Raw genomic sequence first — 72089 nt, forward strand, 5'->3', positions numbered from 1 at the left:
CAACTATAAAACTAGACATCAGCTGGAGTGAAAACGAGGGTTAACATGGTGCATGATGTGTCTGAGGTGGAGCACTCAGGAAGAAAATGGAACATGCTCTAAAACTTGCTGAGGAAGCTGTGAGCATATCCTAGAGGTTGGTTTCTGTCTTAGGTGAGAAAATGGAGGTGATACATGACTATTAATAGGGGAAATCTATACTAATAAAGGGTAATATGCAAATTGGTCAGGATGCCCCCACAATAACAACTGAACAGCAGGCTGCGTGGGGCAACCAGGCCGGCAGGGGGGTTAGTGAGAGATGACCAAACAACTGAACAGCAGGCTGTGTGGTGTGACCAGGCCAACAGAGGGGATCAGTTAGGGGCGGCTAGGCTGGCAGGGGGGGCAGTTAGGAGCCAGTGGTCTTGGACTGTGAGAGGGATGTCCGACTCCCAGTTTAGGCTCGATCCGAGGGGTCCTGGATTGGAGAGGGTGCAGGCTGGGCTGAGGGGACCTCCCTCCCCATGCATGAATTTCATGCACCAGGCCTCTAGTAATGAAATAAAGACAGTAGCAGAAGGATCTCGATGTGGCTGAGTGGAGCAGGCAAAATTTATTGGAGATATGCAGTTTAAAGTGAGTTAGACAAAGTGCAGTTTTTATAGGAAAGGTTGTATGTGCTATTGTGAAAAAGAATTCATATTTAGTCTATGATTCAAGGGAAAAACCCAAGACAGAAGGAGACTTACTCATAATGGCAAATCTATTGACAGGTCTATTGTTAGATAGTGGGCTACTATCTGTTGACTCTATCACCTATTTCTTGTTTCCTATTTTTCTTTTGTACTGGTCCAGATTCTATTTAAGAAAGTAGAGAGGGCGTTCATAAGAACACCATGTGATTGCAAAGCATTGGAAAGAATGATTGAAGGGATGGAAGATAGGGGACTTCCACTGTCTATTGGCGTTAAGGTTGTGCATGGTTATAGTGATTCAGAGAGTTCAGAGCTGCTCCTGCTGCTGCCACTGCAGCCAAACTGCCTTACATCCATGCAGCAGTAGTCAGCCAAAGCAGCGAGAAAAGGGCTTCTGCCCAACTCCTGCCTACAGAATCTTACGTGGACGTGTGAATGTATCCCACCGGCTTGAATGCAGTCACATTCAGAATACTTGCTGTGTCTTGAAAATGTAATTTTTAGTTTTTCCTCTTATGACACATAAGAACTTACATAAAAATTACCAGGAATTAAAGCAATAGCAACAAAGCATATTAAATTTCTTATGTCTTGGTCTTTTTTTGTGTGTTGTCACCCAGCTGAGATTATATAGTCTACTTCTATGTTTTTCTTGTATGTTCTCATAGACCATGCCCATCCTCAGTGCTTAGAAACCTTAATTGGAGTTGGTGCCACACTAAGAAATAAAACATGGAAAATAGGACAAAAATAGGCCAAAGAACTAGCTCAGCAAGAAATTCCTTAAATGACAATACAGTGGAATTTTGGTGCTAATGCACCTCCCTCCCAGGTCAGTTGTGCATTTTGTGACCTGGTGGACTCTTTAGTCTCCATTGGCTGTTGAGATGCCCCTAATCTGGGTGTGCCTATGTGAGCACGAAGAAAAGTACCAAGAAGCCACACCACTCACTCACACCACATTTTCTTGATATCTACAAATTGCTTTTTCTGCTTGTTCACACGTTTGATAATTTTTCAAAGTCAAAGTGTAGTCAGCCAAGTCTGAGTTGCCATTAGATATGATTTGTACTCTTCCTGTAAGTGGCTTGGGGTGACCTCTGAAAATGGTTCACTATTCATTTGACCCAGAAAACTTCACAAAAGCATGCACATCAAGAAGTTCAAATCTTCCTGTTAATTTTAAGAATACCTGAGAAACTTCCCAGGCCATCAAGGTTATGCAAATCCAAAACGCCCACCAAGCATTTGATGGATGTCACTTTACAGAAGCAATGTGTGCTATTCCTGTCGTTATAATGATGGACTTGGTAGGTGTGACCAGACAATGGGGCTGGACACAGGGTCAGTGGCCCAAAAAGAGTGTTGAGTTTATGCTGCACGTGCTTAAAAATGAAGAGAGTGATGCCGAACTTAAGGATTTAGATGTAGATTCCCTTGTCATTGAGCACACCCGGATGGCCTGGATGGCTTCCATCTTCCAGTTTCTTCACTCATTCCTGAGTTTCATGTTCACTCTGATGGGTTGACTGCCAGAGGCACTCACCAGGTGAACAAAGCTAAGATGCGGTGCAGAATTTACAGAGCTCATGAGTGGATTAACTCATACACCGGCTCTCCTTGCCACATGGAGATGATCTTGACCAAAAAAGAGTAGATTGTTCCTAGATCAGGAGAGGAGGCTGCACAGAAGAAAAAGATATCCCAGAAGAAACTGAAGATACAAGAACTTATGACCCAGGAGTAAATTCTGCATAAAATAAATACTAATAAAAGTAAAAGCAGAAAAAAGAAACAATTTGTAAACTTTCACAAGCCTTTGTGGTACAGGTTAGCTCATATACAACCACAATTCCTAAAGTGGCTCCTCTTTACCATGTATTTTTCTGTTATTCTTTCCTGGTAAAATTGGGATCCTGGTTAAGCTCAGTCTTTCCATTTATTCTGCTCTTGTATACATCATGCCTGCTCAGTATCTCAACTTAAAAATGGTGTCTCTTCAAAATTTCTAAGGATGTGCCCCTCAAGAATTTCATCTAATGATTACCTAATCAAACATTAATCTAGCTATTTCTTCAAAGGGACTTCCCATATGTTACTAAATATAGATAATTAAACAGGGGGATTATCCTGGATTATTTTGGTGGGTTCAATCTTATCATCTGAGCTCTTAAAAGTAGATATATTTCTCTATCTGGAGTCAGGGGGATTATCCTGGATTATTTTGGTGGGTTCAATCTTATCATCTGAGCTCTTAAAAGTAGATATATTTCTCTATCTGGAGTTAGAGAGATGTGGTCGAAGAAGAATCGGGCAGAAGAGGAGTATAGGAGAAATGAATGAGTCTTGAAATGTTCTTCCCTAGAGCTCCAACAAAGAGTGTAGTCCTACCAATACCTTAATTTCAGCCTTGTGAGACTCGAAGAAGAGGAACTAGCTGAGCAATAATTTAGTGGGGACTTCTGGTTCATAGAACTGTGAGATAATGCATATGTGTCAAGATGCTAAATTTGTGGTGATATATCATCTATAATAATAAAAGCGTAATATGCTAATTAGACCGGACAGCTGAATGACCTTATGGATGTCATTCTGGATGTCCTTCTGGATGAAGCCGCTGCGGCAGGGGCCAAGTCAAAGGTAGTTAGGAGCGGTCAGGCAGGCAGGCAGGTGAGTGGTTAGGAGCCAGCGGTCCTGGATTGTGAGAGGGATCCTGGGCTATAAGAGGGTGCAGGGTGAGTGAGGAGTGATTAACTGGGCAACTTATATGAATATATGCATAGTCCATGGACACAGACAATAATGTGATGAAGGCCTGGGAGGGGCATGTGTGGAGTGGAGGGGATCAATGAGAAAAAAAAACAAAGGGGACATCTGTAATATTTTCAACAATAAAGATAAATTAAAAAACAAATGAAGTTAGCCGAAACCGGTTTGGCTCAATGGATAGAGCGTCGGTCTGCGGACTGAAGGGTCCCAGGTTCGATTCCGGTCAAGGGCATGTACATTGGCTGCGGGCACATCCCTGGTAGGGGGTGTGCAGGAGGCAGCTGGTCGATGAGTCTCTCTCATCGATGTTTCTAGCTCTCTATCCCTCTCCCTTCCTCTCTGTAAAAAATCAATAAAATATATTAAAAAAACAAATGAAGTTAAATAGTGATCTCAAACCTAACATATCCAATGCAGAACTTAGGATATTTTTAGTCCTTACACACTGAGTCTTCACTGGTCTTCCCTGTTTCACTAAATAACACCACTATTCACACAGTTGCTTGGGCCTCAAATAGAATTATTTCCAGATGATTTCTTTTCCTTTAACACCCAGATCTAACACTTCATCAAATACTTCTAAATATTTTTCACCTGTTTCTATAACTGACCACTTCTCCCCTTCTCCATTGATCCCACCCAGTCTAAGCCACCACCTCTCTCACAATGATTCTTGAGATAGCCTCTATTCTTGTTCTCCTAACAGTATGGTGTTCATAGACATGCCAGAGAGATGAAGTTTTGAAAATGTTAATCGGATGTTATTTTCCTACTTAAAACTCCAGTGACCTCTCCTACATTTAGAATGAAATTCAAATCCTAGGTCCTTGATGTGGTCTGTCTCTGTCTTTTTGATATTACCTTTCACTCTCCTCCTTTCTCACTAAGAGTGAGCCACATTAACATTCTTTTGGTGCTCCTGAATGCAAAATTCACTGCTGCTTCAGAGCTTTACATGCTTGAACCTTTCTACCTTGAATACTCTTTCTCTAGATCTTTGAATATTTTACTTCTTAACATTCTTCAAGTATTTGCTTAAGTATCACTTCATCAGAGGGTCTCCCTGATTATCATCTCAAAACAGCCCATCACCACCACTTTGTGTCTCCTAACCCTTTGTTATTATTTTTTAAAGCACTCTCACTTTTTAAATGACATTTATATGTGTCTTCTTATTTTGACACACTAGACCCTTGGTCAGCAAACCGTGGCTCGCGAGCCACATGCGGCTCTTTGGCCCCTTGAGTGTGGCTCTTCCACAAAATACCACAGCCTGGGCGAGTCTATTTTGAAGAAGTGGCATTAGAAGAAGTTTAAGTTTAAAAAATTTGGCTCTCAAAAGAAATTTCAATTGTTGTACTGTTGATATTTGGCTCTGTTGACTAATGAGTTTGCTGACCACTGCACTAGACTATAAGCTCAATGATGGCAGTGACTTTTATTGCCTTCATAATTGCTGATTGCTCAACTACCAGAGCAGTCTCTGCATCATGGTAGATTCTGAAGAAGTATCTATGCGATTAAAGAAAGCATCAAGCACATATAAAAAATTTAGACTTTAGGTATCATTGAATAGTTTTGATTCAAAAGTGTTTTGTGACAATATAGGCAGTTAAGTGTCCTAAAGAAAAATGTGGTACTTTACTTCAAGAGTTTAAGGTATATAAAAATATAGCTCTCAGGATAGAATGAGGATGTTTCTGAAATATTCACATTATAATACTTTTGATTAAAACATTGAGTAATAGCTGGAAGCAATGGAAACTTGGAAATCACAACCATCAGTCCGTTATTATTAATGTCTGAAGCCATTATCTATCTCTTCCTTAGCCTGGAAAATGATGTTTTCATATCAAATTCCAAGACTTGGGCTTCATAGCTCATTTAGCTATTTAGATTGGCTAGAAAGGCATTTCAGCTCTGGAGTTAAACAGATTATATGAAAGCCAATCTTATATAATAAAAGCCTAGGTGGTGTCATGTGACATTGTCACAAGATGGCTGCCACAAGATGGCCACCACAAGATGGCTGCCACAAGTTGGTCACCACAAGATGGCTGTCAGGGGAGGGAAGTTGTGGGTGATCAGGCCAGCAGGGGAAGGCAGTTGGGGGCAATGGGGACAGCAGGGGAGGGCAGCTGGGGGAAACCAGGCCTGCAGGGGAGGGCAGTTGGGGGGCACCAGGCTGGCAGAGGAGGGCAGTTGGGGGTAAGATCAGTTCTGCAGAGGAGGGCAGTTGGGGGTGACCAGGCCAGCAGGGGAGGGCAGTTGGGGGTGACCAGGCCTTCAGGGCAAGGCAGTTGGGGGAGATCAGACCAGCAGGGGAGTGCAGTTGGAGGCAATCAGGTTGGCAGGGGAGAGCAGTTGGGGGCTATCAGGCTGGTAGACCAAAGCAGTTAGGAGCAATCAGGCAGGCAGGCAGGTGAGAGGTTAGGAGCCAGCAGTCCTGGATTGTGAGAGGGATGACCATCAGTCAGACATCCCCCAAGGGGTCCCAGATTGGAGAGGGTGTAGGCCGTTCTGAGGGGCAGGCTCCCCCCTTCCCAGTGCACGATTTTCATGCACCAGACCTCTAGTTTATAAGTAATGATCATGCAGTCCTCAAGAATTTTTTAGGGAACATATTGTGAAGAGAACTTAATTTTATTATGAACTAACATGTTATTTCATGTTTCCTAATTGTATGATGGGTTGTGGTACTCAAGAGGGCATCCTGTTGCCTACTCTTTTAGCTTCATCACCTTAGAAGTTCAGGTATCTCACTTATTTTCCCTAATTACATCTTTGGTCTCATAGTACAAGGCTAGGCTTCTGGCAGCATTACTCTTCATTTAGGTGGCATACTGGGGGACAATTGGATGGCTCTCATCACAACACTGACAATTTCACATTTATTGCTCAACTCTTTATTTTCACTTTGCCTAATGTTTGTGGGGTTGTTTTGGCTTCTTTCTAAGATCATTTCTCCCCACAGCTCAGAGCTATAGGAAATCTCATCCTTATCCCCAAATGTCTGCAACTTTATCGAAAAATCCCTTGGGAGTAGTAGTAGTAGTTGCAGCTTTGGTAGTAGAAGTAGTAGTTGTAGGGCTGGTGGAGTCTCTTTTGGTGGTGGTGGGGTTTTCTTTGGTTGTAGTGGAGCTTTCTTTGGTTGTAGTGGAGCTTGTTGTAGTAGCTTGTATTAGGGATGCAGGGGTAAAGTAGGGAGGATATATTGGAGGGTACCCAGGGTTCACTACAGGTTCAGGTACATATGGATTTGGTTGGTAAGGTGGATATGGATAACGTGGGTCATAAGGTGGAGGAGGAGGAATTCTCCCTGGTCCAAAAGGGAGAGGAGGAGGAGGTGGTGGAATTCTCCCTGGGCCAAAAGGGAGAGGAGGAGGAGGTGGTGGAATTCTCCCTGGGCCAAAAGGGGGAGGAGGTGGAGGAGGTGGTGGACCAAATCTTGGGTCAAAAGGTTGTGGAGGAAAAGGAGGCGGCAACTGTGGATATGGTGGATATGGTCCTCTGGGCCCTCTTTGACTCTCACCAGGCTGTGGGGAAAAACAAACAATTTGGAATTAAATATTTTAATGTCAAGCATAAGAACTTATACTCTTTGTGGCAGAAAGCATTCTGAGATGGCTCCCAAGATTCCTGTTTCCTCCTGGCACATGCTCGTCTGACCATATCAGGCGAGCCTTTTAAAATAGGTTCTATAAGTCAGAGACAGAAATCAGTAAGATTTGTAGCTGCAGCAAATGCTCTTCTCTTGGCTTGGGAGCAAAGAGCCATGTTTGGGAAAGGACCACATGGAAGTAAATGGTCGATGGGTAGGAGGAGGTGGGGATGTCACCTGGTGACTAGCCAGCGAGAAAATAAGGACCTAAGTTCACAAAACAAGGGACCCAATTCTGCCAAAAATCATGCAAATTTGAGAGAGGATCATGGGTTCCAAAAAGGAACACGGTCCTGGAAACACTCTTTCAGCCTTGTCAGGCCCTGAGCAGAGAATTCAACCAAGCTAAGGCCAGAATTTTGATCAAAGAATCAGTGAGATAAAAAATGGATTTTTAAAGCTACTGATTTGTAGAAATTTGTTATGCAGCAAGAGAAAACTATTATATGTCTCCAAGTCACACAGTCTGAAAGTCTATATCAGAGCACAGAAAGAGTTTTTTTGTTTTTGCTTGTTTGTTTGTTTTTTCCACTGAATGCCTAGGTTCTCAATGAAAGCTGAGATAGTATTGAATGGAAAAAAAAAGATTTTGGGTGAAATTATATCCTTTTTTTATTTTTTTATTTTTTATTGGGATGGTGTTTTTATTTTATTTTTTAAAAATTTATCTTTATTTTTGAAAGTATTACAGATGCCCCCTTTTCTCCCTAGTGGCCCCCTTCTCCTGAACCTGCCTCCTCTGCCCCCAAAGCCTTCACTGCATTATTGTCTATAATGAACAAAATAACTGACAAACATGGGTTATGCATATATGCATATATGTTCTTTGGTTCATCTCTTTTCCACAGACTCTCCCGCCTTCCCTCTGAGATTCCTGTCTGTTGCATGCTTCAATGTCTCTGAATCTATTTTGTTTGTCAGTTATTTTGTTCATTAGATTTCACATATGAGTGAGATCTTTTCTCTGATTGGCTTATTTTGCTTAGCATAATACTCTCCAGGTCCTTCCATAATATGCTCAAAGGGTAAGATATCCTTCTTTTTTTATACAGATGGCCAAAAGACAGATGAAAAGGGACTCAAAGTCGCTGATCATCAGAGAAATGCAAATTAAAAGCACAATGAGATATCACCCCTTACCTGTCAGGATGGCTACCATCAATAAATCAACAAACAAGTTCTGGTGAAGACGTGGAGAAAAGGGAACTCTGGTGCACTATTGGTGGGAATGCAGACTGGTGCAGCTACAGTGGAAAACAGTATGGAGTTTCCTAAAAAAATTAAAACTGAAACTGCTGTTTAACCCAGTGATCTCTCTTCTAGGAATATATCCTAAGAATCCCAAAACACCAATCAGAAATCATAACCTTTGCTTATAGTACAGTCTGTCACTGGAATCAATTTCAAATGGGGAAAATGTCTCTTATATCTCATTAACAGTTCAGGATTGTTCAACTGCTTGAAAACTAATTAATTGTCAAGCATACTATTGAGCACCTATTTTGTGAAATATGCTGAAGTAGGAGCTATGTGAGTGCCACTTGTGGGTTTGCAGATCAAGTAGCCACAATACTAAAAGGTACAAAAATCACCCAACGGGAGGTAGAATGATAGTCTTTATAGTTTCCTGCCTCTGTTATGTAGAAGTTGTGTGAATGTGAAATCCTTTTTGAGATGCTTTCTTACCGCATCTGGAAAATGATGTTCTTAAAAGTGCCCATGTCCTAGGGTCATTGTCAGATTTGCTGTGAAACGTTACTAGTAAAGTGCTTAGGGGGGTGCTTGGCTCAGGTACACTGCTCAATAAAGGTTTTGTGATGCTATTTGTTATGTTAACATCTAGGAGAGTGGTTGCAATTTTTGGAAATAAAAATAGTGCAGGAAACAAATACATTGGAGAGTTAGAGTTATTAGTTTTGGGGAGAGGAAAGATAGTCTCACAGAGGAGGCAGCCTTTGAAGGGAGGTTTAAATATTATTAAATATTAACTGGGGAGAGGGCATGTCAAATGGAGGGGAAGTATGTAACTGCTCCAGGGTAGGAAAGCAGCTGTCCTCGTCTCCGGTGGGTTCATATGGGACCTACAACTACATTTCCTTTTGTTCTCAGGTCCTTCACCTGCTTTCTGACATTGCCACTTCCAAACTGTAGGGTCTCGCTAAATCATCCCTTTTCTTGATTCCTACTTGCAGGTCCTTAACCAGTGGTGGCAGATGTCGAAAGCCCTGACCCCTGACAAACACCTGGTCCTTCAGCACTGCCCTGCATTTCTCTCAAGTGCCTTCAAATTATGCCACCGCATGTCCCAGAAGCCTATAATTTCCTAAGTTGATGCCAATCTTATTAAAGCTCTCTACCTCTTCTTTAGGCCTCACCCACCCCATCAAGATGATTTTCCTCCTATTATTTTTCCAAAGTAATGCAGGCAATTCGAAATGAACTTTACTGATTTACTGGCCACATACGGTCAAGTCATAGCTATCTGGCTATTTTGTTTTTTCTTGCAGGTATTTTCTCAGGGCTCTGTCAGTTTTTCCTTTTTATTCCTGAACTTCAATACGTGCCTTTTAACTGGCTTGTTTTCCTCAGAATAATAGCTGTCACCTACGTTATACCTTTAAACAAGTCCGCTTTCAACCATGCATTTCCTTGTTACCACTCTCCCGTCACCTCTTTCCTTTCAGCAAAGCTCCCTGAAGGTGTATTCTCAGTTTGCTGAGATTAACCCCACTGCTCATATGCTAGTCACTAGTCACCTGGCTTCTGCTCCCAGTATGCCAGTAAAACAAAAAATGCCAAGGCACAGCTGTGGAACTAGTCCTCAAGTTAGCCCTCTCTAGCTAGTGATAGCTTATTGAATTATGGAGGGCATTTGACCCAAGGGCTGACAATCCAAAGGCTAGGCCAATGTGTTTGAAAAGTTCAGGACTTGATTTTTTCTTTTCTTTAGGACTTGATTTTTAATTGGCAAAATAAATCCATAGTGTAGGAAAATATTTCACATTTTTTTCATTGTTGAGACAATGAATTCACTAAAAGTTGTCTTGTCTCCTAAGGACAGTCTGATATTAGATCTAAAAATTATGTCTATTGAAAAAAAATCTTCATAGTAAACATTTGTTATTTTCCTAATCTCTTAACCCAACAAAAGTGATTAATTAATTTCCTTTCTGCAACTGGACAGTGGTAATCAACTTGGTAAAAATAATGAAAATACTATGTCAGAAATAAAAATTATCTTCTCAGTGGGGTATAATTGGAGCTAATCTCCTGTATCACTTGGTTTAGGAACAATCCAGCCAAGATATGGATACTTAGAATCTAAATTTATTTGTATTTAAATGGGATTAATAGTAGTTGGTTTCAGGCTTTCTTTGAGGATTAATCGTGATATTGCTGGAAAGCAGTCAGAAAATTACCCATAACAGAATAAACACTCAAAAGATGACTGGATCAATAGTACTACTTACCTGCCCATATTATTAACAATTAATCATCATGAATCTCATATAATTAAGTTAGGAAAAAGGCTTATTTCTATTTAAACTGCTTATGTTAAGCTGCTTATATTATTGGAATTCTCAAATTTATTTTGCAGAAAAAAATCATTTTCAGGTAATCAATACCTAATGTTTTAAAATAAGAAAGTGTTTTTCTCTTATAGTCTGGACATAAAAATGTTGAATATCAGCTTTAAGGTCTGATAAGTAAGATATAATCTGATCTTTGAAACATGTCAATATGTTTTATTGGTGTATCAAAAATCATGTCACATCTCTAATGCACTTAGTAATATGGCCAAGGCCTGGCTGCTTGAGAGACCTAGGGAATGGCCTCCTTTTATTCAAGTTTTAGAGAGTAGATAGAAGAAGAATGATTTTATGTTTCAGAATGATATAACTTTATGTTGCCTATTTTGTGTAAGTCCTAGTCTTTTCTGAAAAAGGTTTTTATCTTTTTCACGTGATATATTATACAGTCCTTTGGTAGAAATTACTCTGGAATTAATCTCCTTTTTCCAAAACTGGAATTAATCTATCGCTACTTTGAAATCAATTATTATTCCACTACCTAAAACACAAAAACTTGCGGCTTTTTAAAAAAATCCCTTGAAACTTTGAATAGTTAAAAGCGTCCGTGGTATTTAACCCAGACTTTTATACCCGGTAGGTGTTGATTGATAAAAATGTTTATCGTTTATCAAAAGTTGCCCAAGTCCTTGGTAAAATATTACCAGGTCCTACTCTCAAACACTCATTTGTTCTGGGATGAGGTTTGGCTTAAAAAAAAAAAAAATATATATATATATATATATATGGTTAATCCTCACTCGAGAATATTTTCATTGATTTTTAGAGAGTGGAAGTGGAAGGGAGGGGGAGAGACAGAGAGAAACATCATGTGAGAGAGACACATGGATTGGTTGCCTCCCGCATGTGCCCCGACCAGGGCTGGGCATCGAGCCTGCAACACAGATATGTGCCCATGACCGGAATTGAACCTGGGACCTTCAGTCCACGGGCCAACACTCTATCCTCTGAGCCAAATCGGCTAGAGAGGCTTACTATATTTTTAATAAGTGAATCAGGTTCTTTAGATATAGATGATCCCTGAATCCTATGTTGATAAAAAACTGTTCTATTTTAACTATCCCATATATAGATGAAGTAACAGTCTTAATAAAATTAAAGAACATGCCCTAGCTTGTTTGGCTCAGTGGATAGAGCATCAGCCTGTGGACCAAAGGGTCCCAGGTTTGATTCCGGTCAAGGGGACATGCCTGGGTTGCAGGCTCAGTCACCAGTAGGGGGTGTGCAGGAGGCAGCTGATCAATTGATCCTCTCTCATCATTGATGTTTCTTTCTCTCTCTCTCTTTCTCTCTGTCCCTTTCTCTTTGAAATAAATAAAATATTAAAAAAATTAAAGAACATGTTCAAATATATTTAAAAAGTGTCATTAAGTAAATTGGATAAAAAATTTACAATAAATTTGTTTAACCTACTTATGAAATTGCTAAAGTATGGGTACCCACATTTATACATGTTTGTATAATGCAGTCTGATATTATAGATTTTAACAGTCAAACATGGTAGCCATGAGCCGTATGTGGCAATTTAAATTAGATTTATAATTTGTTTTTAAATATATTTTTTATTTATTTCAGAGAGGAAGGAAGAGGGAGAGAGAGATAGAAACATCAATTATGAGAGAGAATCATTGATTGGTTGCCTCATGCACGCCCCCCACTGGGAATCGAGCCTGCAACCTGGGCATGTGCCCTTGACCAGAATCAAACCTAGGACTCTTCAGTCTACCGTCTGATGCTCTATCCACTGAGCCAAACTGGCTAGAGTTAGATTTATAATTTAAATTCAAATTACAGCAGTAGAACAGCATTTCATCAATGATTGATAGCTACTAATACTAATGTGAAAAATGTGACTAATCATGAGAAAAAGATGATGTGGTTAATGAGACTTACCGAGAAACAGGCTTCAAGGGCCAAAAGGCCCAAGATGAAACACAGTGGTTTCATCCTTACGGTTACTCCTGAAAATAAGCACAATGGCTGGTTAATATTCCTTTTTTTAAAAAAGTGTTCTGACCACTGGTATTAGTGCAGGAATAGTACTGTACCATTTTAAGAAACTCATCTAATTTTATTTTGGACTCAATATTACTATGGAGCAATAATGTTAGGCTTACGACATCTAACTATGATATGATGAAACTAGTTTTCACTTTTGACTTGGAAACTAACACTGGAAATAATGAATAATGGCAAAGAGTTGTTCGTAATATGTTTTATGTGATAGAAGTTTTATGAGTAGGTTTTTACTTACAGAAGTAACTACTGTATCTAGTAAGCTGATTTTTTTCCTTTTTCTTATTATTGAGATGTCCCCAAAATAAAATTTAAGACATATGCTTTAGTTATAATATTAATATATCAAAAACAAATTTGCAGAAATCTATAAATCAATGTAATCACTATTATAAAATATCAAGATGCTCAAATCCAAATGTATCCATTTCAAAGGACAGTTGACCCTTGAACAAAACAGGTTTGAATTATGTGTCCATTTCTATACCAATTTTTTTCCAGTAATTACACAGTAGGCCCTCCATAACCCCAGGTTTCGCAGAGTCAACCAACTGCAGATTTAAAAGTATTTTTGATCCTCTCCTTTGGAATCTGTGGGTGCAGTGGGCCAACTTTATGCATTGTTCTACACTATTACATATAAGGGATTTTAGCATCCACAGATTTTGGTATCCATGGGGGTCCTGAAACCAATTTCCCTTGTAGATACTGAAGGACAACTTGTGAGTCATAAGTTATACTCACAAGTTATAATTGTGGGGAGTCAGTACCCCTAACCCCTGCATTGTTGAAGGGTTAACTGTAGTTTAAAGAAAAATGGTCACATAATATATGTCCTAGTTTTAACAACATTCTACTAAGTTATTTTATTTCATGATAAGTGGTCTAAAACTATTTTAAAAATTCCATATAGTATACATCAAAGACCAGAGCAGAGAAAAGAGAGATGCTTAGGTCTTGTACTCTCAACTGGCTTTGATTTTACAGTATATTCCACCCCACCCCCAGCCCATTTTTTGGTAAACCTCATCCAAGGATATTTTTCCATTGGTTTTTAAAGAGAGTGGAAGGGCGGGGGGTGGGGGAGAGAAGGGAGAGAGAGAGAGAGAGAGAGAGAGAGAGAGAGAGAGAGAGAGAGAGAGAGAGACATTAATGTGGGAGAGATGTATCAATTGGTTGCCCCCTGCACACGCCCTGACCAGACTGGGGATTGAACCTACAACCTAGGTATGTGCCCTTGATGGGGAATTGAACCTGTGACCCTGTGATCTGCAGGCCAGTGCTCTAACCATTTAGCACACCAGTCTGGGCTACAATATATTTCAAGTACATGATGGCCCAAGTTCTGGGAAAGCAGTGCATGCACATTTGTGCTAACTAGCTTTCTAATAGTCAACTCTACCCATCAGGTATGTGTGTTGCCTGAACAACCAAGCCTTCAAAGAATCTTAGGGACAAATTTCACTGAATATTCAATTATATATGCATACTTTTTTTTAAGTATCATTTTTTCTATGTCATGTTCTTGTAAAAAGTTTTAAAAACTAAGACAAAACTAGTAATAAAAATATGCTGTAGAGTGTAGAACAATTCAACTCTCTTAGAATACATTTAATAGTGTTCTGGTCATAATGTAAATAAAAAAATGTTAAGGTCCATCGGGGAAAAATTGATTGATTGTGTAATTGGATGGATTAATTGTCCCAAGTGCCCAACATGAATACTTTTCCCTAACATATAGAATTTCACAAAACTCAATGGGTTTTATGGCCGACCATATTTCATGTAAGGCACATATTATTCTTTTAATGAAAATGAATGTTCTTTAAACCCCTATGAAAATAATATCTTAAGAAGTCTCACAACAAAGCAGCATGGTACTGGCATAAAAACATATAAATCAATGGAATAGAATAGAGAGTCCAGAAATAAACCCATGCCTTTATAGTCAATTAATATTTGACAAAGGAGGCAAGAACATACAATGAGATAAACATAGTCTATAAATTTTGTTGGAAAAATTGGACAGATATGTGCAAAAATGTATTAGACCACTTTCTTACACCATATATAAGACTAAACTAAAAATAAATTAAAGATTTAAAATAAGACTCAAAACCATAAAAACCGTAGAAGAAAATATAGGCAGTAAGATCTTTAACATTTCTCATAGCAATATTTTTCTGATGTATCTCCTCAGGAAACAAAAGAAAAAATAAGCAAATGGGACTACATCTAACAAAAAAGATTTTGCACAGCAAAGGAAACCATCAACAAAATGAAAAAACACTCCACTGAATGTGAGAACATACTCATCAATGATACATCTGATGAGTTAATAACCCAAATTTATAAAGAACCTATAGAACTCAACACCAAGAGTATAATCTAATTAAAAATGTACAGAGGCCCTTCTCCAAAGAGGACATAGAGAGGGCCAATAGACATGAAAAGGTGCTCAGTGTCATTAGTCATCAGAGAAATGCAAATTAAAATCACAGTAAGATATCTCACTTTACACCTGTCAGAATAGCTATCATCAATAAATCAACAAACGATAAGTGTTAGCCAGGATGTGGCCAGTACTGATAGTGGAAATGCAGACTGGTGCAGCCACTGTGGAAAATAGTTTTGTATTTACTCAAAAAATAAAAAATGGAACTAACTGCCAATGACCCAAAAGGTCCACTTCTGGGTCAATATCTGTAAAAACCAGCAATGAGTACCCCTATGCTCATTGCCAAGATTTGGAATGAGCCAAAGTGCCCTCAGTAGATGAATGGATCAGAAAGCTGTGGTACATTTGCACAATGGAATACTACTCATCTGTAAAAAAGAAAGGAATCTTACTTTTTGCAACAGCATGAATGGAACTAGAATATTGTGTTAAGTGAAATAAGCCAGTTAGAGAAAGACAGATACCAAATGATTTCACGTTATGTGTAATCTAATGAACAAAATAAGAAACAAAATAGGACAGGCTCATAGATACAGAGAACAGAGAACAGACTGATAGGTGTTAGAGGAGAGAGACATTGTGGGACTGGCTTAAAAAAGTGAAGGGCTAAGCAAAAATCAAAAATAACAAAAAAACAACACAACTTATAGACAGACAGCAGTATGGTGATTACCAGAGGGGAAGGGGGGTGGAACAAGGAAGAAGGTAAATGGAGGATGAATGGTGACAAAAGGAGACTTGATTTTGGGTGGTGAACATACAATACAATATACAGATGATGTGTTATAGAATTGTACACCTGAAATCTATATAATTATGTTAACCAATGTCACTCCAATAAAAATAAAAAAACGAGAGTCTCAGAGAATTAGTATTCAAAGTAAAAATTCTTCAATTTATATTTCCATGTACCTATCTTTGTGTGAAGATCCTTTTCAGGGCTGAGTAGTCTGCTGGTCAGAAGGTCTCCAGCCAGTTATCTTCCAAAGATGACAAGTGAAAGTGAGAAAGAATAAGAAATCTCAGCTCTTATATATGTGGCAGTAGATTTCTAGTGATAATAAGGAAAGGCTAGTTGGAAGATACAAACTTCTAGGTTGATGCTCTTTAAACAAAGATAGAAAAGCGTTGTTGCCAATTTGGCAATCTTTTTCTGCAGTTTTTTTTTTTTTTAATTTCATTTCTGAGGAGCTTTGACCCATTCAATATTTGGTGTTTCCTGAGAAAACATATATTATATAATAAATCATAATGTCCTTTTGTCTCAGTAAAGTAATCTGGAGCTTTATTTTAAAGAAAAAGTTCAAGATGTTTTATTTCAAGTAATTTTAATGGTCTTCTTTTATTATATGTTACTATCAACATATTTTCTATTTTATCTAAAAGTTAAATACATTATATGGAAAATTAAAATGTCAAATTATTTTTAAATTGAACTCAAACACAGTATAGAGACAATTTGTGTGGCTAAAACCTAGAATTAAAACTAGAAATCATTATTAAATCAGTGTTGTTAAACACCATGCACAGGGTACCGTGGCCAGTTATGTACAGAGTATGTCATATATATTGCTTGAGTTTTGGACTACTGTTCTATATCTTTTGGGTTTCATGTTTCTATTCTTTTTTTTTCAGTTGAAATAATGAAATTGTATATTATTTTATTCTTATGTATTTCTACATATCTGATCATTCATTATGTCTCCCATTTATATAATGTTGGCATAGTTGAGTAAATGTTTTTTGATAAAAATAAAAATGATTGCTTGGCTGGAGATTTTGACCTAAGTTTTGGAACTAGCAAGAAAGAAAAGCCTAGTGTTAGAAGAGGGAAGAGAGTCAGAAGATCCATGCAGTTTCTTAATCTTAACTATGTTTGAATTTTCTGTGTCTGTGATTGTTACAAGATATTTAGATTACTTAAGAGATACTTAAATGGACATTTTTTTAAAAGGAGATTTACTTTTGCCAATGCAGAACTAAAACAGTGGTATGAGATTATGTTTTAGAAGTCACTTGCAGATTGCCATAATTAACTTGAGAAATGTAATTAAACAAAAAAGGGATGATGTAAAGTTTTTAATTATGGGGACATTATATGAATATATTTTTACTTTGAAGTGAATATCTATGGGAAAGTCAGTTTTATATTTTTGATAAACCTGGGATTTGAGGGTTTCCCTATTCTAGATGATTGTGTAATCTCTACTTTTTACTAATTATTACATAATAATAATTGCTACTATTTAAAAAGCTTTCATATAACAAGATGAAGTGAGTTCTATTATCATCCTTGTCTTATGGAGTTTAATTATCCATCATTCATTCACTCAATGGGTATCTATTTAATGTTGAATGAATGTCAGACATAGTGCTAGTTGTCAGAGTCACAGAATATTTAAATGTTTGGTTTGTTAAATGTCTTTTGGGAGTCATAGGTGGTATAGAATAAAGAAGCCATATTTTGAGAGTTGGTCTTAATTTTAAAGTACTATACCTAATTTCATTGGCTTTGTCGAATTTTGTTGCTTTAAAAAAATTTCTGATGACATAATCAGGTGTAATAAATTGTTTGACTAGTTTGTTAACTTTAGGCCCCAATCTGATGACATAATCAGGTGTAATAAATTGTTTGACGAGTTTGTTAACCTTAGGCCCCAATTAATTACTTAACAATTACATGCCCTAACAGTGAAGGTGACTCTATTTCTAAGGTAACATGAAAAGTTCAATAAACCACTCTCTTCTTTGAGAATAATTGAGGTTGCCAAAAGGGGAGTATCTCTTCTTTCTGGGGACGCCAACATATTTTTCAGCCAAGTGTTTTAAATTCAGGTACAATCTACATTGTAATGGATCACTGACTCTGAAGGACTTGGGATGAACATTGGCAAAACTGAAAGATAATTTCTGAGTGACTTGTGACCAAAAAGGGATTTAGAGCAACATAAGCCAACGGAAGCACATGTCTGTTGGGAAACAGTCACCCAAGTTAATCTTTAATTAATTCATGGCTTTAAAAGATCCTGAATGAATACTGTCTAGTGTAGACCTAAATAAACTAATGTCTCTAGTCACAGCAAGTTCAAGGTGACAGGGGCATTACACTACTGTTAGTTCAGAGACTTATGTGATAAATGTAAAAATATTTTTATAAATAATTATATTTAACAGAATTAAACTCAGTCATGCAGCAACATATTTGCAGTCAGCTGCCCTGCTGTGCAACTTTATAACTCTGCTTCTTTGGACCTATGGAAAGCATATGAATATATTTCTTCTAGATTATGTATTTGACTCCAGCTGGTGAATGAAAATAAATATGCAATTGACTTTTAATAAGAATTTTGTTTAATAGATAACTCTAAATAGTTAACTACAGAATTTCAGTTCTCTTTCAAGATCTCTCTTGGGGAATACTGGCTTCATCTTATTATGCAAAATACACTTTTTTTGGTCACAACTTTATTTTGTATTCTAAAATATCTAGTTGTAGACAAACTTTCTCTGTCAACTAAATCCTGTACTTTAAAAATATTTAAAATGTAAACGTTAGTTAAAAAGTCATATTATATTTATTTCTTCATTTAATATGCAAAATAACTCTAAGATATAGTCAGGAAGAAATTAACATCCAATTTATTTTTATTTTTTTTATTGTTCAGATTATTACGATTGTTCCTCTTTTTTCCCCCTAGAGCTCCCCTCCACCAGGTTCCTACCCCACCCTCTGCCCTTACCCCCCACCCCCAGTGTCCTCCATAGGTGTAAGCTTTTTGTTCAGTCTCTTCCCGAACCTCCCACTCCTCTTTTCCCCTGAAAATTGTCAGTCCACTCCCTTTCTATGCCCCTGATTCTATTATATTCACCAGTTAATACTGTTCATCAGATTTTTTATTCCCTTGGTTTTTAGATTCACTTGTTGATAGTTACCTATTTGTTGTTCGTAATTTTTATCTTTATCTTCTTCTTCCTCTTCTTAAAGAATACCTTTAGCATTTCATATAATTCTGGTTTGGCGGTGATGAACTTCTTTAGCTTTTTCTTATTTGTGAAGCTCTTTATCTGGCCTTCAATTCTGAATGATAGATTTGCTGGGTAGAGTAATCTTGGTTGTAGATTCTTGCAATTCATCACTTTGAATATTTCTTGCCATTCCCATCTGGCCTGCATAGTTTCTGTTGAGAAATCAGCTGACAATTGTATGGGTGCTCCCTTATAGGTAATTAACTGTTTTTCTCTTGCTGCTTTTAAATTCTCTCTTTGTCTTTTGCTCTTGGAATTTTAATTATGATGTGTCTTGGTGTGGTCCTCTTTGGATTCCTTTTGTTTGGGGTTCTGTGTGCTTTCTGGACTTGTAAGTCTATTTCTTTCATCAGGTGGGGGAAGTTTTCTGTCACTATTTCTTCAAATAGGTTTTCAGTATCTTGCTCTCTCTCTTCTTCTGGGACCCCCATAATTCTTATGTTGGTATGCTTGAAGTTGTCCCAGAGGCTTCTTATACTATCTTCAAATTTTTGTATTCTTTTTGCTTTTCCAGAGGAGTGTTTTTTGCTTCTTGGTATTCCAAATCTTTGACTTGATTCTTGCGATCCTCTAGTCTGCTGTTAGGTCTCTGTATAATATTTTTTATTTCAGTCAGTGTATGCTTCATTTCTAGTTGATCCCTTTTCATATACTCGAGGTTCTCATTTAATTTATTGGCCTTTTCTAGGAAATTCTTGGAAAACCTTATAACCGTGGTTTTGAACTCTATATCCAGTCTTTTGCTTTCCTCCATTTCCTTCAATTGTGGCCTGCCTCTTTGTCTCCGCATTTTAGCTGCTTCCCTGAGTTGATGGAGTTGCTTTGTGTGTTAGGTGTCCTATCAGAGCCCAGTAGCTCAGCCTCCCCAGTTACCTGTGGTGGACCCTCTTGGTGCACCCCTTTGTGGGCTGTATGTGCAGTCTTGTTGTAGTTAAGTCTTGATTGTTGTTGGTATCACTGGGGGGAGTTGATCTCCAAGCCAATTGGCTGTGAGGATTAGCAGTGTCTCCACTGGGAGGGCTTCTGTGCTCAGCTTGGATGGGGCGGAGTCTCAGGTTGGCTCAGACAAGCTTTGGTCTCCCGTCAGCTCTGCCCTAAGAGGGCCTTTTTCCTCGGTCCCGCAACAATGGCTGCACCCTCTGAGAGAAGGCTGCTCTCGAGTTTTGCCTGTTGCCAGACAGGCCGGTTTCTTCCCGACCGAAGCTGGCTATCAGTACAATAGGGAGGTTTTGTTTTCCTCCCGAATGAGAAAGCTAGAAGCACATTTGGTGCCCGCCCTCTCCGCGCGCCGTGAGTAAGGCAGTCGCGTATTCTGCTGCCCGCCCTCTCCGTGCTCACGGATCTCCGCACCTCCACAGCTCCTGAAGCTTAGTGTCCTTTTCTCTTTTATTCTAGTTGTAGAACATCCATTCAGCCAGCTTTCCAGTGGTTCTGGACAATGTCTGCTCTGTTTTCCAGTTGTAGTTTTAAAATTGTTGTAGTAGGCAACAATTAGGTGTTTACCTTATGCCGCCATCTTTGTTTCTCTCCCACAGTCACTTTTCACATCCAATTTTTTTAAATGAAAAAAAAGAGAAGTCCCTGGCCAGTTGCTCAGTGGTTAGAGTGTTGGCCTTCAGACTGCAGAGTTGGAGGTTTTATTCTGATCAAGGGCATGTACCTTGGTTGTAGGCTCGATCTCAGGCCCTGGTTGGGGTGTGTGTGGGAGTCAATTATCCATGCATCTTTCTCACATCGGTGTTTCTCTCTCTCTTTCTCCCCCTTCCTTCCACTCTCTAAAAATCAATGGGAAAAAAAATATCCTCGAGTGAGGATTAACAACAATAACAAAAAGGTACAGTTAGTACTAAAGTCATATCAAGCATGTTTAATAAGGTTTACCAGTATTTCTAAAAAAATATTCATAGTTTACTGGTAAGAATTTGTTATTTAAAAAATAAAGAAGGACTGTAGAAAATAAAGTCTATTTTAAAATATTAAGGTTTTACATTTATTTCCTAAAAGCTAGTACAAATACCTTACAAAACAACTTTACATTTTGGGTGAAAATGGTATATTGTTCTCTGAAGTGGAAATGAAAAGGCCTCAGTCTCAGAATTGACCTCACCACCTATGAATAGTATGGCCTTGGAGAAATTTCATTAACCTCTCAGGGCTTTATTTCCTTCCTTTGTGAAAAGGTCAAGTTAAATTGAATAGCTCCCTTTTGTTCTCATTAGAGGCAGATCTAGGTGTGGAGGGGCCTAAAGCTTAAATAATTTTTGGAGCTGACTATAAGAATATAAAATTATAATTACCAACTACCTGCAGTATTGATTGATAGCAGCAGTAGAAGGGAAAGAGGGATGGCTAAATGTCACAGGCTTCATTGAGGTGGGAAGTGTTTTTTAGAAGAAGATTGGGAGAGTAATGGTCTCTGTGCTAATTGGCTTTATTGCAATAACATCAACAAAAATCTGTGACTAACAAAATCAAACATTTATTTCTCTCATATCATGTCTTGGCATCCAAGGGCAGCCTGTTTGTGCAGTTTTGTTGTGTGTGTTTCTCATTCCAGGATCCAGGTTGAAGAAACAGTCCCTATTTAGGTCATGCAGCTCTTGTAATGCAAAGGGAACCAGCAAGAGAGCAGGACTGATGTAATTCCTGCCTCAGAGTTGCCTATAGTGACTTCAGTTCACATTTGAATGCCAAAACAAGTCACAGTGTCACTTAAAAAAAATGTTAAAAAAAATTTTCAATTACAGTTAAAGTTCAATATAAGGTTTCAGGTATACAGCATACCAGTTAGACAATTATATAATTTACAAAGTGATCCCCCTGGGGGGCCTAGAGGATATTATGCTGAGTGAAATAAATCAGACAGAGAAAGACAAACACCGTATGATTTCACTTACTTGTGGAATCTAAAAAACAAAGAAACAAACAAAACAAACAAATCAGTAATGGACTCAAATACAGAGAACAAAAGGGTTGTTGTCAGATGGAAGGAAGATTGGGGGGAGCGGGGTAGGTGGAAAAGGTGAAGGGATTAAGAAATGCAAACTGGCAATTACAGGAATATACAAGTACAGCATAGGGAATTAGTCAATATATTGCAACAGAGCTTCACTTTGTCAAAGAGATAGTGGTATACTCTGCACAGAGGGCGGGATTCTCTGAAGCCTTATGGCAACGAGTAAAAAATCTAAAATCTTCTTTTGATAAGGGCGGTGGAAGCAAATGATTGGGAAAAGCAGCACCATCTACTACAGTTGGGAAGCAGCAGCCAAGAGGTTGACAAACGCACTTCATTTTCCTGAGATTGAAGGTTGAGGAAGAATCCATACCTTCTACTTCAGAGAATCCATTTATTTCTTGTAAAGAAGCCATCTTCTTTGAAAGTCTAATTCCCTTTGTTTTCTCTGGGATGCAGTTTTTTTTTTTTTTTATTAATTATCACCTTTTCAAAATGAAATATTCAATTCTCATTTTCAATGAATATAAATTCTATTCACTTTTCCTAAAACAAAATTATGCTCTTGATTGCATTACCTTCTCAAGCCATCAACCTGTCTTTTTTTGGTCTCATTAGTTGTAAACCTCTTTTGTTGCTATCTCACTTTTTACCCCTTAACTTTTTATAATTTGGACAATTATTGAGTTTCTTATTTTCAAACATTGTGTCATTCATGTGCTGCTATTCTTACTTTTTTCTTTTCCCTCTTTTTTAAAGTGCTTAAACATTTTTAAACCTTTTTATCTTCTTGCCTTTTTTGAAAAGTTTCTTGGTTCTCTCATCTCTGATTGTTCCTTTTCTGTTTTTTTTTTTTTTTTTTTTTGTCTTTTCTTTCTTCTGGTCCAAGAATAGTTTTCTCTCCTGATTCAAACTTTCTCACTCTTCTTTTTGATTTTCTCCCTCCAGTTCTCCTCCAAACCCCTCAATCCTCCTCTTTCCCTACTCTTTTTTCTTCCTCTTTTCTCTCTTCTATACAGCAATAAATATAAAGGAGAACTCATGTTTCAAGAAGAAATGTGCTCTAAACTGTACCTAATGATAAAGACAATATAAATTACATTAATGTGGGATATGTGCAGTCCTAGTTGAGCAAAACTTTTCTTTATAAAATTCCAGGATAAGCAGTACACAAAAATGACTGGACCATCACAATTCCTAGTTGTTGTTATTTTCTTAAAATTTATCTTTATTGTTGAAAGTATTACAGATGTGCACCCTCCCCGTTTTCCCCATTGAACCCTTCTAGTCCGCATCTGTCCTCCTCCCCAGGCCTTCACCACACTATTGTTTATATGGGTTATGTTTATATGCATATAAATTCTTTGGTTAATCTCTTCCCACCCCCCCACCCCCACCTTCCTTCTGAAATTCGACAATCTGTTCCATGCTTCCGTGTCTCTGGATCTATTTTGTTTGTTTTTACATTCTAGGTATCCTAGGCATTTCTGTTGGGAAAAGTAAATAGTATGGGCTGCACCAGCCAGGTTGAATGCCTGCTCTTCATTTACTTACTATGTGTCCTTGGGTGGTTGATTAGCCTCCATGGGCCTCAGTTTTCCAGTCTCTAGATTGTCAGTAATGATGGGAATTATAGGTTTATGGTGAGTGTTAAATAATTATATGTGAACCTCTTAGAACAGAGTTTGGCACATGTAAGAAATCAAATGTTTTTATTATTTTTAAGGTATCCTATATAATAAAGAGGTAATATGCAAATTGACCCTCATGTCCTCACATCACAAGATGGCCACCCCTATGTCATCACAAGATGGCCACCACAAGATGGCCACCCCCACATTGTCACAAGATGGCTGGTGGGGGAGGGCAGTTGGGGGTTACCAGGCCTATAGGGGAGGGCAGTTGGGGGGAACCAGGCCTTTAGGGGAGGGCAGTTGGGGGTGATCGGGCCTGCAGAGGAGCGGTTAGGTGTCAATCAAGCCAGCAGGGGAGTGGTTAGGGGCTATCAGGCTGGCAGGCAGAGTGGTTAGGGACAATCAGGCAGCCAGGCAGGTGAGTGGTTAGGAGCCAGTAGTCCTGGATTGTGAGAAGGATGTCTGACTACCAGCAGTCAGACATCCCCTGAAGGTTCCCAGATTGGAAAGAGTGCAGGCTGGGCTGAGGGACACCTCCCAGTGCACGAATTTTGTAATAATCTTTGCAGAAGTTCTGTAATAATCTTCTGTGGTAAAACCTTTATTGATTTTTCTTTTTATAGGAGTAATCCAGACTCTTAATCCTGGTCTTTGTTGATATGATTATTACCTCCTGTTCTCATACCCATTTTTCCAGGTATTTCTGATATTCATGGACAACTTATGTTTCATGGGATTAAGAGCCACTTGAAAGTGAGGCATATAGTTTATCCTATTCCCAGAATTGCAGTCCTGGCTTAGTGTTACACTTAATACATATTTGGAGGAAATGAATATGAATGCCAAATGCTCTCCTACTTCCATTCTGTATTTTTACTTAGCAATTGGGCCTTCTCTGAATTTTCTGCATGTTGAAATCACTCCTTTTTTATATCCTCTGTGAAATTTTATAGTACATACTGGAATAATTTTTTATGGCCATAGTTATGGTTATGTGCATCCTTGACCTTTAATTGTTATTTCTTCAAAATTAGGTTGTCTTTCAGCTAGTAAATTTGCTTTTAACTCTTTTGTATCATGATTTTGTGATTATCGGTGTCTTCTATAGTTTATCCATTATAGTTTTCTGTAAGTGTTTGCTCTCCCCGAAGAAGAAAATCTTTCTCTCTTGTTTGCTTATTATTGTTTGTGCCTTGCATATAATATTTACTAAAAATTCCTTAGTTATTTAGTTAATTGTCTTGTTTTTTATCTTTGCCACTTAAATATTTGAGGAATAGTGATTGAATTTTTATATTTGTATTACTCTGTTTCCTCTTTCAGATCTATGTAATTTTTTTTCTAAACCACTTGAATGATTTAATTTATCAACTAGAAATTGATGTATTTTTGGATGAAGTGATTCATGAAGATTGTACAAAATTTCAGCAGAATAATCTTTAGAGACTATATTTATTTAGATGAAAGTATAGTATTTGAAATATTCAGGAAAAGAATATCTGTAGATGGGTAGAAATTTAACTTATTTATTCTTTCTATTTTTTTTTTTAATTGTCCTTCTAGACTATGATCTCTTTGAAGGTAAGGGTGTATTGGCACCTCTTTTTTGTTACTTTTATTATGTTGGCAATTTTATATATACATATCTGAATATGTAGAATTATGCTTTATTAAAATCATATATATGTAATTATTTGATTATACTAAATTCACTTTATATTAAAACAAAGTTTATTTCTAATGTTTATAATATTGTAACATGATGTTATATGGAGTGACTTCAAACAATTTTATAATTTTTGCTTTGGAAGCATTTATATATATTTTTTTCCTGAAAAAGTACTTTGTGGGTCACAGAGTCATCTGAAAGAGTGAAGGTGCCAATAATATTGCTGTCACTCTAAAGAGAAATCAAGAAGAGACCAATATACATGTGATCAAATGCATAAACTATCTTTGAAATTCTTTTCAGTAGAGCAAAACTAAAGAAGTAACAAGAACTTTCATCCCTTTATTTTTGTGTATTTTTCTTTATTTTTGTTAAAAACTAAAATGGTGGGAGAAGATGATGACAAATACATCAATATTCAGTTTTTCATGATCTGTAAAAACAAAACAAAACACCACAAATCATTAAGAACACATAGGCTCCTCCTTCTCCAATTGTTTTAAAATAGCCAAATGCTGTGTTAGAAGCTGCGGCCTTGGAATTAATAGAGATGAGTGTGAAGACTGGTCTGCCATTTATACTTTGGGGTCTTTTGGAATGTCACATAAATTCTCACAACATCAATTTTCCCATCTTTAAAAAGGAGACAATGGTATTTGCTTTACAGGGTTGCTATGGGTATTAAATGAGATTCAGTACAAGGAGCATTTACCGCAATGACAGCATCAGAACCTTTCTAAGTGTTCCACAATAGGTGTCTATCATTGTGTTTTTTTATATTATATACTAGAGTCCTTATGAATGAAATTCATGGAAGAGTAGGCCTTCCTTCCCCTGGCTGCTGGCACTGGCTTCCCTCTGGCACCTGGGACCCAGGCTTCCCTCCGGCTGCCAGCAGGCACCCAGGATCTGGGCTTTCCTTGTAGCCCTGGGGCTTCATCCCGAAGGGAAACCCAAGCTTCCTGTTTGCTCCATGGCTACAGCCATCTTGGTTGAGTTAATTTGCATACTTGCTCCTGATTGGCTGGTGGGCGTGGCTTGTGGGTGTAGCAGAGGTATGGTCAATTTGCATATTATTCTTTTATTAGATAGGATTCTCAAGTCTCATTGTAATATTTGCTGAAATATTTTATTCTTTTCTGCCTTATTAGAGGTTACAGGTCCTGAAAGTGTGAGGGGAGTATTCCTCTGTGCTAAATGCACACTTGGTGGGATTTAATAAACTCTCAAATAAAAACTAACTTTTATTTACTGAGACCTTAATTAAGAGTGTTTATTTCAAGAAAACAAAACACATTTCAGCATTGGGAACTTAATTAAGGTCAAAATATACACATTTGTTGAACATTTAAAAAAATATGTTTTTATTGATTTCAGAGAGAGGAAGGGAAAGGGAGAGAGATAGAAACATCAATGATAAGAATCATTGATTGGCTGCTTCCTGCATGCCCCCTATTGAGGATCAAGCCTACAACCTAGGCATGTAGCCTGACCAGGAATAGAACTGTGACCTCTTGGTTTACTGGTCAACACTCAACCACTGAGCCACACTGATTGGGCTGAAATTGTTTTGTTTCTTTTTTTTTTTGTAGGAATCTGCCATCATTGGCTTTATAGGTATAAGCTATCCATTCAAGGAGACCAAATTTAGTTCTTGAAATAAAAGAGAAATAAAAGCTTCTCATTCTTTGCAACGTTAGAAACTATTTGTTTGTTTTTCTCTTTGATGGGGCAAAAAACAACAACCTGGTCTTTAGTATTTAGACACGTTTTCAAGTCACTCATTTAGTCAGAAAATATTTTGGGAAATATTGTTTATCTTGGTTTGCCTTTGTCTGAAGCTCTGTTTGCTGGTTCTCAGCAGTAGAGTTGGTTGCCTCAGCCAGGGCGATGCCTGGCACCACAGCCTTGATAGTGCCCTCCGGTTGGAGGGCGCTGGGAGCTATGGTGCTGGATGCCATGTCTGTAGTTTTGCTGGCAGGGACAGTGGAAGCGGCCTTGGTGGCAGCAGTGGTGGTAGTGGTGGGAACTACAGTTGGAGGAGCACTAGAAATGGCTCCCAGTGCTTGAGAACTGAGGGTTACAATGTTCTCATGTGAGCTGGGGTGGTGGTGGGGATGGTAGCTGTTGTGGCCTCTGTGGGATTCAGGATAATCATGGTGGCAATCAGGATTTCCAGGATATGGTCCAAATTTTCCAAAGTAGTTTCGTAATTTCTTAGAAAGTTTTTCTTTAGATAAATTAAAACGCTCTTCAGAACTTTCACTACTAGACTTGAGAGAGAGAGAGAATACAGAACACTTGTTTTCATACAAATGAGATGCATAAACTAGCCTGAAATCAGGCTTTAACAATGTATCTATATTATCACTTAAATTTTTGTAAATATTCCAACTTCATTCCATAAGTAATTTAAAGGGTGTACCCACCAAAGGGTTTTGAATTGTGACATTTAGTGAAATATGAAGTAAGCTTTTCTCTGCTGTTCTCAGAGACTAATCATTTTATTATAGATTTCCCCAAATTGTGTTCTAGAAATGCACAGTATTGAAAAAAATTAGTAGTTAAATAACTATGGAAAATATTTGGATAAAGTAAACATTTCTTTACTCCAGCACTTATTGGATGATATACAATATTTCCCAAACTTTGCCAAGGAAATGTTATTTATTTATTTATTTATTTATCTGCATTTCTTCATACAAGAGTTTCAGTGTTTCACAGAGAACTTTTTGGGATATGCTGTTCTAATTTCCATCCTGGAAAAAAGCATAGTGCATTTTACTACTCTCAATAAAGAGAATAAAAGGAGACTAGAAGTTTTGCATTGCTTTCTTTTCATATTCCCTAAATATGAGATTGACAGAGCATTCCATAAATCCATGTGGCTGACTCATTTGCACAGAATCATAGATGCTAAAAGCTAGAAGAGCCCTATATCAGTCTGCATTTTAGCAATGCCATGGACAATTTCAATTTGCTTTAGTTACTTGGACTTTTAACATGACAGTCCATTAGAATTTCCATTTAGAGCCTGGTCTTTTAATTTGTCTTCACTGGCAGAAGTTAATCCTAGGGTTTTAAATATGACATTCTTTCCCTGATTTTTCATGAAACATTATTTCTCAAATTGAGAAATTCTAGAGTTAGATACTTAACTTGAAAATGAAGCAGAAGTAAGTTGCCAAAACTGTCATAAACTTTAAGGTTGTTTGGAATTATTTTTTTTTCTAAATATCAGCACAATTTGGGTTACTACACCTAGACAATATCTATTAAAAGTAGAATAATGGTAGAGTAATACCAACAACAATAAAAAGAAGCAGGATAAAGTTTGTTCTTTGGTTTTTAAGGATTCATTTTGAGTACTTGTCTTGGATGGGAAAAAGAAAGGGCAGGGATATATAACAGGATGATATGACAAATATTTTCAGGTAACACATCCTACTCTACTTCCATTGTGACATGGAGTAAGGGTTATGACAATTAGAAATGGCAGAGAGTGGAAACAGATTTGTAATTTTGAAAAGTCCAGATGATTCTGAATTTTGAGAAAATAAACTAATTTTTACATCTTGTGGGATCATAGGAAATGTTCCCTATTAAAAAGCCATTACTATTTATAAAAAGAAAGACATTTACATTGAATAGATGTAGATAGTTTTTGATAGTGAAGGCTGGGTAAACTTTGCTTTCTATGTGCTAAACTGTCCTTATCTCATTGCAGTTCAATACATATCTAAGAGGCTAGCAATTGAAGGCAAGGCTTTGGTGCTAACAGAACTATTCCCATTGGGTGACTCAGGGTCTCTCAACATTTTCTTAGGTCAGGAATAAAAACAGGTAAAATACAGATATTGTACCTTATCAACTTTTCAGACATAAATGACTGATGATTATGAATGAAAATACAAAAAGACCATCAGAAATATAGATAAAACTTACTTCTTTGTGGAATTTTCTCTTATGTGGAACAGCTGACTAAAATGAGATGAAGAATTACATATATGTTACAAAATTAGACTCAGAGCATATATGGCATTTGAAGAATACTGATTATAAATTATTTATGAGAATAAAATGTGGTTGGGTTAGGGTGAATGGAATTGAATACAATTTTAGAATTTTGAGTGTCTTAATAAAATGGGAGTGGCCTTCTGTCAGTTTCAAGTGTACACAGCACATGGGATAAGGATGATCAGTTTTTTTTTCTGGAGATGTTTAAGCAGAAGGGTTTCTCTCCATTCTCATTCTTACAGATGTGTTGAACTAGTTTGCAGTTTCCTGGTAGTGCTAGATTTGGCTTCTTGTATCATACTAACTACTATTTATTTAGGTGTTAACCCTAGAGATTATTTGGAACCAACCTCTTTATGAATTGGTGTAAGGAAAAACCAGACTGCCTTTTGTGGGAGAGAAACATGAGTGATCCAAGGAGCTCTAGAATAGAGGTTTTCATTAGATGAAGATCCTGCTTACTACATTTTAGCATGAGATAACAGGGGAAGAGGCAGCGCTCACAGTTAGCAGAGCCCATAAGACAGGGGTCCTCAAACTACGGCCTGCGGGCCACATGCGGCCCACCGAGGACATTTATCCGGCCCGCCAGGTGTTTTTGCCACCACTGCCTGTCCTGCTTAACAGCCGACTTGTCCTGGGTCCGCAGTGCACATGTGTGGAATGTGCGCTGCACTCTCCGACTCCCCTCCTTCTCTCTGAGGGACAGTGAACTGGCCCCTGTTTAAAAAGTTTGAGGACCCCTGCATAAGATATTGCCAGTTCACCAAATAATGATGAATTATATTCACAGCAATGAGCCTTAGACAATGTAATTTATCCTTTAGACAATGTACTTTAGGTGCAGGTAGTAGGTAAACAAATCTAAAAATGTTAGAGAATACCAAACATATGCTCTTCATTGGAAATTATATATCATATATAGAATTTCTGAATTTATTTTATCTATGTTAAATCCTTTATATGGTTTCAAGTTTATTTTATAGTGTTCCTTATAATCAACTTCCTTCACAATGTCTTTCTTTTGGGGGGAAATATACAGAAATACCATAGCAGAGGTATTACTCAGAACATACAATTTAAAATTATGACATTATAATGTCCTAATTAAAAATGTTTGGAATTCTAGAAACTATAAATATGTGGAAAGAAATAAAAGAAAATTATTGATTGCATACCAAGGTCAACAAAAGATTATGAGAAAGTTAAATTTAAGTCTTTGGCAAAAATAAAATTAAAACAATGTGTGTGCAGTATAAACCTACATTAACATAAAACAATGCACTAATTTTACACTTTATGATTAAGAACTAAATAAGAAAAGCAACATATGTAGGATAGCTAATATTTACCAAGAAGCAGGTAGTGAAAGTCAAGATGATTGCAATAAAAACCAGAGCCTTCATCTTGTCTTAGGGTCTTTTAGAAGTGGGCAACAGAAGGTGCTTCACTGGTGGTGGGAAAATAAAAGAAGTATCATTTTGTATTTGATGAATTTTAACCAAAGGAGAAACATTTATAATGAAAAATATGGATACTGATAATCATGAAGACTATCATGAAATTTTTCTTTTAAAAAATTTGAAAAAAAATTTCAAATTTCAACATAGTCTTCATGTATAATAATAAGAAAGTTTAATACCACATTGTATGTCAATTATTCAAATAGATAAGAAAAGAAAGACATAAACAAAAATTAAAATGTGTGATACAATGTTTTAATTTATGTGTGGATTTTCTGTTATTAAAATCTTTATGGCTTTTCCTATGGGAGCCGCCAGGTAGAGGTGCGTGGCCTTCTTCTCCCCACACCATGGCGTGTGTTCATCCACTGACATCAGTGTGCTCTGAAAAGGGGGAATCATTTTGCCTGTTGTGTTTAAGGCTCCCATTCAACCAGATATTGTGAACTTTGTTCACGCCAACTTGTGCAAAAACAGTAGACAGCCCTATGCTGTCAGTGAATTGGCAGATTATCAAACCAGTGTTGAGTCTTGGGCTCCTGGCAGTACTGTGGCTCAAATTCTCAGAGTTCGAGGTGGTGGCACTCCTCATTCTGGCCAGGGTACATTTGGGAGTGTGTGTTGTGGGGGACACACATTTGCACCAACCAAAACCTGGTGCCATTGGCATCGTAGCGTGAACACCACACAGAAGTGACATGCCATCAGCTCTATCCTGGCTGCCTTGGCCTTCCCTGTCCTGGTCATGTCTAAAAATCAACATCCTATTGAGGAAGTTCCTGAATATCCTTTGGTGGTTGAAGCTAAAGTTGAAGGCTATAAGAAAACCAAGGATGCCGTTTTTTGTTTCTTAAGAAATTTAATGCCTGGAATGGTATCAATAAGGTCTATGCCTCTCAGAGCATGAGAATTGGCAAAGGCAAAATGATAAATTGTCATCAAATCCAGTACAAGAGCTTTTCATCACCTATAATAAGGACAATGGTATTATCAAAGCCTTCAGAACATCCCTAGAATTACTCTGCTTAATGTAAGTAGAATGAACATTTTGAAACTTGTTCCTGGTGGGTTGTGGGCTGTGTCTGAAAGTGCTTTCCGCAAGTTGGATGACTTCTATGGCACTTGGTGTAAAGCCTCCTTCAAGAGTAATACCACCTTCCGATGTACAAGGTACTCAGCACAGACCTTAGCAGAATCTTGAAAAGTCCAGAGTCCTCTGCACACCACACAAGAAGATTCTTCACAGAGTCATGAAGAAGAATCCACTGGAAAACCCAAGAATAGTGTTGAAACTAAACCCATATGCAAAGAGCATGCACTGCAACACTATTCTTCGCCAGGCCTAGAACCACAAGATCCAGGAAGATAAAGCAGCAGCAGCAGTAGAAGCCAAATCAGATGAGAAGGGGCTCCAGGTAAGAAGCCTATGGTAGTGAAGGAAGGCGAGAAGGCTGTTGGCCTTACGAAGCAGAAGCTTTTGGTGGAAAAAGGCTGTAGCTATCCAGAAACCAGCAGTTGAGAAAAAGCCTGCAGAAAAGAAATCCACTACAGAAGAAAAAAGCCTGTGGCATAAACTTAAGTTTGTTCATTCCATAAAGATCAAATCACTTTGGAGAGCTAAATTTGAATAAAAACCTAATCAAACGTAGTGAGAAACATGAATAAAAACTTTTTTGTTTAATAACTAGAGGTTGGTGCACGAAATTTGTGCATGGGGGGGTCGTCCCTCAGCCCAGCCTGCACCCTCTCCAATCTGGGACCCCTTGAGGGATGTCCGACTGCCCATTATCTCCCACCGGGATCGGGTCTAAACAGGCAGTTGGACATCCCTCTCACAATCCAGGACTGCTGGCTCCCAACTGCTCGCCTGCCTGCCTTCCTGATTGCCCCTAACCACTTCTGCCTGCCAGCCTGATCACCCCCTAACCAATCCCCTGCCAGGGTGAATGATGCCTAACTGCTCCCCTGCCAGCCTGTTTGCCCCTAACTGCCCTCCTTTGCAAGCCTGGTCACCCCTAACTGCCTTCCCCTGCAGGCCTGGTTCCTCCCAAATGCCCTCCCCTGCTGGCCATCTTGTGGTGTCCATCTTGTGTCCACATGGGGGCAGGATCTTTGACCACATGGAGGCAGCTATCTTGTGTGTTGGAGTATTGGTCAATCTTCATATTACTCTTTTATTAGATAGGATAGAGGCCTGGTGCATGGGTGGGGTCAGGCTGGTTTGCCCTGAAGGGTGTCCCAGATCAGGGTGGTGGTTCCTTTGGGGCGTGGGGCGGCCTGGGGAGGGGCCTGTGGTGGTTTGCAGGCCGGCCATACCCCCCACAACTCAAGCGGAGGCTCTGGTATCTGGGATTTTATTTATCTTCTACAATTGAAACTTTGTAGCCTGGAGTAAAGCCAAGCCTCCTGCTTGCTCCGAGACGGCAGCCATTTCTGTTGGAATTTATTTATCTTCTGTAATTGAAACTTTGTAGCCTTAAGCAGAGGCCTGGGCCTGCCAGGGTGTGTGGAAAGCTTGGCTTCCTCCATCATCAGGGAAACCTAAGCCTCCCTCCTGCTTGCTCCATGGTGGCAGCCATCTTGGTTGGGGTTAATTTACATACTCACTCCTGATTGGCTGATGGGCATGGCTGGTGGGTGTAGTGGAGTTATGGTTAATTTGTGTATTACTCTTTTATTAGATAGGATTGAAACACATAAACATTAGGCAGAAACTTTTAAACATGAAGTTACAACTTAAAATGTGTATAGTTAGAAATATGAATTATTTTGTTAATCTTGTCATCAGTGTTATTTTCATTGTTTATCAGTAACTTTTAGAAATTTAACATTTCTGCTCAACTCTTTTGATATGATCATTATTTCTGGATTCTCTTACCCAAAGGAAATGAAAGAAAGAAACAAGCAAACAAAAAACAAACCAAACCAAACCAAACCTAAAGCTCCTTAATTGCAGTTACTATACAATTATTTTTTCTTTCTTTAAAAAATATATTGATTTCAGAGAGGAAGGGAGAGGGAGAGAGGGATAGAAACTTCAATGATGAGAGAGAATCATTGATTGGCTGCCTCCTGCATAGCCCTTACTGGGGATTGATCCCACAACCTGGGCATATGCCCTTGACCAGAATCAAACCCAGGACCCTTCAGTCCATAGGCCGATGCTTTATCCACTGAGAGACACCAGCTAAGGCTAATTTTTCTTTATAATTTTGCAAGAAAAGTAGCTAAGTAATGGAATCAATAACTAATTATTTATGCTTATAAAATCTCAACTTCAATTGTGACTACTTTTCCAATCTTTAAATTACAATATTAAAAACACAATAGCCACAACATAATTGATGGAGAATTAGTATGTTTTAACAATGACTTTATTCAGTAGGATATCTTGTGATTTTAAGAGAAAAACCACTGTATCAATAGTTATAGAGTTGAACTTCATTTAGTGGTCAAACTCTGATCACATTACTTAACCTATCTGAGGCCCATTTTTCTAAATGTAACATTAAGTGATTAATTTATTTGATGAAATGATCACATCACAATACTTGAAGAATAAGAATAGAAAACCAAATTAATAAGTGTACCTCCATCATGTGAAACATTCACAACCTCAAGCAAATTATAAGACACACTCCCTTTGTAATAAAATAGACAAATTAAATGGAAACATTGATTAATTGAAAAATTAGGCCCAATGATTTCTTGTATAATTTAGTACAACAGATGTTTCTGCTACTGAAAACATTTTTATTTTTATAATTACAAAACTAAAATATTGATTTATATCTAAAAGGTTTATCTTAAAGTTATTTGGTATTCCAGAGTATAAACTATTTTTATTACTATAATTTCTAAAAGTATTAACACTTTACTAATAAAAGTGGATAAAGCTTATAGGTTGATGACTTTGTTAAAGCATTTCCATTTTTTAAAAATGTATGATATTTTCTTTCAAATACATTATCTATGAGAAGTCTGTGGAAAACAGAGTTTGAGATCTCATAATAATTATACTTATTAGAAACTGGATTTAATCAAAGGCTAAATAAAATTTAAGTCTTTGAAATTTTAAAAATGATACCGTAGTAAGGGATCCTCTCTCTGCTTGTCCAGAAGTGTCAGCCTTGCCTCAGCTTCTGAAACCTGGAAGAGTGCAGCTGATTCACGCCTTATAAAGGATTTCCCCCCACTCCTTTATCCTATTTTGTTCCTATTGTTAAGCAAAATATTATTATTATTTTAGCATTTGCTTCTGAGCTAATTCAATTATTTCCTGAAGCAAACAAGGTGTGGTATAATCTTCAAAAGGTGACATTTGTCCTTTCATTTTTCTCAGAAACATCATGGCTAATTATCTGTGCATCAGAAAAATAGAAGGCTTATTACTTAACATTTGACTCACTTGAAAATTTACTAACGAAGTGATAATTAGTGAAACTGACTACAAACTCTAGGTCTAAGGAACATTTTCAGAATTATTAACTGCTGTTGATAATATTTGTCTTGCTAATAGGTGCAGATGTTGAAGACTCTAAGCTGGCAGAGAGTATTTGAAGATGGTAGCATCTTTTGTGTTCAATTTTAGCTTTTTAAGGTAAAATACTTTATTCCTAAACATCAGATTTTAGAGATCATAAAATGAGCTCAATTTATTATTATTTTTAAAAATATATTTTATTGAATTTTTACAGAGAGGAAGGGAGAGAGATAGAGAGTTAGAAACATCGATGAGAGAGAAACATCGATCAGCTGCCTCCTGCACACTCCCTACTGGGGATGTGCCCATAACAAAGGTACATGCCCTTGACAGGAATTGAACCTGGGACCCTTCAGTCCGCAGGCTGATGCTCTATCCACTGAGCCAAACCGGTTTCAGCAAAATGAGCTCAATTTAAACATTACTAGTTGGAAGGCAGCTGCAAATGTTGCGTTCTTTCTTGAATTTTCAAAACAAAAATAAGAAAAAGATGACTAATTAGCCATTTTGACACCTCCTTAATATGTTTGTTACCACTAGACCAATAATAATTCTTTAAATAAATTGAAAAGAAAGTATGTTATGCACCACAATAATTATCTTGCTCACAAGAAATGTTCTAGTTATTGAACAATACAAAATGTGAGCATTGTAGTAGTTTGACATTTGCTTTGATGTCAGTGATACTTTTCATGAAAATGTTATCGCCAGAAAGGTTATGTATTTACACATAGTTAATTGGATTTGTGATGCTTTTCTTTCAACTTAGCTAACTCTGGTGTATCTTGGCATTGCTTTACCAGGTGATGAATTGATGATTAGATGAGGTTCCTAGATTTTTTTATTCTGAAGGTGAATTTGAGGGCACTGGACACAGTGTCTCCTTGGTTATTGTTTTTTTTCAATTTGTTCATGTATATTTTAAAACAATTTTTTTTAGGAGAACAACCTAAAATCTAGATCAAGATGCAGGCCTAGATTTGTGTGCTTTTACAGACAAAGTGATTTTGTACACGAAGAAATAGAGTTGAACAAATAATTAGCTCATAGTTTCAAGAGCCAGCATTTCAACTGAACTTTATCTTCAGTTTTTCATTTCCATTGGACCAAAATATTTTAAAGTTTGCTTAATTTATGTTAAGAGAATTTTTTATTATTATAGCGAGCAAGACAAACTCTACCTTAGGCAGTTTTGTATCCCTATCAACTAGATTTCCTGGCATAAACATAGGCAATAAATGATGCTTTTGACCAAATGAATATATATGAGCTTCCTTTCCTTTTATGACTTTGTTGTAAATTATATCTAATCCAAAATTCTATAGAATGAGAGAAAATGTGAGAATTACAACCACAAGATGCTTGCTCTCATTAAAGAGAGGCAGCCAACTTAAGTAGGAACAACTACAAATTGGGACTAATATTTGAACTTTCAAATTTTTACATAAAATTTTCATGTCAAGGAGGTTATGTAGTTGAACTTGTGCTTATCTTATTATCATTCTAGTTAATATAAATGTAATACACTAATAAGTATGGGAATATATTGATAATCATTCTTACTGGTTTCTGCTGTGGTTTCTTGTCTCTATGCCTCTTGCTTTCTCTACCTTCCCAATACAATTTTTACTTTTTCATCTAAATAATCTTTATAAACCACAATTAATATATTTACCACTTGCCTATAACTTTTGATGCTGATCATTATCTATATCAGCATTTCCCAAACCATGTTACACAGGGCATTGGTACCTAGAGTTCCGGGAGCTCCATGAACATTTCATGTACATATTCTCATTGAAATATTTCAGAAAATTTATTTCAATATTTTTATCAATGCACTTTACATTAAAACTCCTTTTGGCTCCTATAAAACAAAATAAAGCAAAGCAAAGCAAAACAAAACAAAACAAAAATGAACAATCAATCAAACAAACAAAAAACCATGTTAATTCCAGTGAAACTGGCTCAGGAAATATGAACTGTTCTGTGAAGTTTTAACCCAAATTGCTACACATGATGTGATAATTAATTTTTTCAGTTAACATGGCTAGGTTAGAGTACCTAACCGTTTGTTCAAACACTAGTTTGGATGTTGCTGTGAGGTATTTTATAGATGTGATTAACATTTACAATCAGTTGACTTTAAGTAAAGCAGATTACTTTTCATTGTGTGGATGGGATTCATCTAATCAGTTGAAGGCCTTAAGAGCAAAGACTGACATTTTCTAAAAAAGAGGATTCCTGCCTTGAGACTAAAACATAGAAACCATGTCTAAATTTCCGGTCTACTGACTTGCCCTGTGGATTTTGTACTCAAGACTATAATGTCAACTTTTATCTGAATTTACAGCCTACCAGCCAACATGGGGTATGGATTTTTAATTTGCTAGTTTCCACAAGTATATAAGCCAATTTTTGTTGTTGTTGTTAATCCTCACCTGAGGATATTTTTCCATTGATTTTTAGGAAGAGTGCAAGAAAGAGGGAAAGACATAGAGAAACATCAATGTGAGAGAAACACATCAATTGGTTGCCTCCTGCAGGAGCCTGACCAGGGCCTAGTCCAGGGAGGCGCCTGCAACCAAAATATGTGCCCTTGATAGGAATCAAACCCAGGACCCTTTGGTTCTCAGGCCAACACTCTATCCACTGAGCCAAACTGGTTAGGGCAGTGGTTGGCAAACCACGGCTCGGGAGCCACATGCGGCTCTTTGGCCCCTTGAATGTGGCTCTTCCACAAAATACCACGAGCGGGCACGCACATACAGTGAGATTGAAACTTTGTGGCCCATGCGCAGAAGTCGGTTTTTGGCCTGGGCGAGTCTATTTTGAAGAAGTGGTATTAGAACACTCAAGGGGCCAAAGAACCACATGGGGCTCGCGAGCCGCGGTTTGCCGACCACTGGGTTAGGGCTATAAGCCAATTTCTTTCTTTTTTTTTTCAGTTTTTTTTTTTTTAATTTCAAGTAAAATGATTTTAAATATGATAATGTTACATGCAATATACACCAATTATTCAAGAAAAATGATCTTACGTATAATAATATTACATGCAATAAACATTAATATTTCAAGAATAAAAGGATTTTAAGTATAATAATATTACCCAAACTGTACTAACATAGTATAATATCACAAAAGTTGTAGGAAATATTAAAAATCTGCAAATAACAGGATTACTTCTATTATATTCTCGAGTTTTTTTCCCCTTCTGGTTCTATTTTTGTTCATCAGTTTATGTTGTTCATTATATTCCACAAATGAATGAGATCCTGTGATATTTATCTTTCTCTGACTTGCTTATTTCACTTAGCATAATACTTTTGAAGTCTATTTTGTTGGATATGAGTATTGCTACTCCAGCTTATTTTTTCTTTTCCATTTGCATGGAAGTATTTTTTCCCATCCCTTCACTTTCATCCTGTGTGCCAGTTCTTAAAAGAAATCCCCCCCCCGTCTCTATATATATCATCTATCTATCTATCTCTATCTATCTATCTATCTATCTATCTATCTATCTATCTATCTATCTATCATCTATCTATCTATCTATCTATCTATCTATCTATCTATCTATCAATCATCTACCTATCTATCTATCTACCTATCTATTATCTATCTATCTATCTCTATCATCTATCTATCATCTGTCATCTATCATCATCCATCTATTAATCATCTATCTATTATCTATCTATCTATCTATCTATCATCTATCTATCTATCATCTATCTACCTATCTATCTATGGCTATCATCTATCTGTATCATTATTTTCCCCAACCCCCTCTAGAGAATTCTAATATACATGGTCTGGCCCAATTGGATTATTTTTCTTTTGTAAGGTTATAATGTCACAATTTGATATATCTGTTACTATTCTCTCTCAGATCTATTTGCTGTAACCTTATTTCAATATTATTGAGCACACCAAGTACTTTTATGTTCTGGATCTTTGCCCCTGCTCCTCCCTCTGCTTAAAACCAGTTATCCCCTTCTTGTTCTGGTAAACTCATATTCATCTCTGAATATCCATTTTATACCATCCTTCCTCAGAGAGCATTCATTGCCTAGTAAATAAATGATTATTCAGTTTTATTTATTCATACATTTAACATGTATATCAAGCATCTACTATGTTCAAAATGCTCAGGATTGAGCAGTGGACAAGAGAGTTATGATCCCTTCCAATTAGAATGGAATGATTAGCTGTGTTAGTCAGGACAGCCAATTTCATTCCTGTTGTTTTGGAGTTATTAATAGTGGCTCCTTTTAGTCTCAAAAGTGTTCTGGTTTTGATGATAAATTATGTGATCTTCTTAATTATGCAAACATAAAATATAGTAGGGAAGATAAATATTAAACAGACTAGAGGCCCGGTGCACAAAATTCATGCATGGGGGTGTGTCCCTCAGCCCAGCCTGCACCCTTTCCAATCTGGAACCCCTCAAGGGGTGTCCAACTGCCCATTTAGGCCCGATCCCATAGGATCGGGCCTAATTGGGCAGTCAGACATCCCTCTCACAATCTAGGACTGTTGGCTCCCAACTGCTCACCTGCCTGCCTTCCTGATTGCCCCTAACTATTTCTGCCTGCCAGCCTGATCGCCCCCTAACCACTCCCCTGCCAGGGTGAATGATGCCTAACTGCTCCCCAGCCAGCCTGTTTGCCCCTAACTGCCCTCCCCTGCAGCCCTGGTCACCCCTAACTCCCCTCCCCTGCAGGCTTGATTGCCCCCAACTGCCCTCCCTTGCAGGCCTGGTCCCTCCCAAATGCCCTCCCCTGCTGGTCTGATCACCCACAACTGCCCTCCCTTGCAGGCCTGGTCCCTCCCAACTGCCCTCCCCTGCTGGCCATCTTGTGGTGGCCATCTTATATCCACATGTGGGCAGCCATCTTGTGTGTTGGAGTGATGGTCAATTTACATACTACTCTTTTATTAGCTAGGATGTTATGGGTTGAATTATGTCTTTTCCCTCACCACCAAATATATCTGAATCCTAATTCCAAGAACCTGTGGATGTGACCTTATTCAAATATGGGGGTCTTTGCAGATGTACCCAAGATAAGAAGTCATACCTTATGGTGGGATAATCCAATGACTGGTGTCCTTATCAATTTGTATATAGAGACACACAAAAAGAATATCATGTGATGAGGTAGGCAGAGATTGTAGTGATGAGTCTATAAGCCAAAGAATGTCAAAGATTGCCAGCAACCACTAGAAGGTAGGAAGGAGCAAGGAAAGATCCTCTCCTCAGACTTTCAGAGATTATATGGTCCTTCTGACACCTTAATTTCAGACTTATATCCTTCCGAATTTTAAGAGAATTTATTTATATTTTTTCAGCCATCTATTTTGTAGTAATTGTTAACTCAGCTTTAGGAAATTAATACAACAGACAATTTTTTTTTAAATTATGGGTGTTATAACAAGATATTGTGTATCATTGGGGCATTGTGATGGGAGAGACAATACAGGGGACTACATGGTTGAAGGAAGTGACATTTAAGGGAATGACTCAGGGAGAGTATAGTGTGGTTTTAAATAGTACTTTATCTTGATTTTTCTGCTCAAATACTCAATTGTTAAAGCAAGATCAATTAACCACCTCATCCCATGGTTTTGAAGTTCACTTTACCATGTAACTAAATTTTTGTTAAAATGTGTTTCTATGTTTTAACATACTACCATAAGCATTCTAGTTTATAGTCTACCCAATGGTATAAATCCTTATCCTTCCCAACTACCCCCATATCCCATATGTGCATACCATTTACTATTCATCCAGTGTTTTTTCTTTTGCCTTTTTTATATGCAATAAAATTATGAGTCTCTATAGTATAATTCTATTCTTGGTGTCCTGAATTAAGTTATTCTTTCAACAAACAGTAGATTTTCATTTTACTTACATCCCTCCTAACTTGCGAATCCTGTATTAGAATATCAAACACACCTACACACAGTAAATCAGTTGCTGTCAAGATTTATTGAAGAATCAGCAAAGTGAAAACAGACTTTCAAAAGTCTGTGTCAGAAAAGGATGAAGATATATGTCCTTGAATTGCTAAACAAAGCATTAAGAAGAGTGTGATATCAGTGCTTAAGACCTGAAAAAAATTGACAAAAATTCAGAAAAGACATTTTAAAGAAAGAAAATTAAATTGATTCATATCTTTACATACAATTTTGTTCTTGACAAATGTATATATTTGTAAAATATCATTTTGCCTGACTCTATAGACCTTCAATACTTATGTTCTTACATGTGGGCACAAAACAATTACTGAAAAGCCTCAGTTCTTAGATGAATGAGGATTGCAGTTATATTTTTTAAAAGGTGAGAATAAAAATTTTTCTTTTTTACATTAGAAAGTTCTTGTTACATTTCTTTACTCTTAGAGATTATACTTTTTTTGTTGGTGATTTCATATTTTGGTCTCAAATGCTTATACAATTCCATTAATTTATAATAAAACATTTCATAGGAGTATTACATTAAAAAACTTAAAAAATAAAAATAAGGTGAGAATCATTAGTTGCATACTAATGAAAAAATATGTTTAGAATAGGCATTTTAGATCTTTTAACATTACTCTTTATATCTTTAACTCACAGTAAATTATGCAATTAAGTATTAACTAAAATGACATAAATCATTAAATGTAGCAGAAAGCGAGCTTTCTTATTGCTCTCTTAATATCTCTGATTATTGGATAACTTAACCAAACTTTGTGATATGAGGGGAACTCTTGTACTGTCAAGTTTTGTAAGTTTCCATAAACATATTTTGCTGCATTATCTCTATCCCTAAGCATCTACATTTTCTAAGTCCAATACTTGCCTTAAATGCCCACTTTCTTTTTTTATTACTTTTTTGCTTGTTGGATGCACTTCTTATATATTAAAACTGGATGTCTAGGCTATTACACAATTGGACATGGCACCTCTTTTGTTGCTTTCAAATCAGGAACTCATCTGGCTCTTCTTTCAGTAGTTTAAAGACACCCATTTCAGTTGTAAAAGTGTCTTCTTTTTGGCTTGGATTATCTAGATCAGGGGTAGTTATGGAAAATGCCTCAGTAACCTCAGTCGTCTCAGTTACAGATTCCATTCCATTATTTTCAGATAAATCTTCCTCCATTGTAGGAGATGAATCTTCCAAGAGGTTCATAGGTACTGGTTTAGGAACAATGAAGTCATATCTGGATTCAATAGCAGTAAGCAAAACAGGATGGTTGTCTACTTCACTGGCAAATTCTCTCTCCATCCAAACATCAACTCCACCTGTAGACTCTTCATCAGTTAACAGAATACCTTCTGGATTATCTTTGTCTCTTTTGTCAGCAGTAGTAAATTCAAACACAGTGATGAACTTTTCCTCATCAGAATCAGTTAGTTTAGATACAGCATTGGGGTCATCTTCTGGAAGAATTAAGTCAATTTCAGTTATTTTCTCTTCTGTAAAGGTAGTTATGTCTGGAATAGTAGTGAAGTTTTTTTCAGCAGTTGGAGCGATTTCAGTCTCAGGAATAGAAGAGTCAGTCATCTGGACAACCTCATCAGCAGTGACGTCAGATTTAACTGAGGAACTATAATTGTGGACATCAGGTTCTCCCTTAGCTGGAAGGGCAGGGATGTCAGTGACACTGGAAGTGCTTTTCTTTAGTGAGTCAGAGACTTCAGAAGATATTGAGACATCTTTATCTCCTGGATCAATGGTATCCAAGAGAATATCTTCTTTTGCCATGCTAGTAGGAAAATCTATTAAAGAAACAGAAGTGACTGGTGATGAGATATTACCAATTTTCACTGGAATGACATTTTCAGTAATAGAGTCATTAGCCATGGAGCTTGTAGTGCTGGTCAGAGTGGTAATTTCTTTCTCCAGATTGGTTGATGACTTAATATAGGACTCCATATTCTCTTCTGAATTTAGTCTTTCCTTTGGAGATGCAAGCCTATTGTTTGTAATTGTTGAAAAATCACATTCCAGTATATAACCACTTACTGAAGTAATGTGGTCTCCTTCTGAAGTAATAGTTGTTTCTGATCTAGGAATAGTGTCAGTCCCAAAGAGAATGGCTGCTTCAGTTATTGCCTTACTGCTTTCTGTTGGAGGATGTGAATAAATTTTTGGCAAATCATCTTCAGCCATGGGACAAAGTGGCACCATGCACACTCACAGGTCTTTCTCTGAGCCTAGTGGTATCCCCAGGCAGGAGAGTGGTATTCATTATAGTGACTGAAGCATTGGTCATCATGGTGATTGTTGCATCAACCACAGGGCCAGTGGCTCTGGCTTCCCTTGGAGGTTGTTTTTATGCCCTGATTGGGCACCTGGTATTGATATTATATAAAAAGACAATAGAGTCTTCCCTGATTATGGAATTCACATTCACAGTCCAATATTTCAATAGGGAGGAACTCGCAGTTTCTGTGTTAGCAGGGGTGTGCCTTCCAATACAGAGTTAGTGTCATTTGAAACAGACACAGCAAAGTCTGCCAGGTACTTTATGGGCTTAGCATCAAATGGGGAAACTCCAGGAGCCACAATATTATCAGCATGAGCTTCAAGTTGCCTTTCCTTCAAGTAAGTAATAGGGTCTTTTGAGGTAAAGCACCTTCTCTTGTGATTCATGTATTTAAATGTCTAAAAATTAATGGCGGTTTGGCAGTGAATGAAGCTGCAGAGGTAATTAGGTAGTAAGAGTTCTGTTTTCTTCTTCAGAGAAGGAATTCCCCACGTTTCCACTCGGCATAAAAAATATGTTTTTTTTCTTTGTTGTAATTATGACTTTTCCTTGAATTAACTTTAAAAACATTGAGAATGTCAGGTTTTGTAGTTTTAATTTCTTCAGGAATGTTTTCCTTTAGAAAATGTTATTTCAACCCCCAAGAGTTTTCTGGTAGGAAGTTGGAATTTTATGTCAAAAATCACCCAGAAACAGATTAGGGTATGGAATAAGTATATTGGCCTTGGGCATTGTATCTTGGATTTCAGAGGGAGGGTTTTCTCTAATGATGTTAGTTATATCAGTCATCATTTTGTTTCACTATCATCTTTAAGGTTTAGCTAATTAGATAAAAGGAGATTGTAGTCATGTTATTTTTCCTCCAGTGTCATTAGAAGAATGAATTTTCAGACTTGGACACAACTAAATCTGAAAAACAACAGTAGCAGCAGTGAGAGAAGTGGATTCCATCTCAAAGGCAAATGCTTATTCTTCGTAGACATGGACTCGGCCTCAAATGGTACAGTATCTTCCCTTAGTTATTGGTCACCTATCATGATATTACCATTCTCTGTAGTAATATTAGATAAATTTCAAGATAAGCATTTTTAATTTTAAAGATATGAGCAACTTCTCCAGAAATGTTTTTGCTTCAAGGGGCTGTCACTATTGAGGGCTCCAATGTCTTTGTTGACTCAGAGAATGAGGACAGCATCAGGGACAGGGAAAGAAGTCTCAAGTTAATGATAGGCACAGGTTCTTTATTTCTAAGTTGAAATGCTGTCAGTTCTAGTGGCAGTAAAGAAAGTTTTGGCATTATTTGGGTTGACTAACTTAATGGCAAGTTTTTTAACTTCTATTTTTTTCTCATCATCTAATGTTTGTAAATCTTAATTCAGGGTAAGCCATGATATGAAAAAGAAGACTTGGTATCCTTTAGAGGGAATATTTTTTTTATGTACAAAAGGGTGAAAAAGATAGAGGTGTTAGCTGTATAGCTCCAGGAAGTTATCTTTGAGTGCTTGGTATTTATGTTGAAGAGAATTAGGAAAGAAACAAAATATTCATCTTTTGAGCATTTAAATTCCTAGTTAGAAGTGTCAGTTGAAATGATGATATCATCTTCAAAGATACTAATTTTTCAAATAGTCTTTAATTTCAGAGATTACTTTTGTGGTCACACCAACTCTGCTTATAGTAATAGAGCCATGGGGTAGAATCACACTTATTGTAGCAAAATAAGGCATTTCTCTCTAATGGAGAATATTATTACCATTATCCATGTTTATTAAATCATTGACTTAATAAAGGACACTTTAGATTGAGAGTGTGTGTCTTCTGTCAAAAAGCAGAAGCATTTGATGAAAATCCTGATGGGATTGCTGGAATTTTAGCAATGTTCAAGATAGAATTGGAGCCATCTGCTCTAGGAAATATATTATACTCACATTTGACCAATAGAGCAATGCCATAAAAGATATCATCTGACTTAAGCACAGATGACCAGATTAATTTTGAATGAAGTGATGAGTTTTATTTTATCTGAATAGTAGTTCCTTCTATTGTTGTTATGTACAATTTTAAAAGAATCAACTAAGAGAAGTGTCTCCTATGGACACTAGAATTCTTATTTTAGGGTTTATATACTAGCTTTGGATTTTGTAATTTATTGGAGGAAACAGTTATTAACCCTCATTAAAGTGGTTATAATTATTATTGGAATGTAGTTGCTGAGGAAGTTTCAGGTTCAATATCTTCATTCACAAAAGAATTCGCACCTTCAGAAACAACAAAGGAAGTAAGAGAATCAGTTAATTAAATTTTGAGATTTGGTTCTACCAACATTTTGCCCTCTCTCCTTCAGTGATTGGAATCTTGGGTATACGAGTAAGAAAATTGTAGTGGAAGGATGTGTTGGCCTTTGGGGTCAGTACTCCTTTGTTTTCAGGGAAGATGGCATTTATAGTCTGGTCAGTCATGACCCTCATATCTGCTTTGTTGTTGGTAGGCTCCTCAGGGATATCATTTGGAATGATTGTTTCTATCTGTGACTGAGGGATACTGGCATAAAGAATGTGTTTTTCTTCAACCTTGTTAGCTTATGGTACAAAATAAACCTCTTGAAACTTAGGAAATATTTTTTCTATCTCAACAATGGATTCATGTGTAGCACCTATGCTTTCTGAAGTTTGAAATTCCTATCTGTTGCTCTGAGATTTGCTACATTAAATTCCAACCCTAAGAATTTCCTTCTAATGCAAAAATGATCTCCATGTAAGGTGAAGATTTTTTAATCATTAGGAATAATGGTAATTACTTCTTTGAGCAAGGTTGAATTTTCAGCCTTATATAAAGTGGCTGAATAGATCTATCTGGGAGGGAATCCTTGAGTATGTGAAAGGTTAAATAAGCTGTTACAAGACACTTTATAATCATTATTGATTGATTTATTATCAGCAATGACATTTCTACTTACAAGATAAGGCTTTGGGATAACATATTTTGGACAGTTTGGATAACATTTTCTATGTTTTACATTTGTAAAGCAATCCATTTCAAATTCAGTAGCTGTGGTTTTTTTCCCCTGTAGCAGCTTTGGTTGTTTTCTTTGTGTAATACAAATTTGGTTTATTCATTATAAAAAAAAGTAGAAAACGTTATGGTTCCTTTTATCTGGTTCTAAGTATTTTTTTCAGGTTCTAAATTTTGATTTCTAGAGTCATCAATATAAAAAAAATTGTTCTTGGTGACAACGGTAACAGATGTTTTACATTGGCCATATTGTCTGAAGAACCAGTGGAATCAGCTCAGAAAACGGTATATAAAGACTAAGACACAGGCTTTGGTGCTGCTAATATTAACATTGTTGGGTAATACACGATTATACCTTTTACAAGTCTGGGGCTGCAGTTTATTTACTAGGAGCATTAGAAGTTAGGATGAGAGGTTGAAGTAGTTCCAAAGATGTAAGTCTTAGAAACATGGCACTCTCTGATGATGTGAGGCAATAATGGCCAATGTTATTTTTATTCTTAGTGGAGATAGCAGGAGCATTGGGCACATTAGCAGACATCTTTTTCAATGGATAAAAGAAAGTAAGAGTTGTGTTGATTGCACTTTCTATGTTTTCATTCACAGTGGAGATGTCATCCCTGGAAAGCTGAGCTAACAAAAATTACTGCAGGTATACACGTTTCATCTTCAGTAAAATCAGATATACTAGATATGGTAGTGTCTACTCTGTTGGGTATAAATGTCTTATAAATGGTAGGAAATTTTTTTTCCTGAGGAAATATCACTGTTTATTTCAAGCCTGATTAGTATCTTGCTGTCAACTATAGATTTTGTGTCTTTAAAAAGGGAATATTCAATTATTATAGTTCCTAAGTTAAGGACTTCAGAGAGAGAATTTTGTCAACATCACCATTTATGGTACCTTTTCCCACAGATATTTTGACAGAAAAGCTAGAAGGAAAATTATTACTAGCATCAACTAGGAAGTGAGTTGTGGTCTGTGAGTTTGGGTATTGACGTTGGCGTCAAAACATTTGAGAAAAATGGCATCAGTGTCAGAATTCTTGCTTTTATGCCTAAGAATCACAGATTGGCAATTTTCTTTAGCTTTAAACTCTGGGGGGTGCTTTTTTAGATACACTGAAGCAGAAACTCTGGTATATGGTGCATGAGACACATGTCTTAGAGGGATATATGAATACACTCACTTTTAAAGGGAATTATTTGATCTGTTCTCTAATTCAAAGGCATGCTAACATGTGATCTATTCAGAACCACTCTTTTCAGACATAATAATCAGGTGGTCCACATATACTGGGGTGATTTTACCTGCAGAAAAATTGCCATCCACCCTTTCTGAAATGTCTCCTGTAACATAAATGATTTCCCATTCAGCAGCTGCCTCTTTCTCTGTTATATCTTTGTGGTCACATATATTCCCTTTAAAAGTACTTGCCATGTCTTTTTCAGAGGGAATAATAATAGGTGAAAGAATAACTTTATCAGATAGAATAATTATTTTATCAGATGGAATAATAGTGTAATCAATCATTTTTGTGGTATCTTTCCCAATAATTGTAACAGGAACAAGTTTGGAATATTTTGAAGTTCCTATGGATGTTGTGAAATCAGAAGGAGGAAATCTTAACCGCCATTGTAGACCATATAAGCCAGCTGGAATATTTGTGATGGGCCCTCCTGTATTAGTGACTTCATCATGAGAGGTAGGCCTAGTCGCTTTTGGAAGAGTTAATGTGGAATCAGCTAAAAAGATTCCTTCTAAATTGGAAGGTATTTGAGGTCTGAAGGAGGAAGTAGCATCAAATTTAACAGTGAAATAATTATTCATAATATTGTCACCCTCAGAGAGAGGATTAGACTTAGTTGCTGACAAAAAGATCTTCCTGATAGAGGGGATGAAAACTAATGTATTTGTAAAATGACTTAATTCCAGTTCAGCAGCTGGATCTTCTTGATTAAAAATATTAGCTATTTTTCTTCTCCTGTTGACATTATTTTGAGAATCTTCTCTAGGAGAAAAGGCTTTCATCATTGCTCTTAGAGATCTGGAATACATCTTGTCAGTCTTAGTCTTATGATTATCAGGAGTATCTCTCATCATAGAGAAAAATGAATCAACTTCACCATCTGTGGTACTACCTGAAAAAGTTGATCCAGTTGGAGGAACATTCCATGGATATAAATTAACGTCAGCCTGACTTATTACAATTTGTCTCTCTGGAACATCACCTCTATTAATGTCATCGGCATATTCAGTTGCCCTCTCTAACATTTCTGACCTGGTTATTAAAGATTCAGGCAAAGAGTTATCTGTCATTAGGCCAGAGGTTTCAGGATTTTCAGTTAAGAAATTAGAAATAAGCATGCCAGATGTTAATAGAGATGGGAATCTTCTAGATATAACATTATCTTCTCCAGAACCACCACCTACATAACTACCTTCAGTGGAAAGAACAATGGAATCCCTCATAGTGTTGGCTGCCTTATTCAGAGGTGAGGAAAAGATTGAAGCTATGTTGTTTTCTTCTTCACTATGTTTACTGCTAAAAGAAAGATCATCAGGAATGACACTGAACTCAGTCAAAGGAATACTTTTCTGTGAATGGGGCATATCTGCCAAGTTTTGTTTATGTTTAATTGCATCTAATATGGCTAGTGTGGTGATTTTTGCTTCATCTGGGATAGCAGAGGAGACATCTTTCCTGTTGAATCGGTCTTTAAATTCTGTAGGACTGGTGATCACAGCAGGATCAATAGGATCAGTTATGAATATCCTGCTCTTTCCCATTCTTGTTATTAATTCTGGGTCTGGAACAAATGAGTACATAATTCTTTTGCCTTTAGGGAGAATAATGACTGAGTTTAGAGAATTATTTTCCATAACTGTTTTATCTAGAAACTCAGGGGAAAAAATCCAGCTTGAATCAGTTAGAGAATAAGTCATGGATCTGGGAGCCTTAATATTAAAATTGATAGTAGAACCTTTGAAAACAGTAGCATCATTGTCAGAATTAGGATTTTCTTCTTTGGGAACTAAGCTTTGGTGTTTTTTGGTAGTTTTGATATCAATTGGCAATCCTTGCAGAAAAGATTCCAAGATTGTAGTACTGGCAAAGGGTGCATGAGACTCAAATATATTGAAGTCCTTAGCGAGAGTGATCTCTTCTATAAGGGGACCATTTTCTTCCTTCACTAATTCAAAAACATAATTATCTTCAACATATTGAAGGGCATCATCAATAGGCATAATAGTTATTATATCATCATTGTTTGGAATACTTTCACCTGCCAAAAAGGTGTTATGTGTATCTTTCGAAACATTTTCTATAAAAGAAATTTCTTCAGTGGATATATCTTTCTTTTTAAAAACCTTATCTTCAAATTTACTGTTATTAATCATATTAATAGTGTTTTTCATGTCCTTTGTTGAAATAATGACAGTAGGTAAAATAATGGCTTTTTCAGATGGAATATTTCTTTCTCCAGGTGGAACAATATTATTAATCTTTGTTGTGGTATCTTTTTCCATTTTGATAACTGGATCAAGTTCAGAAGACTCAGAAGAAAGAAGAGTTGATTTCCATGATGCTAGGTCATATGTCCCAGTGGGAGTGTTTGCAATGGTTTCTTTGGTAGTGACTTTAAGTGAAGAGCTTTTATCATTAGACCTATATGCTTCTGGAAGACTTAGTGTGGAATCAATTGAAAATATTCCTTTTAAATTGAGGGGTGCTTGAGGTTTAGTAAAAGTAGCACCAAGTTTAACAGTGAAAGAATTATCTTTCAATGAACTTGCATCTTTCGGAAAAATATTGCCTGTTTTATAAATATCAATTTCTTCCACATTGTTGTCATTCTTGGACAAAGTATTAGGTTTGGTTATTGAGGGAAAGATTTTCTGCATGGATGGACTATGAACAGTTGCATTTATAATGTGACTTAAGTCAAAGTTAGTAGCTAGATCTTGATCAGAAAAATTAGCTATTTTTCTTTCATCATAAACCCCATGTTGAGAGACTTTTGTAGGAGAAAAGGCTTTCATGATTGTTCTCTGAGGTTCAGAATATGTTTGATCTGTATCAATCTTAGAAAGATCAGTAGTTTCTCTGTTCACTAAGGACAGTGAATCAAATTCACTGCTTGTGGGATTGTCTGAAGAAGAAGTAGAACCAATGGGAAGTTTAGTTGAGGTCAAGAAATAAACCTTGAGGTCATTCTTCTTTTTAAGGGGACTATCACCATCATTAATAGAATTAGGGTGTTCAATTGTTGACTCAAACTTGTTTGACCATGCAATTGAAGGATTAGCCAAGAAGTTACTTGTCACTGGGTCAGAGATTTCAAGATTTTTAGTTAAGTCATAAGGAATGAACATGGGCTTTTCTCGGATTTGTAGAGCTAGAAATCCTCTCAATTTACTATTGTCTTCTGACAGTATAGAATCACTCCCTCCATAACTACTCTCAGTTGAGACAATCGTAACATCATCCACAGTGTCAATTCTATTCACTGGTGAAGAAGAAATTGAAGCCCTGTTGTTTAAAATTTCAGTATCTTCATTGGTAAAAGGAAATTTGCCTTCAGGAATGATTCTGAAGTCAACCAAAGGAATAATGCTGTCCCATGAGTGTTGTGTCTCTGCCATATTAGTTTTACCATTAATAGTTTTACCATTAACATGGTCCATTCTGGATGACAAGATGTTTTCTGTTTGACCTTGAGCATCAGTGTTATAAATACCAGATGAAGTGACCTTCTTGTAGAATTGATTTCTATTTTTTAATGGAGAGGTAATCACAATAGGATCAGTGGGTTCATCTGGGAACATCATTCCCTCAACCATGGTTACTATTATTTCTGAGTCTGGAACAAGGGTATATTCTGTCTTTTTGTCTTCAGGGAGAATGATGATGGTGTCATCTTCTAGAGTGTCCCTTTTCAGAGTTGTTTTACCTATGAACTTGTGAAAATTCTCACTTTCACGTGTTTCAGAGTGACTCATGGATTTGAGAGCCCTAGGATTCATATTGTCAGTAGAACTTTTGGGAACAGCAGCATCAAGATCAGAACCAATGAGTTCCTCTCTAGTTATCAAATTTTGCAATATTTCTTTAGTTTTGATCTCAGTTGGGGTACCTTGAGCTAAATATTCAGAAGCATCAGCGCTGGAGTAGAATGTATGTGACTCAACTATTTTGGGGCCATAATTGGCAGTAGTCCTCTTGACAATAGGATTGTTTTTTCCCTTCTGTGGTTCAAGGACATATTCATTTGCAGCATACTCAAGAACTCTGTCATCAAGAACAGTGCTTATTATATATTCATTATTTGGAATATTTTCACCACCTAAAGCAATATCTGAAATGTTTTCTGTAATAGAAACTACTTCATATTCAGGGATTATATCTTTCCCCACAAAATATCTGTGTGCAAATTTTTTATTAAGAATAGTGTTCCATATGTCTTTTGTTAAAGTATTGGTGTTTGGTGAAATAATGGCTTTGTGAGATGGAGTATTTCTTTCCTCAAATGGAATGTTATTATTAGTCTCTGTTGTAGTATCTTTTTTCATTTTGACAACTGGATCAAGTTCAGAATATTTAGATAAACTTACAGAATTTGTGGAATCAGGAGAAAGGGTTGATTTCCATTGTGGTTCATATGTTCCAGTGGGAGCATTGTGATCCAAACCTGCTGTGCCTATGTCTTCATCAGAAGAAACAGAGTTTTTATATTTTTGCTTTACAGTCTTTTCCAGAGTAATGGGGGGATCAGCCAGATAGAGTATTTTTAAATTGGGAGAAGCTTGAAGTTTAGCAGAAATATTAAATTTATCAATAAAAATATTATTTTTTGATGTCCTGGAATCTTCTAAAACAAAATTGCTTGCTCCAGAAACACTGAGTTTCTCCTCCTTGTTGTTATTGCTCTTGGAGGAAACACTGGGATCAGGGGTAGAGAGAAATGCTTTTTCCAAAGGTGGAATGAGTACTGTTGCATTTATAATGGGGCCTGAATTGAATTTAGTAGCTTTGTCGTCCTCAGCAGAGAGTTTAACCATTCCCCTTATTTCAGAAGGGAAAGGGCTTATTTGTCTATGTGAAAAGACTTTCATTATCATGCTCAGAGGTTGGGCATCTGTCTTAACTTTAAAATTAACAGTGTCTCTCTCCACAGTAGATTTTGAAATGGCCTCATCATCTGTGGAACTCCTGGTAAAAGTTATTGAGTCAATAGGTGAAATAATGGAATCCAAGGGGTGGGGCTGAAGGTTTCTTTGAATTTGAATATCCTCATTTTCTGAAATATCAATTCCATGAATAAGTTCAAGGTATTCAGTCACTGTCTCTAATTCTCCTGACTTTGAGGAATCAGTTAAGGAGTTATCACTTATTAGGATGGAATCCTCATTTAAGACTTTAGGCATGAGAATGACACTTTCATTTGTTAGTAAAAATGGGAATTCTCTAGACCTAGCATTATTTTCATGAGGTTGCATAGACTCACCCCCTTTATAACTGTTCTGAAGGGAAGGAGTAGGGATATCAGCCATAGTCTCAGCTGTATTCACAGATGAAGAAGAAATTGAAGGCTTGTTTTTTGTATTTTCAGAATCTTTATCAACAAAGGGAATTTCATTACCAAGGTTGACATTGAATGTAACTGAAGGAGCAGCGGCATCTTGTGAAGGGTAATTCTCTGCTTTAAAAGTTTTGTCTTGATTATATTCTGACTTGGGTGAAATAGTGGATTTCCTTTGTTCATAAAAAGCAGTATCTGGGACATATCTTCTATAGAGCTGGCCTTTCCATATTATTGGAGTTGTACTTATGGTGATATCAGAGATTTCATCTGAGAATGACCTGCTTTCTACTATAGTTTCTATTGATTCTACTTCTGGAGCATTGATTTTCTCAATCCATTTGCCTTCTGAAAAAATGGTGATGATGTCATTTTCAGGTAGGGTACTACTTTCCACGGTGAAATAATTTGGAAACTTGGAGGAAATTTTTTTATTTGCATCTGTTAAGGAGTGAGTCATGGTTCTAGTTGACTTACTTTTGAACTTGGTAGTATAATCTTTGAGAAAGCGGCTATCTTTGTCTGAATCAAGGTTTTCTTTTTTGGGGATAAGAATTTGGTATTTTTGTTTAGTTTTTAGTTCTACAGGATTTTCATTCAATAGATTCTCAGTGACATGCACAGTTGGGAAGGGAGCATGAGATTCAAATCTATGGAGTCCTTGAAAGAACGTAGGTGGTTTTGTTATGGGACTTTTTCCTTCTTCTCCAATGTTAAAGGTATTTTCCTCTGATACATATTTAATAGTACTGTCATCAAGGCCAACAGTCAATAGATTCTTATTAATTGGATTGTTTTCTCCTGCTGGAAAAACCACATCTGACTCTGCTGAAAAGTCTTCATCTTGATTTACATTGTCTTTTTCTGTAGAATCTACATATCTTTTTTCATTTATAATATTCCTTATGCCATCCATAAAGATAATGTTATCAGGTGAAAGGATTTCTTTATCAGGTAGGACAGTCATATCATTAGATACAATAGACTCATCAGTCATTTTTATGTTGCTCTCTGTCATATTGAGTGCTGGATTAAGTTCAGAATGATTGATTTTAATAAAATCAGCAATAAAATCAGTAGGAGGAAGAACTGGTTTCAAGGGTAGATGATGTAAGTTATTATAAGAGTTTGTAATATACCCCTCTAAGTTATCATTATCAAGAGAAAATGAACTCCCAGCCATGGCCTTTGTCAGCTTTGTTGTGCTCACTGTGGAATCAGGATAAAACATTTCTTTTAAAGTTCCAGGTGCTTTGTGTTCAGAAGAAGCAACATCAGGCTTAAGGGTGAAAGAATTAATGTTCAGTGAATTTATGTCTCTCAAATTCATGGGAATTCTGGTTTCAGAAATATGAGATTCATCCTCTAAAACAGCTGTATCTTTCCTGAGGAATGCATTGGCCTCAGTTTCTGAGGTAGTGGTTTCTTTTGCAGATGGATCGATAATTGTTTTTTTTACATGGTGACTTATAGCAAGGTCAGAAGTTTGATTTATCTGCCCTTTATTGTGGATTATAGGTTGAAGGGCTATATCAGGTGCAAAGGCCATAGTGTCAGTTTTATCATTAATGCTCACATTTTCAGTGGTAGCTATATCAGTGACTATATTTATAGGATTCTCTGAAAAAGTAGTAGGATCTTCCAGAGAAACAGAGGAGATCATAGAGAAGAGCTGAGGGTCACTTTGCAAACTGTTAACTTCCCTATTTTGGTCAATAATAATAGAGTCTTCACCCAATGGCTCTGATACCTGTAGTGCCACTAATTTGTCAGCTAAAGAATCATCATTTTCACTAAGAGCAATTTTAGTTCTCAGTCTATTCTGATTGGGAATGAATAAAGATTTTAATTTTATGTACAGGAAACCATCTACTGCAGATATGATTGATTCACCATTTTCATTGCTCTTCTTTGAGTCAAAGGCAGAGGCACTATGTGAAACAGTGGTGGCATTTGTTGGCATTTTGTTGGCATTATCAGGATTTAGAGAAGCTATTGAAGCTGCTTTTATTATACCCTTAGTGACTTCACCAACATAAGAGATATTCTCAACTTGGGAGGCAATGTCCTGAGCCAAGGGGTTAATGTAATTCTCTGAAGGCATTACTTCAGAGAAGTCCATTTTGTTTTCATTGGCTTTTGATTTTTCTGATGTGATGGAATCTGCCAACTCAAGGGCAGCTGTGTTATGAACATTAAATGAAATGCCTTTCCTGTAAGAATAACCTTGACTTTTTATGGGGATGGAAATCACAGCATCGTCACTGGGGACAGTGTTAAAAGTTCTGCTCTTTCCCTTGGTAATTGTTTTTCTGTATGGTGCAAAGAAATACTTCATTTTTTTATTTCCCAAATCAAAAACTTCAGGGAGAATGAGGACATCCTCTTCACTTAGCATGCCCTTTCCTGCAGATGATTTATCTTTAAACTCAGAGGAAAAAGCCTCATCTTCATCAGTTAGAGAAGGCACCATAGTTTCCAGATGCTGAGTGTTGAAGTTTTTTATGTAATCTTTGAAAGAAGTGTCAAAGATATCAGAGTCAGCATTTTCTTCTTTGAGAATAAAATTTTGGTAATTTTCTTCAGTTTTAAACTCAGGGTGAGCTATTCTATACAGAAGACTTTTTGAGGTCTTACCTTTGGAAAAGGGTATATGAGATACAAATCTATTGGGTCCATGTACAAATTGAATAGATTTTTTAATAGAATTATTTTCTTCCCTCTCTAGTTCAATGGTGTGCTTATTTGAAATATATTCAGAATCACTTTTATCAGGTTCAATGATGATTAGGTCCATAGCATCTAGATTATTTTCCTTTGCCATAGTTGTCACCGGTATATGAATAAAGGAATAATCTCTCAATGTATCTGCATATCTCAGTGATAGAGGAGTACCTATTTCAGATACTTGGTAGTAATTTTCCACATTTATGTCTTCAGAAGAGACAGGTGTGGACAAGGTCACAGGTATAATGCTTGTATGAGAATTTGTTATGCTACCTGTAGCAATTTTATCTTTCTCTGTTCCAGGATCAGTTTGGTCATCAATATAGAATGCATACTTTTTTCTGGAAGTTCCTTTACCTAATAACACAGTGTTTTCCAGAGTGGGGTTTAAATGATCTTTCATAGGAATCCTAAAATCTGATGTTGTAAAGGTAGATCTTTTTTTAGGGGGAAAGGTATATCCTTTTGGGACATTTTCTTTCACCACTGGATAAAGAATATCCCTACCAAAGAAGGCATCCTGTTCAGCACCACTATTACTGTTCCTAATAATCAATGTTTCTTGAAACTCAGGATTAAATTTCCCAAGTAGAGGTTTTGAGACTTCAGCCATATAGGATGTTGCAGGATTCTCAAATTCAAGTTTGTTGGCTGTGGTTTGGGTTGCTCCTTTGAACCTGATAGAGTTATATACATCAGAGTTAAGAAAATAATGTTTAGCTGCCAAGTTGTTGCCATTAGGAACATTATCACCTGCAATAGGTATAATATAATTATGATGCCTCACATTTTCTTCTTTAAGTATATTTTCTTCCTCTGCCATAATGTCTATGTCTTCTGGGGGATCTGCTACATAGTTCAATGTTATATCTTCCTTGAAAGAGTTTTCAGATTCATATCTTGGGATATAAAATGTATTATCAACATCTCCTTTAGAAGCAGTGGTGACAGCTACACTCAAAGTTGCTGGGGTAGACGTACTATGAAAAATTTTTGGTATTATAATATCTGCCAAAGAGGTCTTTTTCACAGGGTTTGTTGCTTGAGGAGGGGCAATAGACTTCATAAAGATTGAGGAATCAGCTGTTAATTGACTGCTATCACCTCTAGACACATTGGGATCTTCTCTGGAAATGGTAAATTCATCTCCTAGTTTATTAGGTTTATTGTTAAAGGTATTAACTTTATTCATGATCAGAATGCCTTTCTTTATTGGTGAGGTGGCAACTATTGATGCCAAGTCTGTTATAACTTCACTGTTTTTATCTACAGAGGAAATATCATCAGGTACTGTGGTAATGCCAAGAGGGATATTTATTTCAGTCCCAGCCAATTTGTCTGTGCTGGTCAGCCTCTTACCATTGCTTGAAGTGACAGTAGCAGAGGTTTGATAGTCATCACTATCATCAATAAGGTGTGCATTGTCCATTGTGGAGAGTGATAGTTTATGTTTTATCATGCTCAGAGCAATATTTTGATTCTCTTTGGTGATAGTAAGTGGATTATCAGTTATTATATTGTAGTACAAATTAGGAAGGGTACGGTGATCCATTGTCCCAGTTTGGAGGATAGAATTGCTAGGTGTAAGAAATTTAGTGCCCTTTGCTGCTTCCACATTCTGTTTTACAGTTGCACTTTCACCCAAACCATTAACTTTTGTTTTGGTAGCCATTGTATTAAAATGTATTTTGTCATTTTCAGGTTTAGTGACATCATATAGAACATCAACAATTTCTTCCCCAAAAGAGCTAAAGTCGTCTCTCTCACTTATTGTTTCTTCAGCAATAGGTGTAATACTATTTAATTGGGAAAGAGACTTTGTGGTAACAACAGATCCATTTCTCTCAAAGCCACTGTTTCCTGATTCAAAATACTTGAAATTATGTGCCGGTGGAAGGCCTTCTTTTACCTGAAAAACAGCATCATCTTCCACTACAGATTTTACTTCCACATAGGGAGTCAATTCCTCTTCATTAGCCATTTCTTTGTCTATCAGACTTCCAAATCTTTTTCTTGGTGGAAGAATACCAGCTGTCCTTGCAGACAGGGAACTAATGGTTACAGTGGGCCTTCCTTCTGGCATCATGGCCTTATCAATCTTCAGATCAGAGCTGTCAATTGTATTTGTAGCTTGCTTACTTGTACTGGCAATGACAGTGTATAAATCATTGGGAGAAGTGAAATCAGCAGGAAGGAAAGTAGACTCCAGTGGAAGGTTCAAAGGATCTACTGATGCTTTATTGATTTTCCATTTTTTTATAATACCATCGTTAAAGAGATGAAGATTTTCAGCCACAGGATCTGAAATCCAAGCACCAGTCAAGGAATCATCTTTAATGAGCAGGAAGTTTTGAGCTTGATCATTTCTAGCATTAGGCGTTAGGACAGGTGATTCTGCTCCTGATAGAAGAGCATATCCTTTGTGCATAGGAAAGTCTGTTTTAGGGTTTGGACTAGCACTACCACCAGCATGGTTGTTATTAGTAGAGAGACTAATGGCTTTATCCAAGGAGTCAGTAGATTTACCTGAAGGGGTGATACCGAACTTTGAAGCTGAGATCATGTCAGCTACACTGTCTTCACTAAAGTCAATAGACTCAGCAGTTCCAGGGTGATTGATGGAAACCATAGGGGTGACATTGCTCTGGAAATTGGCTGTTTTAAACACAGGGGTTCTTTCAATATCCATTTTGGCTTTGGCTTCATTGGTAGTAACTATGTTATGGGTCCTACGGTCACCTCTGTTGTCCATGAGGTTTGTGCTGTCCATTGCAAAGGGCTTTACTTCATATTTGAATAAGGGATTGGACATATTAGGGATGTCAGAAAGAAGGATGATTTTCTTTCCCGATGTTTGGGCATAATCTGCATCAGAGTTAGGAGAGAGAACTTTTCTTCTAACTTCTGTTGTGGAAGTGTCTGGGTGAATGAAGATGACTTCTTCTACAACTTCATCATCTTGGTCCATATTTGCAATTTTTTGGACCACAGGAATAACAAACTCAATTTCATCAGTGTTCATAGACTTAAAATTGTTCTTGTTAGTTTTGAGATATGCATTGACAGGAGTATTAGAATGGTATTTAGTTATTGAATCATCTACTTTAAATCCAGTTGCTTCAACAATATTGTTATTGTTAGGTGTTGTGATGTTTTCTATCTGAACAGTTTGTCTGCCCTCTGTTATTGTACCATTCTTTGAAGGCCAAGTTATTTTAAAGTTAATATTGGTGTTTGTCATTGGCTCTGTGGGGTTAGACTTAGCATAAGGCTTTGTAGAACTTATGCCATTTGTTTTGAAGATTATTAAATCCCCCTCATGCATATTTTTAGCTATAGCTAACATTGTTTTGGTATCATCGGGGTTATTAATAAAATTATTGCTTTCCTTATACATTCTATAATTAAGAACAGGATTTATGGTATTGATATAGGAAATAGTATTAATGGGGTTGGTATTGGAAATAGCTTCATTGACGTTAGTGGCAATCATGATAGATTTGGAATCAGCCTTGTTATAAGTATTCAGAATAGGAATAGTTTCAAAGTCATTCATATTTTTGGCAGAGGAAATGTTAGGTGCTTTAGTATTAACTGCAGTTCTTTCATGATTTTTTATGTCTATAGCACCAATCACAATAGAATTGTCTCTCTGTAGAAAACCAGGAATGTTGCTTGCAGTTTTTCCATATCTTTCCAGGTAAGTAGTATCAGTTTTAATTATGTCTTTGTCTTCCATGTCGGGAACATCAAGCAGAGTTGTATAATTTTCTAGGATATCTGTGGCATCAGTTTTTTCTATATCACCTTTTTTCATAAGCGTTGAGGTGTCAATAAATGATATACTTTCTGGTTCTGCTTCTTCCTCACAAGTAGTGGTGTAAGTTCCAAGGGGGTTGTTTGTATTTGATATGGCAATGGTACCCTCATCTGTAGGGAACTCATTCTTAGCACTTTGGATGTATGCAGCAGATTTAGAGGCAAAGAATGGTTTAGATCTTCCAGTGGACGGGAAGAAGGGTTCAATACTCTGATTTGCTCTGGAGTCTCTCTGTAAGGGGGGAATTGCAGTGGAATCAGACTTATACTGGTGGGTGGTCATGGATACAGGTGTTGAGATGCAATTATCTCCAGAAACAGTTATTCTGTTCTGTGTCATTCTGGAGTTGGTTGCAAATCTGGAAATTGTGGTACTGACAGAAGAAGTATCCTGCATAGCAGCAGATGAAGGTGAAGCATTGCTCTTTGGAACCTTTGCCAGAGTAGAATTGTATACTGTACCCTGAGCATAAGCAATGCTAGCTGAAGTCTGATTAGCTGAAGGATTACTTGGTACATAATCCCATATTAGCTAACGTTATATATGTTAGCTTGAAGAGTCTCTGAGCAATTTCTCTTTAAAGGAGATCCAGAGAGCCTTGTTACTCTATCAATAACCCCAGAGTAGCTATTTAAATTGTCTGTAGGTGCAGATATTTATTTTGTTCTTAGGATGGAAAAGAGTTGACTTGTTATTGGCTGTCTGACAAGGACAAAGGTGGATTGGCACACAGATGCTGATTTGTCTGACTATTTCCTAACTCCATCATACTAAAGGGAAAGAAGTACAACATTTTTGTGATGTTCCCCTTGCAAATTATATTACATTAAAAACTTGAAATTAATAGTTACTGTGTTAAATTGATCAAATAAGCATTCTGAAGGTCTCTTTATCCATTGGTTGTTAAGTTAATCAAGTTATAAATACACACTATCAATGTAAAAAGGAACAGCTAGTATGTTAAGATTAAGTACTCTCCGTAAATATACTGTAAATCCAGGTATCCCAAAGTAAGCATTCAGTAAGGAATTTCTTACAATATAAAAAGTATAGAGAAGCCCCATTCAAATCCTATACTATCATGCATTATAACTTCTGTTATCTTTACTTCATTATGCATATGATTAATTTTAAAAGAAGGAAATTTATAAATAGAAAATAGAATTTCAAATATACAATGATGTTTGCTTAGCAAAATATTCTTTCTTGCATTAAACATAAGCTGATGACTGGAATCTATTCTTTCCCTCCATCTAATTTTTAGTTCAATAAAGATACTGTTACCCCAAATACTGAAACTTACCAGGAAGTAAGCCACAAAATTCAAGATGGTCATAGTCAGAACTGGGATCTTCATTTTGTCTTGCTACTCCCTGCAATGAAGGTGCAAAATTGTCCTATGTTACATTAACATAAAAATAATTTGTGTTTTATTTTAATATTATTGACATTAACTAAAATGATAGCTTACCTAATAAGATAAACACAGTGCCCAAGTAATTTTAGTGCATTATTATAAAAGATAATTCGTGGGATAGAATACTCTAATTGTGAAGGTCAATATCATTTTAACCAATCAGTGCAAATAGGAAAAACTTTGGCTATCTTTTACAACTTATAGGGAATCAAGGAGTAAACAATCAGACTAACAAACACATTTTGGACAAAATACTTCAGTGAGGACTTCATCATATAAATTCACCTTTGTTCTCATGTTAATAATTATGTATTTGTTACATTTTCCGGATCATTTAGACAAAAGTTAATTTATTGAATCTATACTCATCCAGAGTTTTAAATCTATCTAAATATAGAGATTTCTTTAAAAATAGTTGCAAGAAAGAATAGACATTTGATGAAAGAATGGCTCCAAATTCGATTTATTCAAACATTTACCTTGCAAGAGCCTCTTCTTTCCGCTACCTTCTAGCCTGGTTCAGCAACAGCATGGAGATGAAATCCTTGCGAAAAACTTCTAAATCTAAGAAACAAGCTCTGCGCTCTTCCTCCTTTTTTATTTCAATGGAGAGAGAAAAAGCTTCACATATAAGGGATTGCTTCTGAGCTAATCCCAAAACAAAAGAAAAGAGAGGGCGTGGCTGTTGGCTTTGGTACAAGCATCTCTCAGGCATATAGTGACTCTATTAGCTTATCTACTTGAAAGGGGCAAGGCTCATGTTTTAAATATTATGAAGCCTTTTAAAAATTAACTCTCTAACCACTGCTGCCATGTCCTCCCTAGTTTCCTGTTACTTTTTAGAAAAACTGATCCTTCTGCTTCCACAGCAAAAATTGGATTCACTATAATATCATTTAACATGTATTGCCATTTATTAGTTTACATTGGGGTTCACCCTCTGAGGTCTTGGTTTTGGTAAAGACAGAATTCTATTTTTGTTGAGTGACAAAAATTTTAATTACGTTTATAATACAGAAGAAGAATACATTAAAAAAAATCAGGCTTATGCCAATGTCACTAATCATTAGAGAGATGCAAATTCAAACAAAAATGAGATATCAACTCACACCTGACAGAATGGCTACCATCAATAAATCAACAAATAAGTGCTGGCGAGGATGTGGAGAAAAAGGACCCCTAGTCCTAGTGCACTGGTGGTGGGAATGCAGACTGATGCAGCCACTATGGAAAACAGTGTGGAATTTTCTCAAAAAAATTAAAAATAGAAGTGCCTTTGGACCCTGCAATCCCACTTCTGGGAATATCCTCAAGAATCCCAAAACACCAATTAGAAAGAATATATGCGCCCCCATGTTCTTAGCAGCGTTATCTATAACAGTCAAGATCTGGGAACAGCCCAGGTGTCCATCAGTAGATGAGTGGATAAAAAATCTGTGGTACATTTACACAGTGGAATAATACTACATGGCTGTAAAAAACAAGGAAATATTACCATTTGCAACAGCATAGGTGAACCTGGATATTATTAAGTAAAATAAGCCAGTCAGAGAAGACAAGTACCACATGATCTCACTTACATGTAGAACCTAATGAAGAAAATAAACTGATGAACTAAATAGAAACAGAGGCATGGATGCATAGAACAGACTGACAACTGTCAGATGGGAAGGAGGAGGGAGGAATAAGCCAAATAACATATATACATGACACAGACAATGGTGTGGTGATGGCCAGAGGGAAGTGGGGGCTTGGGCTGGATAAAGGTGGGCAAAGGCAGAGGGAATGGGGACATCTGTAATAGTGTCAACAATGAAAATAAAGTAAAAATATTAAAAAAATAAAACATTTAAAAATAATAGGCTTATAGCAACGTTTTTTTTCTGTCTTTGTACATGATTTATATAATTGCCATGCTGACCTCTCAGGCATCTGCTTCCTTTGATAAGCTTAACACTGGTTAATAGAACAGGTAACTCCAGTTTCTGAAGCGAATTGTCTATTTATGTGGACTCCACCAAAATACAATATCTCTGTTGTGTCATTTGCTAATAAGGTAAGTCAGTGGTATATATTTGAAAGCCTCCATAAAAAATTTGCACTTGAATTGTTATTGACTTTCAGTTTATGCTAAGCAAGGTATGGTGCAATAATACTTTTATAAAACATATAGAGAATCCTTCTGAACTTAATTGGCTTTCTATCACTTTTCATCAGAAGATATCTTAAAATTTACTTACTGGCAATTAAAACTGTTTTTTTACCCTGCATATTTCTTTCATATCATGTAACCCTAAAATTCAATAATGTTTATGATATGTGGGTTTTACTAGGTCTTACTAGGTAGAAAGACAAAGTCAAATTTTTTGTAGTTTTTATTTCTCAAGCTTCTTTAATTTCCTTATTCTCTGGCTCATCCTAATACTTTTCTGTAGCTGACATTCTTCTATTATGCATTGGAACAAGTACTGAATTTTCAAAGTGATATCCAAGACTGTCACTGAATTGTTCTTTTTATCAGCAGAGTATTGTTGTACAAAGAATTTATGTGCATTATAAATTACCTTCAAGTCAAAAGCAATGTGCCATGAGTTGAACAATTATAATGCTATCACTTTAGCAGCTTGGAAATACCATTCCCGTGACATTGAATATTTCTCTTTAAGGAAACTGAATTGTTGGAAAGCTGGTGCAATAATACATACTTAAGGATAAAATGTTCATTCAATTAAAGATGACATATGCAGGTCATTTCATTTCAAGTAAGCCTTCAGACTCTGACTCAGAATCCCTGGTTGGCACTAATTCATTTTCATAAGATCTAAGTTAGCTAAGATTTCTGCTTCATAGGTTTCCAAAGGTGAACCTGGAAGAATGAGATCAAAGCTTTGTTAAGAAACTTTATCTTTGAAATTCTTTTTCTGTATTCCAAGTAGTCCTAATCCATTGTCCCCTTCATCCAGGTGAATACTTCATTTGTTTTTTCACATGCTATCCAGTTAACGACCTACTCACTGTTTCTGGAATTCGTTCTCTATAATGAGTAAGTAGGCTAACACCAGTGCTAGTATTTTATACTAAAATAATCACATTAAAGCAGGAGCTACAGATTAGAAAACAGGTTATTAGTGTCCACATGTAGTTATGATTCTAACATGACAAAAGTGAAGCCCAAAGGCGTAGCCCTAATTGATTTTTATAGAATGCTTGTTTTGTTTTGTTTAATTGACTCTCCAAGTTTATCATATATTTAGTGGTTGAGAATATATCGGTTCAACAAGTTCTTATTGAGTGTCTGTGAAAGGCACTGGTGGAAAAACAGAAATAGACGATAGATATGACACATTCTCAAAGAATTTATAATCTACTTCAGGAGGAAATGAATGTATATGATAACCATGTCCATTGCCATTTGTTTATTTATTCATTCAAGTATTAATTGAGTGCCAGTTAACTTTAAGGCAATGATTCAACATTTATATTCATAGAGTAATCACCACAATAAGTCTAGTAACCTTCACTGAACATTGTTATTATGATGTCATTGACTCTATTCTCTATGCTGTATATAATATCACCGTTAAATTTTCTTTAATCTTTTAGACTCAAGTGTGTACTGCACATTGTTTCTAATTTTTATCAATGATCAATTTTTTTTTTGTTTCCATTTGAAGGATGTGGCTTTCTAAAAGTCCTAGGTTTATGTGGAGACACTCGGTTCAACTGCTTTTCTGCAGTATGCTCAATGCCCATTGTTATGCCATCTTCTGGATTTTAAAATTCAAATCCTGAATTATCAAGACCAACCATGTTCTTCAAGGCAGGCTTAGAGTCCATGCACATCTCTTCTTCCTAAATTTCATTTCCATTTTGTATTGTGTGGTTTTTCTTTAGTATTATTTTTTTCTGATGTCAGCTATAGATTTAAAAGTATGCTTATTACACTTAACTCAAAATTTCTTAGTACCAAACATTTAATATATATTTTATATGGTCTTAGAAGTAGGTAAAATGTGAAGGACATTTCAGATTATGTGAGTATGACCCTCTGTTTTCGTTCCTCTAATGTCTTCTTGTGGAGCTTGGCTGATGGGAATTTTCACCCAAACTTTGTTTATAGTTGCTGCATTCCATACATCTACCTTGTCAAAGCAAAAATTTCAGGAAAAATTTAAATATATAAGAAAGACTTCATTCAAGACTATTGCAATGATCAAGTCTGCTGAAACAAAAGGTGAGAGGTTTTTAAGTGCTGGGATGAGCTAGTGGAAAGTACTAGAGGATGTTATCAGAATGTTGATAAACAGGGTGGGATGTGTTGAACACCGTAATTCTTGAGTTTGCAAATATTTTTTATCTGTGATTAGATCATTTGTATTTGCTTTTTGGTGCCTATCAAACTTAGGGTTCTACCCCTCTAGAGACTGAGAGATAGAGGCACTATCTTTCTTGGCTCCCAAGTCCTTAAGAAAGACATTTCCCCTCTTACCTTTGAGACAGCATGGAGGGGCCTGGAAAGTATTATGCTAAGCAAAATAAGCCAGTCAGAGAAAGACTAGTAGTACATAATCTCATTCATATGTGAAATCTAGTGAACAAAATAAACTGATGAACAAAATAGATCCAAAGGCCTGGAAACATGGAATAGACTGACGAATCTCAGAGGGAATTGGGGAGAGGAGGGTGGGAAGAGATTAACCAAAAAAATTTATACGCATAAGCATAACCCATGGACACAGACAATAGTGCGGTGAAGGCCTGGGGGAGGCAGGAATGGGATGGAGGGGGTCAATGGGGGAAAAGGAGGCCATTTGTAATACTTTCAACAATAAAAATAAATAAATATTTAAAAAAAAGAAAAGAAAGACATTCCTGGGTTGTAAAGTTAAAAAGAGGCCTTTAGAAAGATGGCAGTATCTCAAAGTGACAGAGAAAAAATTTAGAATTGCTGGTTTTCTACAGAAATGTTCTAAGACTGCAGGGGTCTAGAGTCAGGAAGAAACCTAAAGTTTAGTTAAGCTTGGTCAATCTTATATTTAAGTATTGCGCATATTGGGAGCTTTTTAGAGGGATAACCATATTTTTAACTCATTTCTAAGTATGTGAAAGTAATACAAATGCATACAGGAACAAATGCTTTTCAAAATGATTTATTGAACAAAAGCTGAAGAAGTAAAATTGACCACATTTAAGAGGTGAGCATGAAAAGCAAAATTTCTAGAATGGTCTCATTTCTGAAATGCAATTGCAGACAATTCTTGAGGCACTATTGGCAAAAGCAAAGGTCAGAAGTTTAATATGTAGGTAAATCAGAACTTACAAAAGAATGTTGAGAAATATGAAATTAATTCCTACAGTTCTACAAAAATAAATTCCTACAGTCCTACAAATTAAGTCCTAGTTGTTTTAAAACTATTACTTTCTATTTCTTAGATGAAATTAATTCCATTCTTCTTGCCCTCCCCTGCCCCAGCACCACTTCATTGTTTTCCTAACAGCTTACAATTCTACTTTAGACCAAAACATGCCCAGCTATATGGTTTATGTTAAGAGTAAAGCATAGCTAGCTAGCTATGTTTAAGGCCTAGTCCCTCATTACTATGACCTAGAATGTTTTTATCTACCTTAAAAAAATAGAACCTTATACAAAAATTTGATAGATTAGATGTGCCAGCACTCTTATCTCTTAAATAGTCTCAGATCTGCTCCTTCTACCTTAGAGTTTTATATTGTGGTTCTATAAATTAGACTAGCTTCTAGTTCTGCAAGCTCCACTCATGGTAAGTGCCCTGTACATTTTTCATCTTTTATACTGTATTTTTACTGTGGTATTTCTATGCATAGGTATGTTTAGATACACAAATACTTACTTTTGTGTTACAATTGCATGCAATATTCAGTACAGTAACACGATGTACAGGTTTGTAGCCTAGGAGCAATAGGGTGTATCTATAACCTAGGCGTATAGTCTATACCATCTAGGTTTGTGTAAGAGCACTCTATGATGTTTTCAAAATGACAAAATCATCTAAAGATACATTTCTCAAAACATATCTCTATTATTAAGCAGTGTATGATGTAGTCCAGTCAAGCACAACTGCTTACAATTTATTGATTATGATACTTATATTGTATTTAAGCTTGTATACCTGCCAATTTCCCTTTCTGAATTACCATCTGGGTGTTTCCACACCTGTAGCTTCAGACTCTTCTATACTGCCCAAGTATTTTGTTTAAAAATATATAGTTTCTAGAGTGGTAAAGCTAAGTGATCTTTATTTTGAAAAAAGAAGCCAAGTGATTGTGATTCAACTGTCTACTAAGCTATCTTTTGGGGTTACTTTTCTAGAATTCTAAGCTTTCTGATTGTTGATAGAGTACTAACACATTTGAATTCTAGTCCTAGTTTTGCCACTATGTGTTCTGAATTTGAACAAACCCCATACCTCTGTATCCTATAGGTAAAATGGGAGAATATCTGTTCTATTTCACAGGATTGCAAAAAGTCGTAATTTAGGCAGATGAGGAGTAACTAGCTATTATGCTTGGAGACATCCAGAGCACTGTTGAATTCCCCATCTAATTCTTTGCACACTGTCATATACCTGCCACTGAGCTGCTTGAGATGTGCCTTTGCATTGCTTTCACTATGGGGAATTGTTAGTGCCAGTTGTAGGTCTATTGGCTGTGGCTGCAGTGTTAGATGGTGGTTGTGTGCTGCTAACGGCAACAGAGGTGGTTCTAAATGGATTTGTGGTGATTGCAGTTGCAGTGGTTGTCACTGGGCCACCAGTGATGGTCTTTACTTCATCTGTGATAGTTGCTGGGGCAATGGAGGTTCCTACAGGAGTTGTAGTAGCAGAATCTGCTTCAGGTGTCAAAACTGAAGTGGGTTCTGTGGATTCTGCAGGAGTTGTGGTAGCTGCAGCATTTGGTGTAGGGGGGATACCATCTGATGAGGAACTATTGACCTCATCAGGGGAGGCAGAGGTTTCAGATCCTGGTGTGATAGAGTTCAGTGAGGGAGGTGTAGTAGAAGCTGCAGAAATATTGGTGTTTACAGATGTACTAATGGCCCTATTCATGGGAGTGGTATCTTTGGCTGAAAAACCAGGTCCAGTGGAGACAGAAGTAACTGGGATGGTGGTAGCAGTACCTGGTATACTCGTACTGGCAAACATTATGGCACCTGAGGCTGATGGTGTGGTTGTAAGATTTGTGGAAGCTGCAGCTATTGTGGTGGCTGCTGTAGGAATTGTGGTTGTGGCTGAAGCAGCTGTTAGAGTAGTAGTTGCAAGTGTGGTGCCTGTTTCTAAGATTGTGGAATCAGCTGAAGAGGCTGTGGCCTGGGTGGGTGCAGCTGTGGCACCTTCAGCGGGAGCGGTGGCAGCTTCAGTGGTTGTGTCATCTGGTGCTTCAGTGGTAGTCTCTTCCCCCGGAGTTGTAGCTCCAGAAGGCTGGGTGGTGTTTTCACCCAGACTGGTCAACAAACTAGGTTCAGCAGTAGAGGCTGAAGTCCCAGGGGTTGAAGTAGCTGCACCAACTACAGTTGTGCTGGCAGCAGCAGCAGTAGCAGCAGCAACAGTATCACCGGTGGCTGAGGTTGTGACCATGCCACTGGTGGTTGTATCCAGGCTTGAAGAGGCTGCTGCTATGGTGGCGATTGTTCCCACAGGTGTTGGGGTTGAGGGTCCAGTGGGTGTAGTAGCACTGGATGTGAAGTCTGTTTCTAAGGTTGTGGAATCTGTTGCACCAGTTGTGATCCCATCAAATGAAGCTGTGGTGGCCATTACCGTGGTTGTGTCATCGACTGACTCGGTGGTTTCCTTATTCACTGGGGTAGCAGTCTCAGTGGTTGTGTCAACGGCTGTTTCAGTGGCGGTCTCATCCACTGGTGTGACGCCAGAACTGGATGCAGCTGTGGTGGCAGTACCAGGGATGCTGGTGGTTACAGAACTGGCTGCAACTGTGGTTCTGAGACCCGAAGCAGCTGTGTTTGTGGTGGCAGGACCAAGAGTGGTGGCCACACTGGCTGATAATGAGGCAGCCTCAGCGCTGGTGGCCCCGATCCCTAGGTTTGTGGAAGGTGCTATAGTTGTGGCTCCAACACTTGTGGAAGGTGTGGCTGTAACAGCGGTGGCAGTCATCGCAGGGGATGGAGCACCTGTGTTTGCTGATGTTGTAATGGCAGCCTGAGCAGTGGAATCATCTGGGGCAGTAGCATCATCTTCTGTGTTTGCTTCCGTTTCTGAGGCCCCTGTGCTAAAATCAGATGTAATAGTGGAGGCAGAGGTTGAGAGAGTTGTGGAACTGGCCTCTGGGTTTATGGAGGTTGCAGCAATAGAAACAGCAGGTTCTTGGGATGTGGATTCCACTGAAGGTGTCCCTGAGGCCACGAGAGATGTTGGGGCAATTGTAGTGGAGGGAGCACATATTGCTGAGCTGGGAATTGATGTCACTGGGACTGTAGTGACTGCCTTTGGGGATAGAGTTTCAGGTGTTCTGGTGGCTGCATCTGATCCCTGAGTTACAGTGGTTGGGCCTTTAGTTGTCGTACTTTCAGTGCCTGTTGGTCCTTTTGGAGGTCTTGGTTTAGGAGAGGGTGGCTTATGAGGCAAATGAGGTTGGTGATGCTGCTGCTGGTGTGGGAAGTATGGGAAATTTGGCCATGGTCCTGGTGGAGGTGCGAGAGGTGGATAGAATTGATGAGTCTTCAATGGGCACTTATGTGATTGATTTGGTCGTGGACAAGGAAGTTTAGCCTGATGATACAAAGACGGCACATGTGATGGAAATGGTATTACAAACTTATGTGGATGCCTTTTTTGTGCAGCTTGAACAGACTTAGGTCGTTTGGGTTTAATTAATTTCAACCTCTTTTTTGTAGGTGTAGATTTCATTTTTTTAGATTGCTTTACAGTTTTGTCTGGTAGACGGGATGGTCTTTTTACTCCTTGAAGGGATTTAAACTGATTCACATCTTTCTTAAGAGGTTTGGACAGTCTCTTTTTTAATTTACTTGGCCTTTTCTTTACTGTTAGAGCTACAGGCTGCCCCTTTTTAGGTTGTTTGATAGATTTACTCCTTGTAAGAGCTGTTTTTGCAGTCTTTTTACCTGCAGTAGGCTGTTTCTGGGTCGGTTTCTTTTGAAATTTCTTCTTGGCTAGAGATCTTTTTGGTCCTACTTGAGCAGATTCAGACCGATTGCGCAGGTTTTTGGCAGCTGGTTTACATTTTTTTAGGTGTTTCTTTTTGCCGGGAGTTTCTTTGAGGGCTGGAGGTTTGCCTTCTTTGGCTTGATTTGACTGATTCCTGGCAGTTTGAGACAAGGTGCTTTTAGATTGATTGGGTCTCTTCTTCAAGGCTGGCTGTGTTTTTAATACTGATTTAAGTTCTTTAGGCTGATTCGCTTGTGTCTTGGCAGGTGCAGTAATGTTTTGGGGTTTCTTTGATGCTTTAGTTTTGGCTCTAGGTGTTTTCTTTCCTGTTGCAACTTTTCTTGGCTGAATGAGTTTTTTCTTGGCATATGTAGACACTGTCTTTTTAGATTTAGTTAAATTTTTCTTTTTAGATTTGGAATCTGCTCCTGTTGCAGTTGCCTTAGTTGGATCTTTTTTGACTGGAGTTAATGATTTAGTTTTTTGTTTCTTTAAAGTTTTCTTTTTGGCTAGAATTTTTTGGGGGAATTCTTTAACTGCTTTTGCTCCATCCCGGTCTTTCTTGGCAGATGAAGATAGAGTGTTGTGAGATTTACTTGATCTTTTCTTTGGGGTTGAAGAAGTTTTGGGAGAAGCTTTTAGTACTGTGAGCTTAGGTGATTGTTTTTTGGGTAGTACAGATGAGGCTCTTTTAAAAGCATTTGGAACTTTCTTTTTAGGTAGAGATGTTTTTGAAGTCCTAGTTGTGGGTTGTTTTAACTGTTTCTTAGCAGGTGCAGATTGGATATTCTTGAATATTTGTGAACTTTTCTTTGTACCTGATATTGTTTTTAATGGTGCCTTAGCAGCTCTTGGCAAATTCAAATTCTTCTTGCCAGAGGTAGACAGGGTTTTTTCAGATTTTCGACTTTTCTTTATGGCTGAAGATGGTTTCGGTGCTGCTGCAGTCCATTTTGACTGTTTCTTGACAGTTGTCTTTTGACTTTTTTTAGGTTGTGTTAGAGTTTTGCTTGCCCTTAGTGGAGTATTTTGTCTTGTCAAACCATATGAACGGGATGACAATTCTTTCCTGGTAGAAATAAGTGTATTTTTTTTAGGGCTGAATTGTATACTTTGTCTTTTTGATCCCTGGACAGAATTTTTCTTTTTATTTGATGTCCTAGAATTTGGAGCCAATCGGCTGGCTGCTTTGTTAGTTGGTACAGGAGAGGCAGAGGCATGAGAACGGACTTGAGATTTCCTAATGACCTGGGTGGATAGAGATCTCCTTTGTGATGTCCTGGCTGGGGAACTTTGCACTGGTCGACTGTTTATTGCCTTTCCTATTGCCCGGTGTCGTGATTGCTGACTCTCACTGAACTGCAGGGGGACAGAATAGAAGATATTACCAAGTGAAACATTTAATCCATTATTATTTTCTCTTTACATTTCAGTTACAGAAACTGGTCTGATCTTTAGGTTGTGAGGTGCTATGGCTTTGAGTATACTATAAATTTAGAATTAATTGTACCATAAATTTAAAACAAGACACAATAAGGGGTGATTAGAGAAAGCACCTGAGCAGTACTTTCAGTGCTTGAGTGTTTACTAAGAAAATCTAACCAAATACAAAAATGTGATTAGATGAAATCCAATTAGTTGGTTTCCTAAAATACCACCAGTAAATCTAAGGAAGCTTGTTTTTTCCCCTTAA

General features: G+C 37.1%; 2 protein-coding genes, 1 long non-coding RNA gene and 1 pseudogene across 3 annotated transcripts; 2 read left to right on the forward strand and 2 right to left on the reverse strand.

Moving 5' to 3' along the window:
• Positions 1 to 6348: 6348 nt before the first annotated feature.
• Positions 6349 to 12644, reverse strand: LOC114228335 (submaxillary gland androgen-regulated protein 3A-like). The gene is made up of 2 exons (XM_028133897.2): positions 12591 to 12644; positions 6349 to 6982 (listed from the first exon to the last, which is right to left on the reverse strand). The coding sequence occupies exons 1-2, from the start codon at positions 12642 to 12644 to the stop codon at positions 6446 to 6448; spliced, it is 591 nt and encodes a 196-aa protein (XP_027989698.2). The 3' UTR covers positions 6349 to 6445.
• Positions 12645 to 31286: 18642 nt separating this feature from the next.
• Positions 31287 to 32567, forward strand: LOC103300610 (60S ribosomal protein L4-like; annotated as a pseudogene).
• A 9703-nt stretch (positions 32568 to 42270) lies between these two features.
• Positions 42271 to 43611, reverse strand: CABS1 (calcium binding protein, spermatid associated 1). Its single transcript, XM_008157478.3, has one exon. It carries the CDS (start codon positions 43596 to 43598, stop codon positions 42384 to 42386), a length of 1215 nt encoding a protein of 404 aa, XP_008155700.3. The 5' UTR covers positions 43599 to 43611; the 3' UTR covers positions 42271 to 42383.
• Positions 43612 to 47296: 3685 nt separating this feature from the next.
• Positions 47297 to 53385, forward strand: LOC114228331 (uncharacterized). Its single transcript, XR_003614475.2, has 3 exons — positions 47297 to 47341; positions 48256 to 48395; positions 53305 to 53385. It is a non-coding gene; the product is annotated as an uncharacterized LOC114228331 (long non-coding RNA).
• The last annotated feature ends 18704 nt before the right edge of the window (positions 53386 to 72089 follow it).

This window comes from Eptesicus fuscus, chromosome 2 (genome assembly GCF_027574615.1).
Source record: "Eptesicus fuscus isolate TK198812 chromosome 2, DD_ASM_mEF_20220401, whole genome shotgun sequence".
Lineage (NCBI taxonomy): Eukaryota > Metazoa > Chordata > Mammalia > Chiroptera > Vespertilionidae > Eptesicus > Eptesicus fuscus.

Coding starts and splice junctions, on each gene's coding strand:
- LOC114228335 (XM_028133897.2), bottom strand. CDS start 12,644: ATGAAACCACTGTGTTTCATCTTGGGCCTTTTGGCCCTTGAAGCCTGT. Junction 6,983..12,590: donor CCCTTGAAGCCTGTTTCTCG/GTAAGTCTCATT, acceptor TTTTCCCCACAG/CCTGGTGAGAGTCAAAGAGG.
- CABS1 (XM_008157478.3), bottom strand. CDS start 43,598: ATGGTGCCACTTTGTCCCATGGCTGAAGATGATTTGCCAAAAATTTAT.